General features: G+C 39.4%; 1 protein-coding gene across 1 annotated transcript; it reads left to right on the top strand.

The window, feature by feature from the left end:
- The first annotated feature begins 4,893 nt into the window (after positions 1–4,893).
- Positions 4,894–48,775, top strand: LOC136305778 (adhesion G-protein coupled receptor V1-like). Its single transcript, XM_066209093.1, has 5 exons — positions 4,894–4,933; positions 5,035–5,156; positions 35,653–35,844; positions 38,616–38,793; positions 47,423–48,775. Exons 1-5 carry the CDS (start codon positions 4,894–4,896, stop codon positions 47,539–47,541), a joined length of 651 nt encoding a protein of 216 aa, XP_066065190.1. The 3' UTR covers positions 47,542–48,775.
- Positions 48,776–58,755: the final 9,980 nt, after the last annotated feature.

The raw sequence follows: 58,755 nt of genomic DNA, 5'->3' as shown, positions 1-58,755 counted from the left end.
TCCCTGACTGGTAAAATAGGTTGTAGTAGGCAGCATCAAACCATTCATAGTCAATAGGCACTACACAGAGATAAGAGGTTAATCGTGGGAATTGTCACTTCATTAGGGAAGTTACAGTGCCATATTTGAATCTGCCTCAATCTTCAACTTGCTGTTCCATGAGCTATGTCACAGTGTGACAGTGCGTTGTGGTGCACTTGTTCATCTTCACAGTTGCTTCCACTTCTTTCTTCAGTGCTTCTCATGCTCCCAGTCTTGGGCTAGCAAGAGCCCTTAGTGCTAACTAAGGCTAACATGGCTCTTGGTGCTCTCAGATGCAGAGGCTGTCACACATCTGCTTCCCATGATTTCCAAAAAACGTGTATCATGCATATGAAGGGAGTTGATGGACAGGATGCACTTGGTACTGAAAAATATTTTTTCTTTTTCTAAATTTTTTTAGGCAGTTTCTTCCTGTGTTCTAAAGTTTAGTATCTATCAGCACTTTTTCAATCCTTTCAGGCACATAAATGTGACAAGTGTTTGCAGTTCTCATTTCTGAAGAAGCATGCACAGGCTGACTGGAACCGCAGTCCTGTGGGGTTGAAATTCTTTGTGGATGTCAGTATGCAGACTGCTTAGGTTGCGGTAGGTGTAGGCATAGGAGTGTAGACATAGGAGATAATGAGATTATTTTTCTCAGTAGGTCGTTACAAACCATGGAATCATAGAACGGCTTGGGCTGGAAGGGTCTTTTAAAGGTCATCTAGTCCAACCTCCCTGCAATGCGATGCATCTTCAGATGTCTTATAATGCAACAGAGAATGAAACTTTAAGCTGTCACCAGTCTTTATTTTCTTTGTGAGGTTTATTTCAGAAATATAGAATTGTGAGGGTTTCGTTGTGAACTTCAAAACACTGTAGGTGAAATCATAACTGTTTGGAAATGTTCCATTTTTTTTTTTCCTGCTGTTTCTTGTTCTTGCTTCTACTATAAGGAAACCAAACAGCAACCACAAGGGTGATGACTTTTTCAACTGGGCAATCTGGCATTTTATTACCTGAATCTGATGATGGTTCCTTGCACTGATAATTCTTCTGAACTATGAAAGTTCAGTATGATTTTGTAGAAGAAAAGTCCCCTGAAGATTTCTAAATAGGAAAAAAAGCCTGAATGTCTGGCTAGAGAATCCCCTGAGTTGTAAATGGGGGACTTTCTGGGAGATGTATCATATCTGGCCAACTTTTTTGGCCCTTCTTGAGGGCAAGGCCAGACAAACTTTTTATGTACGCAGTACAGTTCCTTTTAGGTTCTTGATGAGGTGATTAAATTTTTTCGATCATCCTCATATTTTTCCTGGCTCGCAAATTTTGTAATCTTATCCAAACCCATAATGAAAGTATTGCAGCCTATCTTTCAAATTCTCACCAACATTGTTTTTGTGTGAATCACTTACAAAATCTTGTGTTCGCTCTAAGGACTCCCCTACTGTAGTAAACTAAGTTTTACTACCCTTGATAACTTATTACAATGTACTGCAGCCCTCAGAGCAGAAAATTAATTTTATAGATTAACAAGGAAATTATCTTTTCTCAACAATGAGGAAAGAGTGACAAATGGGACACTTTCAGTAAGTTGAGTGTATGCAATGTGCAAAAAAAATTAACCTAGTTAAATATCAAGCTGGACTCTAGTAAGTTTTCAAACTCTAAAAAACTGGAACTAGAGCTGCATAAGTTGCATTTATCTGTATTGAATTTGTCAACTCTGTCAGTGTTTCTTAATCTTATTGTAAAGGAAAAGGGGAGATATTCCCTGGAAAGACATGAACAGTCAGGACAATGATATATGCATGCATATACACATTTATATGTATTTAAGGAGGGTGTGGACTACCTCTTGCTTAAATAAAATCTTCCATCACCCCTAGTATTAAAAAACTCTGTGATAAATGTACAAAAAATGTGAATCAGCATGGTTGGATTATATAATACCCAGCAGAACTGCTTGTCAGTGTCTCAGTTACATCACAGTAATGTTGAGCTGATTTCACATCAGTCTTATCTACTAAGGTTTATCCAAGTACTCTAGAGGCAACTGTTTATACTTGAACTTGAAGTAAAAGTCATGTCAGTGAAGGTTCCACTGCTCAGAATAACCCTTTGGGGTTTCTTTGAGAGGGGATTGTTTGTTTTATTTTCATATGAGGAAAACTACAAATAATTAGACTATTTTGGTCCATGTCAAGCCTATTTATTAACACTTTGTGCAATTCTGATTTTACAAACTTAAATGAATTTGTTGCTTATTTTCTGATATGTTTGCTTTAATTTTTGAGCTTTTGTTGGATCAAAATTCAACAAATGGGTCTACAGAACTCGAACATCCAAGTCTTTAAATGCTGCCAAAGTTTCAATTCTGTATTAGCTCTTTGTAATACTGAGAATGAGGCAGGCAATTGTTACCAATGAAGAATAAAACTGAACCATAAACTGTACCAATACACAGTATGTGGCAAAAAGCAGCTTTTTCTTGTTAAAATGTTATGTCTCTATGACTTGGGGTACTGCCTACACTCAGAAGGCCCTTGCTATTTGTACAGTATTAAACAAAATGGCTAAAGGGCTCCCAAACTGCTGTTTCTGGAACAAAGCTTGTCAAAAACACATCCCCACTCTTTGCTGATGCTGCATAACTGATGTGGAGAGGGTCAATGCCTGGCCAAGCACCTCTGCCCCTGAGGTGTGCTCACCTGGCAAACATGGACTTTGAATTCTGTTGCAAACATGGTAACACAGGGGCTGGAACTTGTCAGGAGGAGAAACTGTGTGGGTGGAAACTAACTTTTGTTTTCCTAATTGCAAAGTTTGTCCAGGCAGACATCTTCCTGCCAGCATTCCCTAAATCTTTTATGCTGTAAATTCAGTCAGGAATATAAAATGGAGATTTATGTGTGCATCCTTAAAGACAGATGCTGCACATATTTTTGAAGGTGAATGAAATTAACTGGTTCAAAGTCTATCTTTGGGGTCTCCTGGGCTGAGAGAAGGTTGTCTCTCCAAGTTTTATGGGGTGAGATGCCTTACGTTTTACTTGAAGGGAAAAATAACAACAAATCAAAGAATAAGCTGTTCTTATAATTTCCTACAACCCTATAAGTGACCAGAGTTGGGATCGTTTATGTATCCATATGTCATCATTTGACACTGAGTAGAAGCCAGGCACTCATGAAAAACCATTCAGTCATTCTTCTCTGCTATAGTTGAGCAGAGGAGGGAAAAAGAAAAAAATCTAAAAAGCTCATGAGGTGAGATAAGGATTAGGAGAAAACATTCTAAGGGCAAAACAGGCTCAAAACTTAAAAGACATAAAGAAAAAAAAAAACATAGTTAAAAGAGGATAATGAGAACTAAAATAAACATTTAGAACGCCTTCTCTTCCTCGCCCCAAGCCCTTCCTTCCCTCCCACCGACAGTGCAGGGAAACAAAACAAGGTGGTTATAGCCAGTTTGTTACTTCTAAAAATCCTGCTTCAGTTTGCTTAGGGAGAGGAATCTCTTCTGTTATATTGTGGTGTCTTTCTCACAGGGAACAGTTCTCTGTAACTTCTCTAAAATGGTTCTAATTTTCATGAGTAGCAGTCCCACCTACCTTTCTCCCACAGACAAAGCAGTCTTCCCACAACTCTTTGCATGGGTCATAGTTCATGGGGTGTAGTCTTTTAAGGATGAGCTGTTCTAGTTTGGAAGCAAAGATCCTCTATCTCTGGAAGCAAGGGTCTTCTCTCTCTTTTTGAGTTTCCCTCTAGAGTACAGCTTTTCAGCATCCAGGTGCTCCAACGTGAACACCTTTTCTCATGGGCTGTGAGTGGACCTCTGCATCCCCCCATGCACTTCATGAATTACAGGGCAACAGTTTGTTGGATTACAGTCCTCATCCTGGCTTGTAGAAAAACCTCAGCTCCAACGCCTGGAGCACCTCCTGCCCCTTCCTCCTTCCACCAACCTTGGTGCCGCCACGTTGTTCTCCTCACATGTCTTCACCTTTTCCTTTTCTCTGATTCAGGAGAGAATTGGAGCCTGTAGGTTTGTTTATTCTCACGTTCCATCAATTGAGAAGTTCTTAGCAGTGCTGAAAGGTTGGTCCTGATCCTGTTTGCACCGGGAAATGGTTCACCATGCCCCTCACTGTTGGCCACGTGGTCCCTGCCGGCTGCCGCAGTGCCGGCTCTATTCAGGGCCTCTCTTCACGTGGGGCACTGAAAAGAAGAAGCTGCTGCTGCTGCCCCTGCCCTTCTGCCCTCAGCACAGTGAATTAAAAGAGGCCAAGCAAGCACAGTTCTCTGTGTATCGTGCTGAGATAGCCCTGGCCCCATGGTCCAGCGGCTGCCCTGAAAGAAAGAAGAATTGCATGCATTTTTTCCCTCCTTAAATATGTTATCACAGAGGCATTACCAACTACTTTAATTGGCTTGGCCGCAGGTTTACTTTCAGAGCCAGGCTGCGATTGGCTTTGCCAGGCATGGACAAAGCTTCTAGCACCTTCCACAGGAAAAATCACTCTGTGGCTGGCTGGCTTCTTCCCTCCTCACCAAAAAATGCAAAAAAGCCTCAGCAAAAAAGCCATGCAAAACCAACACACCATAATACTTTCCTTCTTTTCCCTTTCCTCTAAATTCTTAGAAATCCATTTTCTCTCACAGTTTCTAGAGCTTGCCATGAGTTCTTCCGTTCTTCTCCAAATTTCAGCATATTTTTTTACTTAGTCTGTGCTCTTCCCACCACTTGGTTTGCTGAGCTTGTCTGTGCTTCTTCTGCCCCTCATACCTCCCAGATCCCTGACAGTGTCCTTCTGCTAGTCTTCTGATCCCAGGGCAGGGTCATAAAAGCCCTGGGATCTCCATCCAACTGGAGATGGAGAAGGGCTGCCCACCACTGGAGAACAAGCTCCAAGGTTAGCCACAGACAGCAAAACCAGGTCCTGTGTCAGTAATGCTTTAAAAAGTGTTTTTTCTGAGGGTGCAAGAGCTGAAATGCTGTGTTTGTGGTTTGCAGAGATCCCCTTGGTCTTGTATCTCTTTGCCCTGATTTCCATCACCTGGCTGTGGGGAGGACTGCACATGGCTTACCGACACCTCTGGATGTTAGTCTTCTTCATCATCTTTAACAGCCTGCAGGTAAGAGCCAGCATCTGGTATTTTGGTCTTCTCACTGACCTGGGGGTGTCTTTTCCACTTATGTTTGTCGTTTTGGCTTCACCAGCTGAACAACATTCGGTAACTCACGGTCACAGTGTGGAAGTGTGTTTTCTGTTGATTTCTCAAACTGATATATGGAATGCATAATAAAGCAAGGGATGCATTGTTTTTAAACAATAACACTCTAACTGTAGAGATTTCATTTCATGGCTAATACACTCAGAAAGAAAACTGCTTGCTTCTGTATGTAAAGTGTTACTAAGATAATTATACCAGTAAAACTGAAATATCTGCAGCCTTTGCAAAATCACTGAGTATTTAAATTTTCTGTGTATGTTGTTAATAATAATAATAATAGCAATAATAGCAGCAACAGCAACAGCAACAATAACAATAACAATAATAGTAAGAAGAACCACCACACAAATATTTTAAATTCTATAGCCCTAAGACTGATATTTTTTCCATTGTAAGTAGTGAGCCTTGAGGCTTAGCTTTTTTCATGTGGCATGTATATTGGTAAAGCAAATAACTTTTATTTAAAAAGGAAACAATTAAAGATTAATTCATCATTAATAATAAAAAGTAATAGCTCTTTCCAAACTTTTACCCATATAAGTGTTTCCACTGGGTTTCTCTAGTGCATTGCATTGCATTTGACACACTATTGCATATTCCAGAATTATTTATAGAATAAAGGTTATTATATCACAGATGGGAAGATACCTCTGATCTCTCAAAACAGTGAAATTAGCAGAAGATTTAAAATTATATATCAGAATCTTTGGAGGACAAGTTCTTCTGGACTCCAGTAAGCCTTTCTTATATTTCTAGAACAGAAATCTATGTGACACCTTTTGTTTCCCAGTATTAAATATCGTTGTACCCCATCAAATAAAAATTGATTAATTAAAAAGGCATATTTTCACAAAATGGATTTATTTTATATTCAAAATTTGGGCATTTCCTTTGACAGTAATAAAGTACTTTCAAAGTTACATCTCTGAAATGTTTTTTAATTGAGGGAAAAAATATACTTTTTTTCTCCCTGTAATATACTTGATTTTTCTGTATAGATTGTCATTTAATTATTTTATATATATATTGGCATGTATTGGCTCTGCTTCACCAACAGACATGGTCTTTTTTGGCTTCTTGCCTTAATGGTAATTGCTAATATCTGGGGAATAACTGTAAATGTCAACGGGCCTGCAGAAGTTAATGCAGCATCTCTGTTCACATTACATTAGTATTGATCTTCCACATCAGGAAGAGAAACCTGTTACTTTTGTTATTTCTAGCCCTAGAGAATCAGTAAAAACTGAAATATAAACTATTTTTTTTTTTTTATTCAAAGGAGACGAAAACATTTCAAATGCACTGTCTCTTCCTGCTTATTATCCTAAATTAAGACATGCATGTCTGGAGCTCCAACTCAAACAGTAGTAAATAAAAACTTTTTTTCAGCTATGAAGAGCTTTAAAACTTATACTCCATGCTTAAAAGTGGATTTTTATCCTTTGCTGGATTTTTGTCATGTAAAATATTACAGTATTCACTACATTTTATAACTATTAACTAACTGCTTTTTAAAGTATAAAACTACTGTATACTTAAAAGGCAAAGAGCTTTTTGATGTTGCATACCCTGGGAGAAAGTAAAAAAATAGAGTAGCTCTTTCACAGTACTACAGTTTTTAAATTCATTTGGTTTTGTAGATGATTGTTTTCAGTGCTTTGTAAATCTCCATGATAAAGCAAGTTTTAAAAATATTTCCTGGAATGTCCCCACAGTTTAAATAACCATCCCATACAGACTATTCTCCTCTTTTAAAGTTAGGGTTTATCTAGTCTAGGAATGGTAAAACTAACGTGTAGTTTAGGTGACCAGACACGTAGCATGAAATGAAAAACAGGGAAGGAACAAAGTGAAAAGTCTGTAAATTTCTTTAATCTATGATTTTCATCAAATAATCAGATTAACTAACTTCGAAAAAAAAAAAACAATATGCAAAACCTTTCTGTAGAACAAAATTATGTATTACAAATTCTGAAGAAAAATGATGGTTTTGCTGTAGGCAGGTGTAACTTCAGACAGGATTTTTAGACCGTGTTCCCACAGATAAGGGGCTGGTCTTTGGGAGTACACGCTTCCTGCTGAGAGTCATTCTGACCCACAGGCAATGCAGAGTCACATTTATCCAGCTTGTGGACAGTCATGTCCAGTGTCCTTTGAAGATTTTATCTCAGCCCATCTCTTTGTGATTGGGAAAGGAAATGGGACTTGATAGTGGCTAACACATTTTCATAATGATAACAGTAGAAACTAGCTGTCTTTGTCATGCATTCTGTTGGCATCTTATTCTCATGTCTTTGTCAGCTCTCAGAATTGATGCTTGTTAAAACAAAGCTGTTTTTCTGCAATAAAAAGGTGGGTTTACCATTTATTGCTGAGCATTTCTGTCATACAACAAGCCCTGTTTCAGCCAGAAAGCAATTCATTTTTCATTAAGAGATTTTTTCACAACAGAAAAGAGGAGATGAAATAGTTTGCAAGAAGCAGAGGCCTGGTTCCCTGCTGCTCCGGAGCTATGGACTGTGTAAAGAAACAAAACGTGATCCATTAAAATGTGTTGGATATCCAAATGGATTCAACGCATGAGATTGAAAGAATACTGAATATTATCCATTGTGTTTGTTTAGCCTTATGACATGCATTTCCCAGGAAATGCACTTGCTTGAAAAGTCATCCACTCAGCACAAATTGTTTCCAAGCACTTCCTGCAGGAAACAGTTCCCATCAGAGGCAAGGCAGCCCTTTCTCTGTAACTTCAGGAGTAAACATGCAAATGGGAGGGCTTTTTTATTTACAAAATAAAAAGTACATTTAGAAAACCATAGAAGAGAAAGAAGTGTGTTTAGGATATCTGGTATTTTGAACTGCTTAGCAGTATGCAACTTAGTGTCCTACCCAGACAGCATCTGTGATGCAGAAATGTACTCTATTGCTCTTGCGGAATAAGCCTTGGATCTTCATCTTTTCCCTTGTGAAACAGAAAAAACATTTACTTCTTTTCTTAACTGATGATTGTCATTGTGGATTAATTCACAAGATACGCATTTTTCTGGGGTCAGGAATGATAGAACAAGCTGCTATTTTGAGTACTTCTCTCAAATATTTGGAATTTCACAAGCTCTTTTGCATGCACTATACCCATCTAAATGATCACCGTGTTTTTCATGCAGTTAGGGCAGTGTTTCTGTTTTGCGTAGCTGATGTCAACAAAGGCATATTTGCATTCAGTGGATCCAAAGTTAAGGTCAGTGGGTAGATCTCTTCCCATTGTTTGCTAAGGGGTCAAAATGAGGCTTCAGGCCTCTTCCTAGGCTGTTCTCTGCAGCTGACTTTCTTAGTATAATTTAGATATTTCTTTGGCTATATTTCCACTGCACTATTGCACCTCCATCCTCTACAACATAAGTTGTATCTGCACTGTAAACTGCAAGGTATTAGGTATGCCACAGCTACCCAGTCAGTTTCCTTGCAATAAGCCCCACCACTCTCCTCTCTCAGCAATAATTAAATTCAAATTTTCAATAAGTAATTTTGAACCTAAATGTTACTCTTGTGAAATACTGTGATACTACCCATCAACAATTTAAAACATCTATTTTTCAGGAATATCAGGATAAAAAATAAATGGCACTGGTAGGTAACCCATTATTAATGACAGCATTCAAAAAATCCTCATGTTTGTTTTGGATGATGCAGATAAGGGTTAAATGTCTGCCTGTTCTGTGTTTGATCATGCTGGAAAACTCATGCCCATGCAATAAGCATCAGTGTTAAATGCAAAATACTTCTTCCCAAGAAACCCAGGAAAAATCTGGAAGAGTTGACTGGTGGTTTTCCAAACTCAGCAAATGGGCTGACTTGCCTAACACAATGTCTCAGTTTAGAGACAAATTTCACAAAAAGTTCTAAAAGTCAATTTATTTTAGTAGATTGCAATAAAAGACGATTCAGATGTTCAGGCACAAATATCTGAAAAGCCTTTCACAAGATATTTGGCCATACAGAAAACATGTGAACAGGTGCACATCCAAATCTGACAATGACTGGAGAAGATGAGATTAACCAAACTTCATTGATTAAACAAATTAATTAAAATAATTAAAATTGCTGTGACAAGCCAGAATGGGAGGAAAGGTTATCTTGAGGAGGAAAGGCTAGCTTGAGTAGAAAAGGAGATAAGATATCAAAGAAAACTAGCAGGTATGTTGGCAAAAAAAACCCCAAGTATTATAATGAAACAATAGAAAAAATATTAAGAGAAATCAGAATTACACTGTTTTGGAAGGAAAAATAAGGTTTAAAAAATGCTACATATTGTGACAGTGAAAAAGCAGTAAAGATACACTGTTCTGTAAATTCTGCATTAAATTATGCAGGAAAGAATATAAACAAAAATACAGAGTTTATAAAGCTCATGCCAGTATCAGTCTCAAATGAAATATGTATTTTTTCGTAGAACATACTATTCAACTCTGGGATGTGGCATGGGGACACAGAGAGGTCCACCGCTATAACTAGGCTCACTTCCTGTGTCTTATGTCATCTTCTGAAAGCTTCTACTCTCATAAATCAGAGGTAGGCTAGAAGATTCCATGCAGTGTTTCAGACTCTCACAGCCACACAAAACCAAACAAAACCCAGTACTAGATAGACATGAGATGCAAGTAAATGTGGCAGGCTGTAAAAGTCTCCCTACAGATTTTGCAAAAGGTGATTCTAGACTGCAAATAAGCCCAACAAAAGGCAATGAAGGCCTCATAGTAGTGCCAAGATAAGATGAACTACAATTTATGTCAGGGATATCTAGAAAAAAACATATGCTTGTTCAAGTAGATACAGTCCAACCAAATCTGTCAGCTGAGTGCACAAACCTAACAAAGTTAAACATAGGCCAAAGAATTCAAATGCTACCCCAGACACAAAATAAAATACACATTCAAAGCAATTCACATCTGCACTTTGACATCTATTCTATAAAGCTGTTTCTGGTAGCTTGGATTCTTACCTGAAAGGAAAAGCAATAGTATACTTAAAGCTATTCACTTAACCTTGGAAGTTGTTCACTATGTGCATTTTTAAAAGTAAAAATAAAGCAAATAAAGAAAGCATATCACTTCTGAGACTTCACACTTTTTGACATCAGCGGAACTTCTGGGTTGTAATCTTGAATGGACAGTACCATTGCTATGCATTATAAGAGCTGTGCAAACATACAAAGCTGTCCATGAGACTTGATTACACCATTAATTAACAACAATTTTATATCCCTTTTTCTCTTCACAACTTCTTTTTTAAAGAAGCGTCCTCTCTGTTTCTAGTTATCACCTGAAACATACTTTAACAGCACACTTTTCTGTAATTACATATGGAATGATGGTAAAAGATTCCATTTAGCTGTTCAAGTCCATACATAGTGAACCCGAAATCGGGCTATAGCTGTGTAGCTGAAGACAAAACAAAGAAAAAAAAGTGTGTTGTGTCAAGTAAACATAGGAAGCATTGTTAGGATAGAACTGAATATCTTTTAAATATACATGAGAAATTGATGTTAGAAGAGTAGTTTGTTTTTAGAGCTGTGTTCATAATGTGTTTAAATAATACTCTCTTGGTTTTGGGAAGACAGGTATCTGCCAGGTAAAAGCACGAGTTTCCTTTGGAATGGAGAGTGTAAAACTACCCCCCCCCCCCCCCCGCCTTCTTTCCCAGTTATAAATTTACAATCAAGGCTCTTAGGCAAAGATTTGGGAAATAAGAATAGCAGTTCTTTACTAGTATGTATTACAAAGCAAACAAACAAACAAACTAAAAATGAACAACTACAGCATTAATAACAAAAGAAAACAGTACCAAGAACCTTGAGGGCTTTGTTTCACAAAACCCAGGGCAGTTTGGTCTCGGTGTCCCTGCAGGATCCTCAGAGCACCAAGCTGAAACAGTGGGAAGTCGCGGGCTGGTAGCTGGGATGGCAGAGTGTCTTGGCAGGCAGGGGCAGGATGTCCCGGCAGCACGGGGGGTGCAGGGTCACACTGTAGCAAGAGGAGCAGCGCCGAAGAAGCCGAAGGCGAGGCAGGGCCTGGACCAGCTCCCGCGGATGGCAGAGAAAACTCAGGATTCAGGCCGAACCGGTGATAGTAGATTTCCCAGGACTGGATCCCTTTGGCCACAGTGAAACTCTTCTAGCCAGCAACCGCCCAGCCGTTCTCTCTCCCCGAATGCCGAAAAAAAGAACCGCCCGCAGCTGCCTCAAGCTCTGTCTTTTACCTGCATTATCTCCCCCTTCCAACTTTGTCCACCTCTTTGTTTCGGTTAAGTACTCTCAAGTATCCAACACTTGGTCTCCTTGGTAACTTATGGGGAAAAAATTCTTTACAGAAAGAAGGAACAAACCTAATCCCCAACATAATCCACCCCGAATTTTTTTCCCATACCAGCATATTACATTGAGTTTAAACCATTTATATATATATATATATATATATATATATACACATACATATATTTACATGCAAATATGGATGCAGCCACATTGTCATGGGTAGTTCACCCCAAAACAAGGTCTCCTTGAGGTATGCATCGGGTCTCTCCATCCTTTTGCATCACCCACCAGGTGCAACCTGGTCCCTGAGCGAAGACAACCCCACGGATGGGATTGTCTTTGCTGGAGGCAGGATTAATCCAAACAGTTTTTCCCAGCATACCTCTCATGTGTACCTCTGGAACTTTATCTCCCTCTGTCGTTTGCAAGGGCTCAGATTGGGCAGGACCTGCTCAGTTGGTGGAACCTCGAGTGTTCACCAACCAGGTGGCCTTTGCTAAATTAATATCCCACTTCTTGAAGGTTCCCCCACCCAGTGCCTTCAAGGTAGTTTTAAGCAGGCCATTGCACTGTTCAACTTTCCCGGCCACTGGTGCATGATAAGGAATATGCTACAACATATGGTACTATGCCATGTTCTCTAGCCCAGGTGCTTATAAGACTATTCTTGAAATGGGTCACATTGTCTGACTCGATTGTCTCAGGGGTGCCATGTCTCCACAGGACTTGTTTTTCCAGGCCTAGGATGGTGTTCCGGGCAGTAGCATGAGGCACAGGGTAGGTCTCTAACTATTTAGTGGTGGCTTCCACTATGGTTAGCACATAGCGCTTGCCCTGGCGGGTTTGGGGAAGGGTGATGTAGTCAATCTGCCAGGCTTCCCCATATTTATATTTGGACCACCGCCCACCATACCATAAGGGCTTCACCCGCTTGGCTTGCTTGTTTGCAGCACATGTCTCACAGTCATAGATAACCTGAGAAATACTGTCCATGGTTAAATCCACTCCTCGGTCTCGGGCCCACTTATAGGTGGCATCTCTGCCCTGATGACCCGAGGCATCACGGGCCCATCGAGTTAGGAACAACTCTCCCTTGTGTTGCCAATTTAAATCTATCTTTGACACTTCTATCTTGGCAGCCTGATCTACCTGCTTGTTGTTTCGGTGTTCCTCATTAGCCCGACTCTTGAGGACATGGGCATCTACATGGCGGACTTTCACAGGCAGCTTCTCTACGCAAGTGGCAATATCTTTCCATTCATCAGCAGCCCAGATTGGTTGTCCCCTACGCTGCCAGTTGGCTTTTTTCCACCTTTCCAGCCAACCCCACAGAGCATTGGCTACCGTCCACGAATCAGTGTAGAGGTAGAGCTTTGGCCACGTCTCTCTTTCAGCAATGTCAAGGGCTAATTGAACAGCTTTGAGGAGCTTGATCCCCCTTCTCCTTCAGTGGCTTGTGCGACCTGTTGTGTGGGGCTCCAGACGGCTGCTTTCCACTTATGGTTCATTCCCACGATGCGACAGGAACCGTCAGTGAAAAAAGCGTAGTGTGTTTCTTCTGCTGTCAGTTGGTTGTACGGAGGAGCTTTTTCGGCCCGTGTCACTTGTTCCTGCTCCTCTTCGTCCGTGAGACCAAAGTTTTCTCCTTCTGGCCAGTTTGTAATTATCTCCAAAATCCCAGGGTGATTTGGATTTCTAATACAGGCGTGCTGTGTGATGAGGGCAGTCCATTTGCTCCATGTGGCGTCGGTGGCATGGTGGGTGGAGGGAGCCTTTCCTTTAAACATCCACCCCAGCACTGGTAGTCAGGGTGCCAAGAGGAGTTGTGCTTCTGTGCCAGTCACTTCTGAGGTGACTTGAACTCCTTCATAGGCAGCCAAGATCTCCTTCTCTGTGGGAGTGTAGTTGGCTTCAGATCCTCTGTAACTTCAACTCCAGAATTCCAGTGGTTGGCCTCGGGTCTCCCCAGGCACTTTCTGCCAAAGGCTCCAGGAAAAACCATTGTTTCCAGCTGCGGAGTAAAGCACATTCTTCACATCTGGTCCCGTCCTGACTGGGCCAAGGGCTACTGCATGAGCAATCTCCTGCTTGATCTGGGCAAAGGCTTGTTGCCCCTGAACACAGGGCCCCAGTGTTCTTCTTGCGGGTAACCAGGTAGAGAGGGCTCACAATCTGGCTGTATTCCGGAATGTGCATTCTCCAAAGACCTATGGCACCTAGAAAAGCTTGTGTTTCTTTTTCGCTGGTCAGTGGAGACACTGCTGTGATCTTAACAATGACCTCAGTGGGGATCTGCCGCTGTCCATCCTGCCACTTTACTCCCAGGAACTGGATCTCTCTGGCAGGTCCCTTGACTTTGCTCTTCTTGATGGCAAAGCCGACTTTCAGCAGAATCTGGATGATCTTCTCTCCTTTCTTGAACACTTCAGCTGCAGTCTTCCCCCACACAATGATGTCATCAATGTACTGTTGATGTTCTGGACCCTCACCCTTCTCCAGTGCAGCCTGGATCAGCCCATGGCAGATGGTGGGGCTGTGTTTTCACCTCTGGGGCAGCCGGTTCCAGGTGTACTGCACTCCCCTCCAGGTGAAAGCAAATTGAGGCCTGAATTCTGCAGGCAGAGGAATGGAGTAAAATGCATTAACAATGTCCGTAGTGGTGTACCACCTCGCTTCTTTGGACTCCAGCTCGTACTGGAGTTCCAGCATGTCCGGCACAGCAGCGCTCAGTGGTAGAGTCACTTCATTCAATGCACGATAGTTCACAGTCAGTCTCCATTCTGTTTCAGACTTGTGCACAGGCCAGATGGGGCTGTTGAAGGGTGAGTGGGTTTTGCTGACCACCCCTTGGCTCTCCAGCTCACGGATCATCTTGTGGATGGGGATCACGGCGTCCCGATTTTTCCGATACTGCCGGCGGTGCACTGTCGAAGTGGCAACAGGTCCTCGTTGTTTTTCTACCTTCAGGAGTCTCACTGCAGATGGGTTCTCTGATAGTCCTGGCAAGGTGTTCAACTGCTTAATGCCCTCTGCCTCCACAGCAGCTAAGCCAAATGCCCATCTGAGTCCCTTCGGGTCTTTGTAATAGCCATTCCTGAGGAAGTCTATGCCCAGAATACAGGGGGCCTCAGGGCCAGTCGCAATCAGATGTTTCTGCCACTCCTTCCCAGTCAGGCTCACCTCAGCTTCCAACAAAGTCAATTCCTGTGATCCCCCCGTCACCCTGGCAATGGAAATCGGTTCTGCCCCCACATGGCCCGATGGCAGTAGAGTACACTGTGACCCAGTATCTACCAAAGCTTCATATTTCTGTGGCTCTGATGTGCCAGGCCATCGAAGCCACACAGTCCAAAAGACCCGGTTTTCCCGTGCCTCTTCCTGGCTAGAGGCAGGGCCCCTCTAGCACTGGTTATTATTCCCTTCTTCGACATACATATTAGAGGTTCCTTCAAGGGGATCCAACATTTCGTCCTCACTTCTATAATACCTGGTGGCTCGGTCATGGGAGGCTGAGGCTACTTTCATTTTAGTGGAAACCCCTCGGTGAGTGTTTCTCTCCTTGAGCTCACACACCCTTGCTGCCAGGACCGAAGTGGGCTTCCCATCCCACCTTCCCATGTCTTCCCCATGGTTGCATGGGAAGGACCACAGTTCAGCTCGTGGGGGGTACTCTCTCTCTCTAGCTGGGGGACGTTGGGCTCTAGGGCCTGTGTCTCGCACCAGTGCCACATGGGAATGGTTCCTCCTCATCTCCTCTCTCACCTCCTTTATTTCCTTTTTGAGTTCCTTCACCACGGCAGAGACATGAGCCTGCATTGGGCCACTGATCATACTTTCATAACTCCTGAGCTTGTTGGCTACAGAACCCACTGTCTCTCGGTTGGCATCATGTTTGATTGTGGCAATGAATACGGCATAGTCACACGGTCCGTGAGTTGCTAGCATCCACAACATGTGCCCTGTGCATCTAACCTTGTCAGGGTCATTATCGTGCTGTCCGCTCCTCCCAAGGAGTACCTCTAATACTGCCACTTCTCTCAGCATTTGGATCCCCTCTTCAAGGGTCTTCCAGACTGTGTTACGACAGTGCTGTGGGTGTTTGTCTCTGTGGACAAACCTCTCCCTTATACTCATTAAAAGCCACCCCCAGATGTAAAGGGGGCCTGGCTCTCTTACAAATACCTGATTTATGCCTGAGTCCTGGGTCAAGGGTCCCAAATTCCTTGCCTCACTACCATCCAGTCGTACACCTGTACCCATAAGGTCCCAGACCTGAAGCAGCCAGGCTGTATAAGCCTCACGTCCCCGTCGTACAATATCTTTGTGTAGGTTACGGAGACTTTCATACGACAGGGACTCAGTGATGATCTCAACCTCTGTTTCCCCTGTGGGTTGTGAGGGCCCTCCTTTCTTATCCTTATTACCTGGGGGCTCTGATTTCATCTTAGACTTCCTTGTTTCCACTGGGGCGACTGCTGCTGGCTGTGGCTGCCCCTGTGGTTCAGCTGGAATCTGGACGGTTGTAACGTCTGTGGGTTCTATTGCTGCACCATCAGACTCTCCCTTTACAGGGTGGGGGGAGGGTTTTCTACCAGCTGGGGAAGTGTATTCCTTCAGCACCCAGTCCATCTCACGTATCTCCTTCACCAGAATCCCCACCCAATCCGGGTGGTTCATTTCTGAGGTGGGCTGTGGGGCAGTGTCAGATGCCATGACAGTATTTCCAGTCTGTGGGACAGGGTCAGACTGCATGGCAGTATCCCTAGTCTCTGGAGTAGGTGTCTGTGCAGTGATCCAAGTCCGCCTCACCTTATCTCTGAAAACTATTGAATAGGCTATGACTATTAGCAACACTTGTATTAGCAACACTTGGGTAGTATCTAGAGAGAACTTAAACCCTTCAAAAGCTGGTGGGGTAGGCACAAAGAACTGGTTGAAGGGCTGGGAGAAAACTTCCCCTGCTGTCATTTCCTCACAGAAAGTACCATTCTGAAAGTAACCCCAAAAACATACACTTAATGTGTGATAGCCATGTATCCATGTGCCTGCCTTCCAGAGGGAGTTAAAAATCCATGGATGACTCACCTTATCTACCCATAAAACAAACTGGATCACAGCCACCATAGCCTTAGGTATAGGGCCCATGTTTAGATAAGGGCCTGCAAATGGAAGGAGTGCAGCCACAACCACATGCCATCTAACAGGGTAAGTTAGACCACATGATGCAGCCTAATGAGGTTTTTATATCCAACACACACAAAAGAAAGTACTAGGTTAGTTCAGAACCGCGATTTCTCTTCCCCTTTCTTTTCTCAGTGCCCTCAAGCCCCACACTGGGCGCCAAAATCTGTCTTGGTTTGGGAAGACAGGTATCTGCCAGGTAAAAGCTGGAGTTTCCTTTGGAATGGAAAGTGTAAAACACGCCCCCCTCCCCTTTTTTTTTTTCCCAGTTATAAATTTGCAATCAGAGGCTCTTAGGCAAAGATTTGGGAAATAAGAATAGCAGTTCTTTACTAGTACATATTACAAAGCAAACAAAAAAAGAAACCCAAAAAACCGAACAACTACAGCATTAATAACAAAAGAAAACAGTACCAAGAACCTTGAGGGCTTTGTTTCACAAAACCCAGGGCAGTTCGGGTTTGGTGCCCCTGCAGGATCCTCAGAGCACCAAGCTGAAACAGTGGAAAGCCCTGGGCTGGTAGCTGGGATGGCAGGGTGTCCCGGCAGGCAGGGGCAGGATGTCCCGGCAGTGCAGGGGGTGCAGGGTCACACTGTAGCAAGAGGAGCATGCCAAAGAAGCTGAAGGTGAGGCTGGGCTGGCCCAGCTCCTGCGGTTGGCAGAGAAAACTCAGGATTCAGGCCAAACCGGTGATAGTAGATTTCCCAGGACTGGATCCCTTTGGCCACAGTGAAACTCTTCTAGCCAGCAACCGCCCAGCCGTCCTCTCTCCCCGAATGCCGAAAAAAAGAACCACCCGCAGCTGCCTCAAGCTCTGTCTTTTACCTGCGTTATCTCCCCCTTCCAACTTTGTCCACCTCTTTGTTTTGGTTAAGTACTCTCAAGTATCCAACACTTGGTCTCCTTGGTAACTTATGGGGAAAAAATTCTTTAGAGAAAGAAGGAACAAACCTAACCTCCAACAAATACACAGTGAAAGAGGGTACTGAAGTAGGCTTTGATATACTGGATTTTCAACTTATCACTGAAAAAACATTTGGACTTTTCAGTGACACACTTAAAATAGAAAAATGTGACTAGAATACATTTTTAAAAAAACAAATACAGTAATTAAATGACATTTTAGGTCTTCTGGCATCTCTGAAGTTCATTCATTCATGAAGAATTTTACATTAATAATATATTTCTGGAAAAATCTCCTAACACCATTTTTTTACAATAGAAGGTGAAAAACAGTTTTAGCTGTTCTCCTCAGGAAGTGTTCGTAATGGCCAGAATTATGTATCACATAACAAGCAAGAAATGCAACTATAACTGCTGCAATCGGTTCAAATATATCCACTGAAAAGGACTTGGGATCAAGGTGTGTCCTTTTCATTTTCCACCTCTCTTAATATGAGTTGACTTTTCTTACTGTGAAGAATATAATAACAACCAAGTTAGTTTGGTGTTTGTAAGAAATCACTCTTTCTTTTTTTTTTTTTTTCATTGCTGCTAGCCTCTTTATTTTACCATAAAAAACTTTCTTCCTCCTTTTTTTTTTCCAATAACGCTCATAGAAGAAGAATCTTGGTATAATCATAATGTAGAATCAATTTCTTTTTTTGCCTTTAAATTTAAGCTAATAAATTCTTTATTGTTATGTTGAGACCATTAATTGATGGGGTTGAAAGGGCTTGATCCAAAAATGCTGAGGTGACTGAGGATAAGCACGATGGCAAGGAAAAGATATTATTGCTCTCAAATTTTGGAAGGCAAAGCATAACTTCAGGAAACTGGGGACTGACAGTACTAGAGAAAATAGAATTCCTCTAGGAAATCCGGTAAAGCACATACCAGGCTTCACTAGAAGGAATTTATCCAGCAGATTGAGTTATCTTGCCTGTCCACTCAAAGTGAAGCCACACATTGAAAACTCCATGCAGTTTTGGAGTCTCCGTTTCACAAGGCGTGGAGATACTGTAGGTGTCCAAGGGAAGGCTACCACAGTGGTGAGAGGCCTGGATGGAGCACATATCCTTTGAACAGTGCCTGAAGAAACCAGGTTTATTTAGTCTGGTGAGGAAGAAACCAATTGAAAATAAAATATGAACATGCAAATATTTAGAAGGTGGTTGAAAAATTACATTTTCATACTCTTCCACTCTACTCTCTTCATAGCCCCAGGTAAAAGCAGCAAGGGCACATGGCCACAAAACTTTTGGTGTGGGAGATTCAGACTGGATATCAGGAAAAATAATTCATGAGAAGGAAGTAGGGAATTGGAACTGTTTCCTGAAGAAGTTTGGAATCTGTACTGTTATAGGATTTTAAAATTCATCGAGACAAGGTTATACTGACCCGACTAGTGGACTCTGAGTCTACTAAATGACCTTCAGACATCCCATCCAGCCAGTTTTTCTTTATTCACAACTGATTCACTGTGATAGGCAAACACCAGTTACATGGACTGAGCGCATTTTTCAGAAAATATTTCAGAACTAATGATAAGCCCCAAACATCTGGAAATTATATAGGCAGGAAAGTTTAAATAAGACTTCATCTATCTTTAGGGATGAATTGAGAACAGTGGATTCAGTTTCTTAAGTTTCAGCACTGCAGAGTGGTCCCTGTGCATACGTATCTTCCGACTGAACATTGTTGCCTTATGGAGCCTGATCTGAATTTTTCTATTAAATAAATGCATGCAAAGTTTTAATACTCTCTAGGAAAATAACCATTCCTTTTTCTTCCACCCACACATTTTCTGCACAAGCATGATGTTTCACCTGTATGAGAAGGATATTTTCTCCTTTTCTTTATAATAAATACAGATGAGGCCCTGTTTGGGAGTTTGCAAAATTAATGTAAAAAAAAAAATATTTTTCTTATCTTATGTACAGCTTCAGTGGCCTTCAAGCAACTACTGCAGAAACAGTGAATGCTCTACTGATTTTATCTCTCATAATTTCATTATTACTTAACATATTCATGACATGCAATTTTAGCAGCAACCATGATAAACTAAGATTTCTTTGTGTTTCATGAAGTAACACTGAAGTAACTGGAATTCAGTAAAGATTGCCTTAATAAACTTTTTTTTTCTCTGAAGTGAATGCCACATAAAGACCTCTTTGTATTGCATTGTATCCTTGACTTAGAATACATTTTAAACAGGTGTCACTTCTGGAAATGGTTTCATTTTTTGTAATGTCATCTGTCTGATGAGTGTGGAATAATTATAACTTAAAGGACACCACACGGCCATGACTTGTAGATTACTTTTGAATTGGTAAGAGAAGAGCACAGGAAGGGGTAGGAAAAATGTGTAAATATTGGGAAAAATAAAATCCAATCAGGTTGGTCCTTATAGAATCAGATCATGTGGTCCTTATAGGATAATGCATGAAGGAACCCTAGAGAGTATTAAAACTTTGCATATTGGTTCTGTTCAGAAAGCAGTGTGATGTGAGGGCACAGACAAAGCATTGAACATCTTTCATAGCTACGTTCACTTTGCCTGCATCTAATAGCATCGACAGCTGTGGGAGAAACTCTTAAAAATCTAGTCTGCTCAGAAACACTGGGTGCGGTGTGACCTCATACCACTAAGTTCTTCAAGATTTTCAGTGTTTCCATCTTTTAACAAAATGTCCATGAATTTAAGGAATGTGTTAACTGCACTGTTAACTGTTGTAAATCATTTGTATGTAAATTTGTTTGAAAGTATGTGAATGTAATACTTCCAGTGTTTCCTTTTTGTATCCAATTTTGGTGATAGATTTTATTCTCCAAAAGGGAACATGTCAACAGTTAGATGTAATATCTGAATACAGCTTCTTAGAAGCAGCTCTCACAGGAATTTTTCTGATGCAAATGAGGACTGCAAATCTTTTGGGCCTGGAAGGAGTTGAGCAACTGTGAAGCTAGAGCTAACCACAGTTGGATGAAAATTGCTAAATTATATTTTCATGATTTTCATCAAAATGTCAAGTGTTGCTCTTTTGTCTTTATAAAGGTCAACTAGATTTTAAAAAGCATCAAATCAACTTGTACTGACAGCTGATAGTTTGTTTAAATCTTCAGACATGTTGTTTTGCTGTTACTACAGAGACATGAAAAGTTTTAGTGACAAAGATCCTCAATTACAAAACTAGAAATGCTGTTTTTTTTTTATTTCTATATCTTCTTAAAGAAGAGTGATCATATTTAGTTTGAAAGGACTGCCATTTTGTTTTCTGTGTGTAAGTGCCTATGACTGTGTGTAAAGAAAGCACATAATCTACTGGAGGCTTGCTAATGTTTTGATTGTGCTTCAAAAAATATGAAAGAAAGGTGAAAGTGAAAGGTGAAAATTGTGACTTATGTAGGTTCAAATACTCTGCGTAACTGGTGGTAGATTTTGAAATTTTGGTGTTTCTTATGCCCCAGAACCCTCTGGGATTAAACTTTTGAGTTCCAGAAAAGATAAAATTGGCATTTTAATATACAGAGTGATTCCATTCTGAGTAAAGCAGAGCCAACAGCTCTTGCAGAACTTTTTTCTCATTCCTGACTTCTGAAAGGTAACTGGAAGGTGATTCTCACCATGAAGACTTCTGTTTTCCTTTAAAGCTTTGTTATTTTCATACTAGCTTGCCTGGCACCCCCATTATTAGCCAAGTAGCCCAATGTATATGACAGAAATTTTTAATTCATAAACGAAATACATATATACAGATCTGTTTTATGAACAGAAAAGGTTTAGTCACACTCCACCACTGGGTACCTAATTTATCACACTGACTTCCAAATGTTTTTTATGTGGTTGGTAAGGAGGGAAATGTGATTCCAGAGGATGCTTCACCAGAAACATGTGAGGTTCCTGCTTTCATTTACTATAGCATTTCTGTATTTAGGTTCTGTGGTTTCATCCCAAAGACAGCACTGTTGTTAAGCATCTTTTCCCCCTTCTCCCTGGATTTTAAAAAAAATATAATCAAGACATTGTATACACTGAGAACAGAAAGTGTGAAATCACCCATCCCAATATTTTTTGGGTTTTATCAGAATAATTTTTCATTTTTCCCTAAGAAAGAGATAATCTCAAAAGGAGAAACAAAATATTTCTATCCACATTTCCACCAGGTCTTTGCTTTGCAGATAATTACAGTGCAGAAGTCCTTTACAAAGCTCCAAGTGAGGCCGTGGAGTCATGATGAAATTTTTGGACCACTTGAAGGTTTTTTTAAGAATCACTGTCTAAAGACATACTCTAAACTCTAAGAAATAATCTAAAAAGTATTTTAACCAAGATCTAGTTGTGTGTGCTATTTTTTCTTGAAGTTATTATACCAAACTGTTGAAAAATAGGTTAACTGTCATGCTTTCCTCGAGGATGCATGAAAACCAACTGAGAAGGTTTCTTTAGAGTAGGTTACAAAACTTCAAAAATATTTATATTAATGAAAATTCTGATGGTTTTGCCTGTCAGCAAATATGTTTGCTGAACATATTTCTATGTTTGTAGAAAACCACGTGACTACTTGGTGTAGAAAACCACATAACTGGTGTATTTAGACAAGTTTACAGAAATTTGAAAATATGGAAAATAGAAACTTGGAAATGTAGTATTTTCACCAATGTAATACAAATTTTAAGTTCATATGTTGTAAAGAGATTTCAAAGAACATGCAAATAATCATATTCTGTAACCTATCACAATAGGTTACAATGATACATGAAAAACAGAGAATAATTTTTTTTAATTTACTTTTTTGTTTTGTAGTTCACCTGTAGGTAGCCATGTCTGTCTGACCAGCCTGTCAATCTTCCGAGATGTGTATTATCTCATTGTAGATGACTGGAATAAAAACCACACAAAGACAAGTGACTTTTCTGGCACCAATACACTTGCAATATGAAGCAAACTCAATGGCTTCTACATTTCCAGTTTGTTCTTAATTTATTAGGCCACATTACCACCAATCTCTCAGTCTGTGTTGCCTCAAGTACTTTATTTTTGGAATGGATTGTATTTCCTAATTGGAAACCAAATTTAGTTCTAATAGAGAATTAAATTCCTGTAACAATAAAAAGTAGAAGGAGCTGTGGGGTGAGAGTTTTCAGGACAATCTAAATAAAGACCCTCTTTCTGGAAATATGCCTTTTTAGATTGCCACCTTCATTTTCATTGACAAAGAGCATTAGCACAGACTGTTTAGCCACTTTGCTGACATGATTTGTCTTATTTTGTAAAAATTATTTGTAATAGATAAATCGGAGGAAAAAATGGTGTTATCATCCACAGATTTTACTTTTGGTAATGTAATTTTGTGTCTTATTTTACCTGTAGTTTTACATGTAGTAATTCACTGTGAATGAGCCTTAATCTAATGCAGTGAGTGCAGTTGCAAGTTACTGAATGCATATACTTTGAGGAGCTCTGAATTCAGAGGAAGGTTCTGTGTGGAGCAGTTACCTAACATGTGGGGTGGAAGTTCATCTGAATATTATAACTTGCATTTTTGCTGAGTGTTCAGAGAACAATTGTGCCTTGTGCCTAGTTTATCAATATTAAATTACCTTTACAGAAACATAGTTATGCAGTTTTGTATATATAGTCATAGATAATTACAGGTAAATGCAATTAATATATAAATATCTGAAAATATTTTCTATGTTTTAGTCACACAGACACCACTGTAAAAAACCCTCACAAGCTGTTGTAACTTTGAAAGACTCCAAAGGAGAAACATGGACTGACTGCAACGTGTATGTTGAGAGAGATGCTATGGTTTTACACAGAGAGGCCAACTGTCTTGGCTGAGTTATTTATGTTACGTTACACTGAAGTCTTCTGAGGGACCCTGCATCAAGGACCACCATCCCAGTGTTGGTGGTGGAGACATTGTGCCCAATATAAGAGCAGAAAAAGCAGAAGCATGCTCAGGTTCTTTCCATGCCCAGTGTCCTCACTGGAATGGGATTTTGAACATCACCCTAAAAATTTCTGCATTCAATAAATTATATAGATTATTGTAATTATTGAATACATTAAATGACACTGCCACACCAGACTATGAGAATTCCAGTACTTCCCTATGTCACTGAGTTTTATATAGATTTATGTTTAATCTGCTTAACATAAAATTGCTTCAAAATCCACCCATCTGGCAAAATTTCCCTGTCTCACTTCAGAATTTCTTAAGAATTCCCTCAGGAGACTGCTTTTACCTCTCACCGGGCTTTTAATTACTTACTTATCAGCCCATTTCTTCTCTTAACTTCAGTGAAGAGTCAAAAAGCTTCTGCAAACATCTGAACATGCACATTTTGGAGGTGGAAGTCTAATTAGGTCAGTGTTCCCCGTCAGGTCTGACCTGTAAGTTCCTCCAGGCTTGTGGAGCTCACCTCTCGGTGTTGGTCTGGCTCAGCAGGCAGAGCCAGTGCTGCCTGGCGTCATATGTGCAGGGAGGAAAAAAGCTGGAGTTTTCTCCCAGCTCTGAGTGGTGGAGGGATAATTGCAGAACTGGTAGCTGCCTTGCTGCCACAGGGAAGAAAAAAACTGCAAAGGAAGACAAAGTCAAAAAGTACTAAAGTAAAAAAAAAAAAAAAAAAAAAAAAAAAAAAAAAAAAAAAAAAAAAAAAAACAAACCCCAAAAAACCTAAAGAAGCACTTGTCAGAGCTATGCACTCTTCTGTTGACCCACACTGCAGCTGCAGCTGGTGGCTGTCTGTGTTTGTTCTGCACTGGTCTTTCCATGCAGCCCAGACAGCTCTGTCAAACACTTTGGATGTTTTTGCAATGAGAAAACACGATCCTGCAGGGCCAGGAGTTATTGCCATAGTAAGGTGCTGGAAAAGAACAGGTGGTAATCTTCAGCCCTCACACAAAGTGGAAGACTTCAGACATATATTCTATGCTAAGCAAAAGGAAAATAAAAGCTTAAATAAAAACAAAACAAACAAAAAAAATCAGAAACTAAACAAAAACCAAGAGAAACAGCTGAGAAATGTTCTGATTTTAAAAATGTGAAAGTCATTTTCACATGTTTCAACAGTTCCTGTAATTTTTTTTCCTCTGAAGAAATGCTTCACAGGTAGCAGGAATAGGTCACAGACCAGGTCATATCAAAATCCTTTTGTTAAGCTTTGCAAACATGTCTTAGGTCATTTCTGGCAATAGTCCATTGCAGAAAATTTCCAAGAAGGAGAAGGGAGCTTCTCATTTTTGAAGTGCAGGGAGAACCAACAGTTCTGATACATATTTCATGATTTACACTATCTTTTGCGTAGAGGTAAAGATACTTTATGGCAAAGTTCAATGAATATACCAACACATGGAAACCAAATGTTCCAATTCCTTAGTTTTGAAATACATATATATGTGTGTGTGTATATATATGTATCTCCTTTGTCAATATATTGGTATGTATTGATGTGCAATTTATGGATTTATTAGTAGAATAAATAACTAAATACTAATAAATAAATACTATATAAAATATAAAATAATATTTGATTATACTGTATATATATAGTTATGATACATAGGCCATTACTCTCCCAAGTATTGTTCTTGTCTCAGAAATGCAGAAGGATCCCTGTTTAGAGCCATTGGAATTGCCTTAGTATTAATTTAATTTGCTTTCTATTTTCTTTAAATTTTCCTTCTTTCATATATATATTTTTACACTTAGTTGGTGTTTCTGTCTAAACAGTTTAAACTGTTCTGTTTAAACAGTCCTGATGGAAATTTTTGTGGCAATGAACTTTTCTGTTGAAAAAAACAGTTGTAACACACAAATGCAAATTCTAGAAAGCTTTCTAAAAAAAGCCTCAAGACAAGCGTTTCTAGTAGAAGAGTGGCAATGGTGGGATTGAGTGCATCTCCAGCAAGTTTGCTGGTGACACCAAGCTGTGTGTTGCAGTTGACACGCTGGAGGGAAGTGACACCATCCAGAGGCGCTTTGACAAGCTTGAGACGAGGGTGCACACAAATCTCATGGAGTTCAACAAAGCAGAATGCAAGGTCCTGCACTTAGGTCGTGGCAATCCCCAACTACAGCTACAGGCTGGGCAGAGAAGTGACTGAGAGCAGCCCTGAGGAGAAAGACTTGGTGGTGTTGGCTGATGAAAACTCAACATGAGCCAGCGGCGTGCGCACGCAGCCCAGTGAGCCAAACGCGTTCTGGGCTGCATCCAAAGGAGCACGGCCAGCAGGGCAAGGAGGGGATTCTGTCTCTGCTCTGCTCGTGTGGGACCCCACCTGGAGTGCTGTGTACAGTTCTGGTGTCCCAATAGAAGCAGGACATGGAACTGTTGGAACAAGCCCAGAAGAGGGCCAAGAAATTGATAAGAGGACTGGAGCACCTCCCCTAAGAAGACAGGGTGAGAAAGTTGTGGCTGGAAAAGAGAAAGTTGTATAGAGACATCCTTGCAAAATCAAGGCAGGGTGCTCACTGGAAAGCTGGAGAGGGACTCTTTTTCAGGAACTGTGGTGATAGGACAAGGAATAATGGGTAGAAACTGACAGAGGGGAAATTTAGGTTACATGTTAAGAACAAAATATTCACTGTGAGGATGGTAAGGTACTGGAACAGGTTGCCCAGGGAGATCGTGGATGCCCAATCCTGCTGCTGTTCAGGATCAGTTTGGATAAATCTTTGAGAAATCTGGTGTAATTAGAGGTGTCCCTGTTCACAGCAGCTGGGGTCGGGACTAGATGATCTTTGAAATGTATTCCAAACCCTTAGCCTTGTATGAGTCTGTGATCAAATCCATATTTAGTATGAGTCTGTTTTTTATTTTACTCTGAACAGCACTCCCTGGGAAAAGAGATCTCAAGTACTCTCTTTAGGTACATTTTATTCTCTCCTTGCACAAGCTGGGGGCATATTATCTCAAGCCAGGAAGTAAGTGATTTCAATGATAGAGCCAAATTATACCTTCACCTACTCTTGTTCACCTACTTGTCAGGTATGGAAGGACATCTAGTCTTTGTCCTCATTTTTGCCCATATTTACCTTTTCTTGAGGAGCATACCTAACCAAAACAGTTCTATTTTCCTGCTTTATAAGACTTGTCTTCTGCTATCCCTAAATCTTTGGAAAGGCAGTAAGTATCTATAGGATTTTTTCACTGAAATCAAGGGAAGTAGGGAGTGTAAATTGCTGACAGTTGCCATGAGTATCACTTAACAGCAAAGCCTGCTATACAAGAACTCTAGTTCTGAGACAGTTGTCTGGCAAAATTCCTTCTTGTAATAACTTACACACCTGTTATTCTGGATGTAAAAAGCATAAAAAAGTCATCATAAGATGTTTACAGGGGTCGGTTTTAACTAAGGGATGGTTCAATGTGGTGAGACCTTGTTTGGTTCCTTATGGCCTTGCATGTCTGTAGGTCTGTAGCTGTCTGCAATGTCACCAAAGGGTTTTCCAAATAGTCAGAGAATGCAGGAGTACACAAACACTCTATTCCCATCAGTCTTGCCCTGAAACACTCAAGCAGAAGATATGACAAATAATGACACCACTTATTTTCAACACTTTAGTTCTGCCCAAGACAGAACTTTTTTAAGGTTTCTTGCATTTATGGCTTCTGAAGTTGCAGAGTTCTTGTTGCAACTTTTTATGGCACTGCACTGAAATGCTTCTAAATAGATAACTTATCCAATTTGTCAGAGTAACAAGAATCAAAGAGACAACTGTAGGCATAAGAGAGATTATGACACTGAAAGAATTCCTTAAAGGGGAAAAATGTTGTTATCAAAATAACTTCTAGCTTAACTCTGATATTCTCTGTAATGCCATGAAACAGATCAGCAAAAAGTTAACTTCTGTCTTTTTGACTCTTCTGGTCACTAAAAGCCCATTTTTCTACTCCCTGTTTCTTTTGTCTTTGTCATTAATATGCATAATTAGAAATTACTGCTTTAACAAAAAATAACAATAAAAATAATAATGTGCTGCAGGAGTGGCTCTTATTTTGTCTGTGCACTGTGATGCTAGCTTGTTTGTTCTTTGAATGTAGTTTTTTCAATTGCTAACTTCTTGTTTGAATTTTCAGATATACTTGCTTTCTGATATAACTAGAATTAACAGTTATAAGAGAATTAACAGTTTTGAGTCTGTTATGGAATCTCTTGAACTAGGAGCAGAGGTTGCAAAAGCTTTTTCATCAACCTTTTCTTCTCTGGGAAAGAAATAAAAGCAGTAGTAGGCTTAGATTCTAAGGTGAGATGTAAAAGATGGGTTTGGTTATAAATGTTTACCATGGAAAGCAAGCATGAGAGTAAGTGTTCCTAGAATTTTACTAAGCATATGTGAAAACTCATGACCTCTGATATTTCTAGGAGTTGAAAAATGTATGAGCATAACCTTACTGGGTTTGGTCTTCCTGCTTGTTCTTTTTTAGTGTAAGATTAATCAGTGGACAAATAATCTGGTTTCACTGGTGTGTGATCTGGCTACTTTTTGCTACCAGAGGGGTCCTCCTCGTAGGAAAAAGCACAAGAAGGACCTAATGCAAAGAGGACCTCAAAGGATGGTGTCCCCAGTTTCTGTTGCCTGTGCAGGAAAGAAAAATGAGAAAAAAAAGCAGAGAGGAAAAAATTTGCAGGCTAAGAATTGGGACAGAGATGGGGAGCAGTGGGATGCCAGTCTGCTTTGTCTGCTCTTGTTTGTTCTTAACCTCCTGCCACCATTTGTGGTTGCTGAAATTTGCTGAGTCTCACAGAGCTCTGTAAGGAGTGGCTGCAGCCAGAACTGTGGGGGAATTGCAAGGTGCTCTGAGTGCTGCCCTAGTTATGTTTGCCCTCCACCTCTGCCAGGTTCCTGCCTTTGGTGTTCAACTCAGTATTTCTTTCTTTCCCAGCTAACCTTGAAATACAAAAATAGGGCTTTCTTCATGTTTCCAGGATGACTGCATTGGAAGGAAGTGACAGAATCTTATTCTAGCCTAATCTACATGCTTGGCAAGTTTGGCTAACCATCTATATTTTCAGTGCATTTTCAAGCTTAACACCTCTCTTTTAATGCTGAATCTGTGCCCTTGAAACAAACTACAACAACTGACCAAAAAAAAGCTCCCCAAATCCTACAAATAAACAAATAAATAAATAACAAAAAACAAACAAACAAACAAAACCCCTAAGATCTTTTCCACCACTTACACTGCTGAAATGAGAGGTAAAAATGTCACTTGTGTGGGAGTAATTACAAGTGTGCTGAGACCTATGCAAAATATTTATGGTGAATCCTGAGTATCCAAGCAAGTCTGCCAGTGTCAAAGTGTGTGAGCCTGTCAGGTAAGACTTAACCCAGTTTAGACTAAATCAGAGTGGGGTGTGGTTTGCCAGAAAGAAATTTATGGCTTTGGCTTTGAGTTGAAGTTGCAAGATTCAGCATGGTGTTGGCATAACTGGCTCTGCATAAAGAGAAACTTGGCAGTGTATACTAAATTTTCAGATGAAACATTAGTATTAGGAAAACTTGTTCAAAATGCTGAAAGCACGATATTTTTTTCCATTATTACAGAATATACCTCTAACCTGTTTACCTGCGCAATTAAAACTTTACCAAAAAAATGAAAGCACTCAAAATAAGTGTATCTCAGGGCTGACCTGTAAATGCATTTTCAATTTAATGATAGATACGTGAATTATTACTTTTCTTAATTCCGTTTTTAAGGTGGCTTCTGTTATTGTGTGTACGTGTGTGTGTATGTGTGATGGCAGTTGGTTGGTTCAACAGGTGATGCCTGCCAACGTGGTATGGGTTTTGCAGTCCTGAATTACATTTATTTATCCTTGATTACTTTTTTTTATATATGTTAGTTTTTAGGTCTTCAGCTGTAACTGGCACAAATCTTGTCCTACAGAGCAAAATGGGGTATAAATGCCTAAGGGAGCAATGTGCTGATAAGCCGTAAACGTTCACAGTTGGAACAGAGATAAGATAAATTGCACGATTGATAAGAATTACAATGGTTTCATCAAAACTGACTCCTGATGGCAAATAAACATTCTAACACTTGATACACAGCAGGTCCAAAGTCTACTTGCTAACTGCAATCATCAGCTGATGGAGTTGCCCTGCTACAGTTTTACAACAACCACTTTGAATTCTAATAAAAAGAATCACATTTAAACAAAGGGTCTTTGATATATATTTCAAAGGTTATTATTTCTAAAGAGCCGTGAGTGGGAGAGGTTAAGTGATGACTTAAAATGTATCATATGACTAAGATGATACTTCTGTCGTAATAGCAGCAATAAAACATCTTCAATCTGGTCTCAAATTAAAATATGATTGAAGAAAATAATGCCAAAATAAAATGTACATTAAAGACTGCATAGAAAAATGCCATGCCTGCAATTTATCATAATTATCTCTAAAAACAAGGAAGGGAAGCAGCAAAGGAAGGAAAGCTTTCCTTGCAGAAAGAAATAGAGAATTATATGTTTTGTGTTTCTCACTTGGCTCACATTATTAATACTACTGCATGTATGAATATTCAGTTCCATAACTTATCAAAACATTCTTAGGAAAGATGATGTTCAGTATTATCAAATTTATATCGTGCATTATACAATGGCACTGATTATGATTTCTTGAATATAATTCCTTTGATTTCGTGAGTAATTTTTTGCTTTGCAGAGACTAGCTTTTGAACTTAGTGAAACATACAATTTAGTTATATTAATCAGACTGGTAATTTTCCCAAAAGAAGTAGGCACTTGTTAGGTAAATCAGGGTTAATCCACAGCAGTCCTTGACCATCCAGTGATGAAAAACAATATAAGAACTTCCCATAAATTAATGAAAACCCTAGGGAACTTCACAAGAGACTAGCCAAGGCATTGAATAGCACACCACCAGAAGTGGCAGCAGCACCCCTGACCATTGACAGCTATCCAAGAACAGTTTGACCACTAAATTGACAATGAAAAGACATCCTAGGACTGGTTGACTAGAGTAAATTAGCACAGTCCAGAGAGAGAATGAAATTAAATCTCACCCTGATAAAATTAAAAATCTGAAGTAAGACTAACCAAAGCATAAACCACCATACAGAAATTACAGTAATGACGAAAAGAGTGTCAAAAGCCAATCCAAGTATGGACAACTCTTCTGTTGTCAAAGTTATGTTTGTGTGCTTTATTGGGGTGTTTTTACCGCTTCGTATGAATAAGGGTGGAACTGTAAAAATAGAAGTGGATTTTTTTTAGCCACCCTGTTCTAAGCATCAGAATGAACCATTTCTGGCACTGAAATCTGTGGTCTGACCAAGAGGTCAGCTTTCTTCAGAAGTCTTGCTTTAAGTATTCTCCTTTAGAAAAGCGACTTTTAGTGATATAGTCATGTGATGATAGTTAACAAACAAAATTTCCCAGATTAAATTAGGAACTCGAAGAGTGTCTCTGTGGAGTGCCAGCAGTTTTTGTTAGTGCTGTAACATACCCAGAAGCAGGTTCAGAAACTGCTAAAATGGAGTGATGAAGCTACTTTTCATTCACAGAAGTCCTCTTAAGATACTTTAGTTTTATATATAGAAATACCATGCATCTAAAACAGATGATAGTGTCTGATTGCATTTCTCCTTTAAAATGAGGTTCTAAAATTTCAGGATAGGGTATCTCAGACATGTTTAAAATACTTGCGGGAGAAGTATGATGTATATTAGCTTAAAAAATAAGTCTAAACCCTTGCTGTGTTTGTGTTTATCAGATAAATAAAATAATAATAAAATCATGTGACAGTAAGCACCTTGGTTTTCTCTCTGAACATATAAAGGACATGATGAAAAGATTTGTTGATTGCCTACAGTCTATTTTATCTTTACTCATTACTAGTAACAGAGGTAGCTCAGTTTTCAAGTTTAGACATACTGTAGTGTCATCACAGTAAGTTGGAGCTCACAGAGTTAGAGGACAGAGGCAGAGAGACTGAGTGTTCAGTATACAGTGAAGGTTTTCTATGGATCAGTCCTCCAGTTCTGCATGAGATCTCATGAGGTGTAAAATGTATTAATGTATTCTGTCCTTAATTTACTGGCTTCCTGCAGCTGTTCCTTCAGAATAAATCAATCAATCTGTTGCATAGGGGAACCCCCCTCGCACACATGCATGAACAAAACCCCCTCACCAATTATATTTTGTGCATATATAACAGAAAAAACCTCCCTTCTTCTTCTATGGAGAAATTTCCACAGTCTCTTTGGGTAGGTTGTTCCAGTGCTTAGTTACCCTCACATTAAATATATTTTCCTCATATCCAGTTGGAACCTTCCCCGTTTCAACTTAGGACCACTCTCTCTCCTTCTGTTATGTCCCACTGCCTTTTCCATGACTCTCTCTTGTAAGGTGAACTACCTGGCATAACTTAGAGCAGCACTGAGGCTGCTCCCATCTCATTGAAAAAAAATATCCCATCAAACTTCTTAATATGAGCTTTCTTTCAGACAGCTGTACCTGTATTTATATGGATTTTTTTTTCCCTGACATAACAGTACAAAAGAGATGATGAGCCAGACCAGCTTGCTGAGATGAAATAATAAGATCTTAATTATCTTCCATCAGCAAATATCAGTAAAATAATCAGCAGCCTTTTGCAGACAGTGTCTTGCAAGCCTTTTTCAAATAGGCACCATGTTTTGAGAACCGTAAGTTGCCTATTTGTGCTCTCTCCTTTGAAACAACCTAATTGCCTTCTTGAAGTAGTTCCCACCTTCCTTGATTGGAAATATATTACTGCCACCTTTTTCTTTTATCTTTTACTGTGCCATTGTACTAACACTACTATCATAATGTAACCATAAATGAAATGGGGTTAAATGTTTTGTAAGTAGTCCTGCGGGCCCAATGCACAGAATTTATGTAGAATTATTATTAAATCCTCCAGAGTCCTAGTTCTTCAGCTTAGTTGCTCAGTCTGCTTCCATGGAGCTCAGGTCAAGCTCTTGGATTACCAGTCAGTCATTGCAGTCTGGGACCCCAGAGATTCTCATGGCCCCCCCCACATTCTTGTGAGTTGAGGAACATGACTCCCAATTTATATGCAACAACAAAGGTTACTGGCACTAGGCTGAGATTTTGGGTTTTGAGTTTTTGGCTTTAGGTTAGGGTTTTTTGATGAAAACTTCTAAGAATAAAAAAAAAAAAAATTCCCACAAATTTAACAGAGATGTCATTGACTGTTAACTAATATCCGCACCATGACCAACATGCTTTTGGAGGGTGTAGGTTCCCAGCAGATCTGTCAGCAGAAATTGACTATTCTCTTCATTTCATTCTCAGTTCAACCAGCAAGGACAAGGGAGCCTCTGAAAAAGTACAGTAGTTCCATCTTGGCTAGAGTTGTTTCTATGATAAACACAGAAAAAACATATATTACAATGCCAACAACCCTATTTTCACAGCAATTTATGACAGTTTTTACAGTGTTAATTGTTGAAGTAGATAGGAACATCAGTAGAGTCAAAAGCATGATGAACGATAGTTGAATTCTCAGACTGTTGCTTTTGAAAAAACCCACAGAAACAGTGAAAGCTGTGGATGCACTGACACAACCTAAGCATGATGCCCATACTCTTTCAGAGTAAATATCCTGGCTTGAAAAGAAACAGAAATCCATATCATTTACTGCATGACATCTTCATGTGTATGGTCTTTGGAACTCAATGCTATTTGGGCAGGACCGTTTTACTTGTTTTGGCTTCCTGACCACCTTCCTTGGGTTTTTAATAGGAATGAAGGATTGTCAGAATATGACCCCAAAAACCTTTTGATGCTTCAAACAAAACCATAGTGATGCCACGAAGAAACTCATATCTACAGAGCATTATCTTCTTGAGATTCTAGATTTGGAGAGGAATATAGGTGAAAGAAAGTTCCATCCTTTGTCCAGCCAAGCAAAGAATTCTCTGCCCAGCAAGAATTCCTGTGTGCATGTATTGCCAGCTTAGGAGTGTTGGGTATAAGCTTCTGTTTGTAAGACATTGCTGTAACAATTTACAAGATGACAGAAGTGCAATGCAATTTATGGTTCTGCTATCTGTCTCAGCCTTTGACTTCTCCTGTCCTTAGGTATTAAAATAACCTCCCTGTGCCCATGTGATTATTTTAGAAGGACCCAGAGGAGTTGTCTCATCATCCATCTGCAGAGAGTTACATTAGGACACAGACTACGTTAAGGAGATAATTGTGACACTTTATTCCATGTGTATTTGTTTTAGAAAAGTGAGTGTCCACACTTGAGGCTATCAGAAGAGTGACTTCTCATGGACCCTGTATACCAATGCCTTGTGTCCCTGCAATTTCAAAAGACAGGGCTGTGCAGCATCTTCACCTAATGGGTTTTCTTGAAAAGTACAAAACCACTTGAAATGTCTGTGCAACGTTTGTGGCTAGGCCCTCAGAGGCTGAACTGGTAAAGGCTATTTTGAATTTTGTATTGTCACTATAATCTGTTCTTCTTGGGGTTTTTATCCTTTTCATATCCATTACAACTTAAATTAAAATAAATCCATTTGCTGACCCCATTATGTTTTACCTGTACCAGAATCCTTGAACTTGTTTATAAAATGAAAAGATATTTTAGTTCCTTTTTAGTGTCTCAAACATATGTTTACATCTATTTTATGGAATGTGTTTACTTATATATATCACAAAGAAATTTCCTCTCAGTCAACTGCTCTGAGTTGTCATGACAAATAAACAATAATCTGGAAGAGTGGGAAGATATTTTCTCAAAATAGTTTTTCAGTGTTTTTTTCTGTTTAAAAAACTCACATGCTGTATGGTTTTATAGTACCTGTGTGAGAGTATTTCCAGTGTTTAACCAGCTGAGATTGAAATCCAGTTGAATCCCATTAGCTTCTCTTACATGTCACTTGAGACCAGACAATTTTGTCATATCATTTTGGCAATAGATATTATCAGTCTGTGTATCATGATGTGCTGTTGAGTATTTTCAGTCTCTTCTTTTTTCAAGTATTTTCAAAATTCCTTTTGCTATCAATTCATGAATATAATTAGATTAAACTCCTTACTATTTGTAATCCCAGTTAGTACTTCCATGCCAGTGGATATCTTTAAAATGAATTGTTCTGTTTAGTACAAGTGACTTCGGGATTCAGAGAACAATGTCAGTAAAAAATCCCATTGCAAATGTAATTATATTGCAGCAATTGGCAATAATGCAGAAGATTTCTTTCTGTACTATTTTGATAACCTCTTCTTCAGTAATTGTTGAACAGGTTGGTTTATCAGTTGGAGTGCATTATTTTCCCTCAGTATTAGTGCAGCTTAAAAATTAAAGTAAGTCAGATTTCATATGGAGAAGTTAAATTACTGGATTTCTCTACAAACACAAGACATGGTTATAATACTTTTGTTGGCTCATTGTAAAGGTCAAAATTAGCAAGATTTTAAGAATTGCAGAAGCATACAGCAGAGCCTTTGTTGTAATCAGAAATGAAAACCAGGGCTGATTTAGTGCCTATCACAGAAAATCCAGTTTATAGTTATGGTATCTGTGACAGCAGCAGTGCAGTTTGTATGAGGTGATGATTTAAAAAAGCCTGCAGGTCAGTCAGAAAATGAAGAACTGTGACTAAGGAACAGAGCCAAGTACTATTACAAGGGAGGCCTTTAACCTCATTTTCTCTGTTACGACAACTGTGAAACTCAAGTCGATTTTGTTGGTTTTGGGGTCATGGCTTTCCTTTGCATCTCTATAGGTTCAACCAAATAATAATTTTCGAATACTTGTGTCCATGTGTGCTTGTATGGTTTTTAGCTGAAGAACCCAGGATACGAACTTGTAACGTTTAGATCTCTTATGGACATAGATGTCATCCATTATGTTGCATAGAAAACGCTGAACCAAACTCCCTGCATTTCACAGGCTGATATTCTCTTTCAATCTCTGTTTAAGGGTCTTTATGTCTTTGTGGTGTATTTTATCCTGCACAATCAACTTTGCTGTCCTGTGAAAGCAAGCTACACTGTAGACATGAATGGGCATACAGGTCCAGGATCAGCGTTTTTCACACATGGCAGTGGTCTGCCAGCTGCAAGAGGAGAAATCAGCAAGTCCATGCAGAACCTCATCAGTGCTGTGGAAGAGGTAAGAGCTCTATAGTGCTCTATAGTCATTAACTTGTTGATTGAAATGTTCCTGGGGATTTTGGTGTTAGTTCTTAAGTGTAATACGTGGGAATGAGATGCTAAATATTATAGGTTGTCTTGAGGCGGGGCGGGGTAGGAGATTTTTTAAATAATTTATTTTAATAACAAAAATTGTTCTTTATCCCTATTATTCTTGTAACTTACTGTGCCCTGATAACATCCCAGCTAGACAATCCCCCGTTTCACACTTGAGTCTTCAGTGTATTATGGAGGTAGGTTAAAGTGTCAAAAGTAGGTAATGAGAAATCAAAATATCAGGTTAATTCTTTCAGCTTACTGTAGGTTTTAGTTTTAAGTACTTAATTTCTCAGAGTTATGATGTGCAAGACTTCTGGAAATTGCACTAAAGTTAGAGAAAAATTGGACTGGAATGTATTGGAAAAGGGAAAGGAAGGGAAAAGGGAAAGGAAAGGAGTGGAAATAGGGAAAAGGGAAAAGAGAAAAAAGAAAAGAGAAAAGGGAAGGAAAGTTGTAGTGGGTTTGCCCTGTCTGGATGCCAGGCACTAAAGTGTCTCTCTCACTCCCCTCTGCAACTGGACAGGGGAGAGAAAATGTAACCAAGGATTCATGAGTTAAGGTTCAGCGGAGATCGTTCACCAAACACCACCAAAAACAAAACAAGCTCAAATTAGAGATATTAACTTAATGTATTGCTAACAAAATCAGAGCAGCATAATGGAAAAAAAAGAAGACCTTAAAAACACCTTCACGCCTCACTAACCCTCCCTCTTTCCCAGGTCTAATTCCTCCCACAGCAGCACAGGGAGACAAGGAATGGGGGTTATGGTCAGTTCATCACCCATAGCTTCTTCAGCTCCTAAGGGAGAGGAGTTCTTCCTCTACTTGAGCATAGGGTCCCTCGCACAGAAGAGAGTTCTCCATGAACTTCCCCAGTGAGAGTCAATCCCACCAGGAAGAGTCCTCCCCAGACTGCTGCAGCGTGGGGTCTCTCTTCCCAGAGGTGTAGTCCTTCATGGACAGGCCCTAGCATGGTCTCTTCTCTCTAAACACCTCCCATAGGGTCACAGCCTCCTCTCAGGCATCCCCTGCTCTGGTGTGGTACTCCTCCACGGGCTGCAGGTGGATCTCTGCATCCCCATGAACCTCCATGCACAGGGCACAGCTGCTTCCCCATGGACTGCACCACAGCCTGCAGGAGAATACCAGCTCTGGCAGCTGGAGCACCTTCTCCCCTTCCTTCTCCACTGACTCTGACAAATTCTCATCCTGTTCTTCCCTGGCCACAGTTACATCACCAAAATTTCTTTCTTTCTTCTTTCTTTCTTTCTTTCTTTCTTTCTTTCTTTCTTTCTTTCTTTCTTTCTTTCTTTCTTTCTTTCTTTCTTTCTTTCTTTCTTTCTTTCTTTCTTTCTTTCTTTCTTTCTTTCTTTCTTTCTTTCTTTCTTTCTTTCTTTCTTTCTTTCTTTCTTTCTTTCTTTCTTCCTTTCTTTCTTTCTTTCTTTCTTTCTTTCTTTCTTTCTTTCTTTCTTTCTTTCTTTCTTTCTTTCTTTCTTTCTTTCTTTCTCTTCTTTCTCTCTTTCTCTCTTTCTTTCTCTCTTTCTTTCTCTCTTTCTTTCTTTCTTCTCTCTCTCTCTTTCTTTCTTTCTTTCTTTCTTTCTTTCTTTCTTTCTTTCTTTCTTTCCTTCCTTCCTTCCTTCCTTCCTTCCTTCCTTCCTTCCTTCCTTCCTTCCTTCCTTCCTTCCTTTCTTTCTTTCTTTCTTTCTTTCTTTCTTTCTTTCTTTCTTTCTTTCTTTCTTTCTTTCTTTCTTTCTTTCTTTCTTTCTTTCTTTCTTTCTTTCTTTCTTTCTTTCTTTCTTTCTTTCTTTCTTTCTTTCTTTCTTTCTTTCTTTCTTTCTTTTTCCCTCCTTCCCTCCTTCCCTCCTTCCTTCCCTCCTTCCTTCTTTTCTTTTCTTTTCTTTTCTTTTCTTTTCTTTTCTTTTCTTTTCTTTTCTTTTCTTTTCTTTTCTTTTCTTTTCTTTTCTTTTCTTTTCTTTTCTTTTCTTTTCTTTTCTTTTTCTTTTTCTTTTTCTTTTTCTTTTTCTTTTCTTTTCCTTCTTCTTTTTCTTCTTTCTTCCTCTTCTTCCTCTTCTTCCTCTTCTTCCTCTTCTTCCTCTTCTTCCTTTTTCTTTTTCCTTTTCTTTTTCTCCTCCTCCTCCTCCTCCTTCTCCTCCTTCTCCTCTTCCTCTTCCTCCTCCTTCTCCTCCTCCTCCTCCTCCTCCTCCTCCTCCTCCTCCTCCTCCTCCTCCTCCTCCTCCTCCTCCTCCTCCTCCTCCTCCTCCTCTTCCAGGCCAGGTTTGGCAGTGGAAACATCATTGCAGCTGCCAGGGATTACTACTGGAGAGGGGTGCCCTGGAGGCATGAAGGAAACTTTCAGTAGCTTCTCACAGAAGCCACCCCGGTAGGCCCCCCTGTAATCCCTCCTACTAACAAAACTTGGCCATGAAAACCCAATACAGAAGGGAAGAAAAGGCAAGGAAAATGGAGGTATAGACAGATAGATATAGATAGATATAGATACAGATATAGATATAGATAGATAGATACAATTTATTAAAAAGTTTAAAAAGGTTTCCTGGTCACTTCCTATAGACGTGACAGAATAGCTGGTTCCAAAATCTCTTGATTTTCAGTTCAGATCTGGTCATCATTTCCGGTTCTCTGCAATATTTTTGATGATTATTGCATTTTGTTTCTTTTTAAACTCTACAGGTGCCTTCAGAGTGGGAGAGAGCATCCTTGCAGCCTGCTAGTCAAGTTACTGCTGCCTTTAAGCAGAGTCCACAAAATGGTAATGTTTTCCACCCTTCTGGAGGATTCAGTACCAGCTCATTAGTTACTGATGAGGAATCACAAGAGTTTGATGACCTAATATTTGCTTTAAAGACTGGTGAGTGACTCTTGCCCTCGTCCCTCAAAGTTTTCTGTATTGCTAAGTGTTAGTCATCCTAATGGTGCCACCATTCAATGAGATACAGGTAATGAGGTCTCTTAACATAATCTGATTTCCAATGAAAATTGGAATTTTCCAATGAAAATTTTAAAGATCAGTCAATATGGGTATGTCTGCTAGGACATACCCATGAGGCAAAAGAATCCTACTTAATAAGATGCAGCAGACACTAACCAAAGCCCACCCAGGTAAAGAACAAATGGACTTGCTTGGTAGCAGGAGGTCACCTAAATGATCTTTAGGGATTAATGATTTCAGTCCACTGAACCTTGCAAGAGACAACAGCAAGGCTTTCATGAGAGTAGCAGATTAAGTGACCTGGTATACATAATTTCAGAAGCTTGTTCCCTTCAGTGATATCAAGAAAAGTCAAAATGGATGGAAGACTGGGAATAATAAAAAAGTATTTTTATTCAGTAACTTCATATATAACGCTGTATATCCTAGGCCAGTTTACATTTCAGGATATACCTCTAATAATGGGGCCCTCAACAGGGGAAGTCACGAAGGTGCTCAAAGGGCCGGAGTGCCTCTGCCATGAGGAAAGGCTGAGAGAGTTGGGGATGTCAGCCTGAAGAAGGGAAGACACTGAGGAGAGCTTTGAGTCCTTTCCAATACCTAAAGGGGCTACAGGAGAGTGGGAGATGGACTTTTGACAAGGGCATAGTGTGACAGGACAAGGGGGAATGGCTTTGAACTGAAAGACAGCATGTTTAGATTAGGTATTTGGAAGAAATTTTTCCCTGTGAGGATGAGGAGGCCCTGGAACAGATTACCCAGAGAAGCTGTGGCTGCTCAATCCTTGGAAGTGTTCAAGGCCAGGTTTAATGAGACTCTGAGCCACCTGATCTAGTGGAAGGTGTTCCTGCCCATGGCAAGGGGCTGGAAATAGATGGCCTTTAAGGTCTCTTTCAACCCAAACCATCCTATGTTCTATGAAAATCTGTTTTATACTTATTAATTTTTCTAGACATTTTGCAGACTAGTTCTACTTTGCTAGCAGTCAAATTTTTTCCGAGACTTTCAAAGCAAGGTGCAGAAGTTATAGTTGCAAACTTTTTTTTTAGGTATGTAAGAAGGTAACTTTTACTTTTTTAACTTCTTGAACACTATGAAGGGAATCAGATAATTCATAGATAGTTAATAAGACATGAAACGATCTACATCTAACACCCCTACTATTACGCAATGTTTACTGCTTAGGTAAATCAGTTGGTGTCCATAAACTATAGAAGACAAGAGTCTTAAGTCATGAAGAATAATCTAGGCAACAGCCGTTGCTGAAATATAATACAATTCAACACATATTCAGCACTTAGTTACTTTTTCCTAAGTCTTCAAGCTCCATCCCTAGTTAACTCATTTTAAGTTCTTTGAGAAAATAGGTCTAAAACCAACTTTTGATTTTCTTGCCTAAATTCTATTACTGTCTTCTATATTAATATTTTATTATAATTTGTTTTTAATGAGCATTTCATATTAATGTGATTTGAAGCAGTGACCTCAGGCCATTGTTGAAGAAAAATATTTTATTTACATTACTGATTCAAGTAATGCCTAACAATTTTACACCAATGCTTATTCTTTTGCCCACACAGTGTCACCAGCTGTGTTACAAGAGTAAAAAACCCTGTGATTTCTAAACCAAACCAGTTGTCCCATTTGGTTTCAGCTTCACATTTGAATAAGATGAACTGAAGAGGTGGTGTGGAAGGTTAGAGCATATTTGACCAGTAAAGTAAATGTTTATCAGCTATTGTCTCAGACACAACCTCTAGCTCAACACATATTTTATCCTTGAAACACACCTCCTGCCTCCCAAAAAAAAAGAACAAAACAAAAAAAACCCAAAAAAACCAAAAACAAACAAACAAATGCCAACCAAAACCCGAAACAAATCAAAAAACCCAAAACAAACAACCCAAGCTTTTCTGTAACGAAAAATCTATTTTATTATTTTCATCCTGACATGTTCTCCAGTTCAGTTCAGTGCATGGCCAAGGAAAGGGAGGCAAGGAATCACACAGAAGTAATAAAAAGAGAGATGAGATGGTGGAAAGCTGGATTTTTTTTCTCTGTTTGGCATTATGGACCTATTCTGCTAAAGTATTCACTGTGCTGTGATCTAACAGGAGTTTTATGATAACGGTTAAGCTAGCAGGCACTGAAATGAGCTCATCTCCTAGTCTCTCAGCACCACATTTCTTCCTCTCTTGCATCATGGCTTATGCTCACATGAAACCACGAGAAGTCAGGTTAGATTTCTCCTTTTCATCTTCTTCTTCCTCTCCCTTATTTCTCCCACTCTGCATCAGTTAGTCTGATGTCCTTTGAGCACTAGTCCTGACTCCAAGGAAGAAGTGGTCATTGGCAATGGAAAGACAAGGACCTCTTCTTTAAACAGGCTAACATGTATAGGCAGCTAAGATGCCTGTTTTGCTGAACTGCTCTTGTCTGTAATTTGCTGTGTGAGGTGCTTCTCAAACCCTTTTAGAAGAGGTTTTATTTCTGAAGGCTGAGAATTCCTCATTCTGGAAGAGCAGGGAGAGGGTGCTTTCCCCCCCAGATTAGCTAGTTTTATCACTGCGAAACTGGGGAGTGTTGCTTTTGGAGGAAGATTAAAAATATTATTTATGAACTTTACCTGTGAAAAACTGAAACAGAATCTTCCTTTATCTGTGATCCCTAAAACTGTCAATCTATACTAAAACTTATCTATAGCAGTGCTCCCACTCTGAGGGCTGACTGAGGATCAGCACTGATTAGCAGAGGAATATGAAAAAATGTTTTTATGCCCCTTTGTGCTTCATTTGATCTTTCTGCTCATGTAGTTCTGAACTTTCTGAAGGTGACTTTAACTTATGCTCACAGGGCATAATTTTGTAGCCAAAGTTTAAACCTGGCAGCCAAGATCAATGATCAATAATCATGGCAAAGCTAAAAAATTTAATTCCCACCCTCCTGCCACTCTCTGCTGTAGAAATGAAGACAGTTTAAAAAAAAAAAAAATTAGCCAGTCCTCCACAAAAGAACTTTGTTTTTAACTTGTCAGTGTTTAGTAATTTGCAGTGTGCAGTACAGCCCCATAAATAGTTGTGCTGGCACACTCAGCCTTGTTGCTAGAGGAATGTGTCATAGAACTGTGCACTTAACCCTTGGTTCCACAGTCATTAATGCTGGGCCTAATTACAGATTAACCTGAAATACAGGCTGGGTCAGATGAAAGCATACAACTGCAGTTCTGGCAAATCAAGTATCCACCTAATTGAGCTTTTTCTTAGTCACGTGTTCTGCTAGCTTTTTAGAAGCATCACATGGTGATAGGATTTTTTGTTTCATGAGAGAAATCCAGTGGGCTTCTTATATCATATAGCTATTGTATTTGAATGCCTTACCAAGTAATTCCTTCTTTCCATCAAATATGCTCATGTGCATACAGAAATACACAGTTAAGGATTCACTCTGCTCAATACTTCATATAATTTCTTTTATTTTGGAGATCTTTTGGAAAACAATCCAGCTCCAAAGTGGCTTATGGAAGGAAGTAATAAAACACATATGGTAGGATGTAGTGGTTTGAAAGCAAAACAAATTAGAGGCTCCAAGTCAGAGATACAATTTAATAGGAAGAAAGAAAAAAAAAAAAGTAAAATAAAATAGATGCAATAATACAAAAGACCACTGACAGAGTCAGAATACAGCCTGAGCAGAGTGATGGAAGCAGTCCAGATGAGGTGGTCTTCTTGAAGCAGTCATCCTGTAGAAAGGTCTGGTAGGTCTGTTCCTCTGGGAATCCAGTGGGTAAGGACCCCCTGTACTGTCCCAAACCCCAGATTATATCCAGGTGAGAATGCTTGGTTCCTCCCCCTGGGCGGAGCATCTCACAATGGCATGATGGGTCATGCAGGGGGTCCTTGATGGCCCATTAAACAGAGATAACTGCCGGAGGGAGTTATTTATGAGTCATGGGCAAGGCATTTGATGGGCCATTAACAGAATATAATGGCCCAGAGGGAGGGGGTCTGGGAAAACGCTGCCCCACCTGGATTCAACAGTTCATGAATATGGTGATAGAATACTTTGTGCACATCCTATACTACAACCCAGGACATAGGAGAAATAATTTAGGGACATGTCCTGCTCATTGATGTGTGCTAAAACCTTTTTTTTAAAATGTTTATGAATTTGTGTTTATTTTATTTTATTTTATTTTATTTTATTTTATTTTATTTTATTTTATTTTATTTTATTTTATTTTATTTTATGACTCTTCTAATGATTCAGACAGCTTCTGTTGAGAAAGTTAGTTATTTATGAATTTGTTTTTGTTGATTTCATTGATTAACTTTAAAAGTCTGCAATTTTGGACTAGATCTCATTTTTCCTCTGATTTCTTGTGCAAGGTTTATATTGATAGGCAATTCAGTAAGAACTTTGCCTTCCTGAATATGACAGTCATACGTTATTGTCATTGACGATAAAGCCAATATACCAGAATTCCCTGAGGACTTCTACTCTGGTTAAGGCTGGGCAGTTAGAAAAGGAGCCAACAAGAATAAAAGTAGATGCAATCTGTCCCAAAGCTGCCCATCAGCATTTCTTTAAAGCATGAATACTATAAATGTACGATAGCTTTACTGTTTTCTGAGCTTCCATCTATTTATTACAAATACTCTTATCTTCTCCCTTTCTGTGATGCACAAAACCAATTTATTCTGTTGGATGAGCTGTGAAACCAAAATACAGCAAAGTCTTTGAGGGAGGCCCAAACTCTTCCTGGGATGACGGGTGACCCACCAGGGTAGTATCCAAATACATACTAAGCAGAATACTGCTACATTCATACCTTAGTGTATTTTTACTCTTAAGAGAGGCAATTATGATAAATATTATATAAATATTCCAGTATTTCTTTAATATGATGCACATATTCTAATGATTCTCTGATATGGAAAATACCTTGAAAAATCTATAAGTTAAAACCCCACACAAATACAGCTGTGTGCAATAACAATGTTATATAAAAAGATTCATGATTTTCAATCTACTGCAGCTAGGGTTCCAAAGTCAGCATTTTATAAACCTTGGTGACACCAAGGTGTCTGAAGGAGCCTGATTTAAGAATAAAGCATCTCATGTGGCCATCCTGAACCAGAGGAAACTTTTGAAATTTCAGTTCTGAAAGGTCTTTAGTGCAGCATCCTGGAGACTCTCTATAATAAAGCATATAGACTGTAGGTGGCAAAGTCCCTGCCTTATCATCTTACATGATTTCTGTTTCGAAGGGCTCACTTCAAATTAAAAAAAAAAAAAAAAAAAAAAAAAAAAAAAAAAAAAAAAAAAAAAGGAAGCAAAGACAGCTAATTTGTCTGTGGTTGTCACAGGTATGTTACCTGACAGCCGTTGAATGTGACTGTGCAATATCCACTAAGCATTTTTAGTTCAATCTGAACTTTATTTATTGAAGTCTGGATATCTGTCTGTGTCATTTCTGTGAAGCTAGAACCCTGAAAAAAGAATTAAATTTGGTTTGTGTAGCTTATTCATGTACATTCCACACATACAATAAAATCATGACTGATTAAGCAAGATATAAGTGTTCGAAAAACTGTTTTCCCAACGATATGAGTACAGTACTTACAAAACAAACGCAGTCTCCCTTAAAATGTTTTAGTGAAAGTCTGACCTATCTCTGAGTGAGCTGATAATAACAGCTGGTGTTCCAGGGCACATAGGGATGCAAAGGTGTAGCCCTTCACCAGCAGATGTCAGTGGAGGAACCTCTCTGGGTTTGAAGCCTGAGCTGAGACTTTTCAGTTTACATCTAGTCCTGGCATACAAAAAGAAAAGAAAGAAAGGCTTCATTTTTCTGCGTATTTTTCTTCAAATAGTTCCTTCACAAACTGGGGAAAAGTAATACTCCCTGCTACGTATCTACCATCCTACCACTCAGATCTAGATGAGTGCATGCTCTTTTGGATCTGATTGAGTTTAAATTCCACTCTGATCTGAGAACCCAATGGACCAGTGAACTCTGTGAAACTCCATTGTGTAAACAGTCCTACTCTTTCCAGCCTGCTGACTGTTTGGTAAACTCGTATCCTGGTTACATTTCAGTTCTTATTCCTAAAAAGGATCAGCTCTAACATAGTTTGTCTTTGAGGCTTCAGCAGAACAAGGCCCTTGTAAACCTAAAGTACCCTGTTTCAGTCTCCGAACCACAAGTTCCTGATAAGAACCTCTGTAAGAAAAAAGATCTTCTCTGACTTTGCACAGAGCATGGGCAAAACTTGCACGTATATTTAAGAATACACATAATGTAATATCATTATACCAATACTTGATCTTTTTGTAGTGCCCAGCAAAAGATTCTTAAAGAAACCCCATGCTAGATAGTTTCCACTTTACCTGTACAGCCACTGGTAAGACAAATATCTTTCTAACACAAATGTTCACCTTGAAATCTGAGCCTAGGGTGATCATATTTATGATATGAAATGGTTTTAAATAATGGAGTGTTTCAGTTTTTGGAATTTGTACCCTTTTCAGGTTGACACAAAGAAGTATTGTGTTCTCCATTCAAAGTGTTTTGTTTACTTCATGGTTTTTACTCGATTTTCCATCCCCATGTGGTAAATACAGCAGTCTGATTCATCTTCTCTATTACAGTCAGGTTTCCTTTCTGAAACAATTAAATATCAAAAAAAACCCCCAAACTTGTTTAAACAATTTCTGTTTTTCCCAGGACATTCAAACAGGTGCCTTTTGGATATTAGGATTCAGCTCAATGAAAATGTTAAATGTGCATACAAATTTAAATCAACTTCAATACATTTATAAACAACTATTTTAATAATTCAGATCCTAATCTTGACTTTGTTATTGTATGTTGATGGATTTTTAGTCCTGTCATACTTTGCCAGTAGTTGTTGGTTTCTCAAGAGCTTGGATCATGTAGGTCTAAGGACTTATCAGTGTCAGTGAATGCATGTTCCCTGCATGACCCAAACACCAAAACCAGGTGTAAAAAGGATCTTGTTGCAGCTCACCCACTTTTCCCCTGGACCATCAGGCATGTATCCTAGTTTGGCCCCTACCAGGACTTCATCCAGACCTCTGCAGGAAAACTTGACTATTCATACCTTCTGCACAGGTTCTCTGGACCAAACTCCATATTCAAGATTCCAGTCTGACTTCCCACAGCAAAGCAGCATCTCACTACTGCCCACTTTACAGTACTTCTTTTCTTCTTGAGGGGTGGTAGATGGAAGTGTGCTAAGAGAAAACTTTGTAAAAGTGGAACAACAGAGAACATAGAAAAAGATGAAGAAACTCAAAAAAATACACTACTCTTTTCTTTTGTCAAGCAAACCAAAAACTGGAATGTCAGCTGAGGGAGAAATAAGAGATGCACTGCACACCTGATAAAAACTCTAGAAAATATTTTTCAGTATGAAATGCAAATCACTGCCTCTCCCAGCATTACCCTGTTCAGGGCTGTTTTGAGCCAGATGTCATTCCTTTGTAACTGCCTTGAACTGCATGTAGTTGCAGATCTGCTTCTGCCCAAAACAAATTACTTCCCTCATCATTTGTTAAATGACATCGCTGCAGGATCATGCATGAAAGTAATTTGTATTGAAATCCTCATGCCTCATTATACTGATACGCAGTTCTCAACAGAATTAAAGCCTAGACACCCTAAGCCCTCAAAACTCATGTATTGAGTAGAATTTGTTCTACAGCTCAAGGAGAGGAGCTGAAAAAACACTGAAGTTTATAGTTCCAACAGATCTTTTGTGACAAAAGGGTCTGAAAAAAATTTGCATTGCATAAAAATTAGTGGAGTATTATGCATCTTCATACTAACCAACTGAAACCTCCCCCACAAAAAAGTCCAAATTAAATCTCTATCAAACAAATAGGAAGCAGGAAGCTAGCAGAAATCCTATGACAAAAGGATGGAGAAGGTAACCTCCCGAGGTCTCTTCTAGACGTGTTTTAGAAGTTCCCTTGGGCCAAACTCTAGTATTGTCTTCCAGCAGAAGTAAAACTTAATGCACCAGTTTATGCCAAATGGGGTTTTAAAGAATATTTGGTCAGCATCTTTTCTCATGTTGAAATTACTGTCCTATTCAGACAGCTGGAATCATGGTTTAACTTGGAAGTTGTATCATTAAAAATCAATTCTTTATGATGAAGTCCTTGGAAACACCAGACTCTTACAGACAGACCATGAACCCAGTCTTCGCCAGGCCTTGATTTATGCTTTTCTGATTTCAAGGCAACCTCTAAGTAACTATTATATCACTTACTGGGCTAAAAAAAGTGAATGACAGTGGAATTATGAAAAAGCATATCTGGATGGTACAAAGGTATGTCAGCAAGTGTTATAATCCATGGATTCAGAATGGTAGACTAGTAAGAGGAAACCTGCCATGTGGTTGCGGGGTTGGGAAACAATTCAATAATCAGAATAAGACAGAGTGGGACAGGGTACCCCCATTTCTGTGTCAAAATTTTATTCTCACTGATTCTTGTTTTTGTTGTTTTTTCTCTATTTCAGGTGCAGGTCTCAGTGTCAGTGATAACGAGTCGTGCCATGGCAGCCAGGACGGTGGCAGCATGGCTAACTCCCAGATTGTAGAGCTTAGAAGAATACCCATAGCTGACACTCACCTCTAACTCCACAGTTTGCTTGGGTGTTTTTTGTTGTGGTGTTTTTTTATCCAGCCTCAGTATTTTTATATTTGTACTTCCTTTTGCACTAAAACACTATATAAAACTAGTAGAATGCTGTTATCTTTACTGAATGTTTAACAAGGAATGTTTGCTTGAGGTTTTGTATATCAGAAAAAAAAAACTGTAAATTTTTTACAGTGAGTGAGCATCAATAGATACCGTGGCAATTGGCCTAGATTTTAATCTTGTAAGTAGATGATACATTGCATAAACTGTATCTTTTTAAAATTAACCTGTACATTAATGCTGATTAATAAAGCAGTAGAGTCTGTTTGATACAGACCAGTCTGTTATTTCTCCTTACTGTTTATGAAGACAAAAGGTGATACAGACGCCCTGTTGGATAGGGAAGTATTCTAGTGGCACAGTTTTTCTAAGTTTCCTAAGCTGCACTCTTCTCACTGTCTTTTGAGTTCCCAAATCTGTGAAGAAATTCAAATAAAGACAAAAGCCTTGAGCCAAAGGGCTTGTAATTTAAATTGTGACATGACAAATATTGATGATCTGAAATACACAAAGGGGAGATGAAGAATAAGAGTGAAACCACTAGCAGCTGTGTGCTTTTAATTTCTTTACCTCGCTGATTTCATATATTAAGCTCTCTCACTCTTCAAAGTCAAAAATAAAGGGAATTCCAAAGAGTGGCATTTTCTGTTGATCTTCATGTAGATATTCTTGTTCCAATTGAAGGGTTCAAGTATTGCATTACAGAGTTAGATCAGTAATCTGGGGCCATAAATGAGCAAGAAAAGTTCCTCCCTTGGAAACAGAGGAAGTATTTCAGAACTAGGGGGTGAGGCAAGCTGATCTTGTAGGAATTATTAACTCTGCTTGTGCACAGATAGTCTGTAAGAAAAACACATTAAATCAGGAGACCAAGGGATTTTTTCCTCTGAACATTTCTCAGTGTAGTATAGATGTACAGTAAATGAGAAAGCAAGTCTTGTATACCTTCTTCAGGAACTTGCCTAAAGGCTTTACACTGGGTAAGGTCTAAGCAACAACCTCTCCCTTTAAAAGAAAACTTTTCTTGTAAAAATCTTTACATTAATTTTTCTAGAATGATATGCAAATTTTTCTGTATGTAAATAACTGTTGAGCTTAATAAAAGCCAAAACCAACAAAATAAACAAATCTCACCTCTGCATCACCGTTCTTTAAAAGCTAATAGGATTGCACAGCTTATAGTTATCCCTTGTATCCAAGAGAGACAACTACTTTAGGGTCTAATGCTGCAAAAGCCTTGACAAACACAGGAAACTATTTCTAGTCAGGAAAGCCCTTAAACAAGTGCTTTTTAAGTATATATTTGAATTGGGAAGTAAGAATATGTCTCTATAAAACTACCATATGAACTGTTGTATTAAGACTAAAATTTCTGACTCACGGGAATTTTGTTGCCTCTTTATACTGGTCATGGTATAGAGGGAACAAAGCCAAATCTTTTTGGTAAATGTCAAAAGTTAATGTGAGGTTGAAGGTGGGATTGGGTGACAGTACATGAGCCTTTCCCCATCGTGGGCAATGCACAGGGCAGTCAGGAAGATGCTGAGCAGAAGGGGCAGCTGTTAAAACTGAGTACGGTGCATCACAACACATGTATAGATACATACAGATCTATACAGATCTTTGCACAAAGTGAGCAGCTTTATGCAAAAATGAGCCACCAAAGCAAATGTTAAAATTCTTTTTTTTTTCCCCAAAATACACCTGATGAAAGGGGACTTTCTGAGCACTTGAGTGAACTGCAAGTTTTGAAATACATCAGTCTGGAGTTGAAATGGGGTTTGGATATTTTGCAATATGTCACTTTTTTGTTTTCCTCACAGGAAACTTGGCTCATTCTTCCTGGATAAACTGAGATGAAGTAAACCTTGTTAGTCCTGATCCTTCTCATCTACCCACTAAAGGCTTAATGTGAAGCCTGGCCCTACAGAACTATTGCAACACTTTCTCAGTTGTGAGCAAGTCGGGGCTGTAATAGATGTTTCATTACTCACAGTATATGCTACTACATGCTATGAGAAAGCTTATAAAAGAGGATGTTTGTTTGATTTGAGTCATCACTATAAATGTTAATACTTTATGTCACTTCAACTTGTTGCACAACTGGCCTGGTTAGATTTACTACAAATGCATCAGCATTTTCAGAACAGATCAGTAGGATGGCATCTGATGCCAGCATTTTCTGAATTTTAAATCTCTATAAGGTACTCACATTGTTTAAGGTCATGAGACGAATTTTGTTATTGTTCTAAAACCAATCCTTTTTTAGCAGAAAATGTTCTGCCTGTAGGAGATTCAGTGGTTTGAAAAAACAAATCTCTGTCAGCCCCTTTTTATTGTTCCTTGGACAGGAGGACGGCAGCTGTGTGCTTGAGTCAGGTGTGCCCAGCAGCCACACCTGGGCAGGACCAGTGCCTTTACACTTGGCGTAACTTAACCCAATCAGACCCAATACCTCCTGTGGCCCCTTGATCTCAGGAATTATTTAAAAAGTGATTGAGAGTGTAAACTTTTCTTTGTTTCTATGAGGAGAAATAATCTGCAGCTAGGTGTCTTTCAAACCAGGCATTACCACACAGCCTGCCATGCTGAGTGACTCATACCAGCCTTTGCTTTGTCCCTCTGCAGGGAAAAACACTTGCTGCCTTTTATGTTTGCTTCTAGAAGAAGGTAGTTTCTCCCCAAGAAGCCATTTTAGGTGTTTTGAAGAGTAGGTTTTTGAAGAGTAGTTAATATTTACTATATTTAATATTAATGCTTAATACAATATTAAATAACAGTATTTACGGCTACATTTAATTGAATGTATCTATAATATATTTCAATTATTATTTAATACAATGATAAGATACTGTGCTCTATGCAATACTGTAATACATAATTGTTTATAATTTATTGTATTTCTTATGTATTATAGTGTTATAATTTAATATTATGTAATAATACTTAATAGATAACATTTTACAGTTCACTGTGTGAAGGAGGTCCCTTTTCCAAACAAATTTCACTTTAAACTACTTAGATATATATGTAGATCAGATTGATGAGACGATATGTTTCAGGAGTTTGTTACTGCTCAAATGCCAATATAATTCACCTCTTTTAAAAGATGTCAACGTATTTCACAATCAAATGCATAACTGGTGAAAAATGCTAGGTTCAACAGATATCTTTTAGGTGATGTTGTAGAGAAAGCCTTTTCTGGTTTTGCCTTTCTTGCTGTATAGCAAAAGTAAAGCTCCATGTCAGTGACTTGAACAGAACTATTCAGATTACTAATATTTTTAGAACCCAGCTGAGGGGCCCAATATATTCATGTTTTGTCTCTACCATGCAGTGCTTAACTCTCCAGTATTCTACACCTAAAGTCATCCTGCTGAGGACTCTACAGTGAAAGCTTTGATCTGCAAAGGATTAGATTATATTGGGAGCTTTACAGCAATATAGTCCTTATGTGCTCAACATAAAATTATGTTAAATTGACTGATCATGTCAGGATCACAGTTAGACTAGAAAATTGCTTAAATTCAGGCATACCCTGCCATGAGATGCTTTTCACTATAGCTTGGTTAATGCTCTGACCCTTGTGCTACTATTGTAGATTCTGTTTCACCAGCACTAGTGTAAACCACTAAGAAATCAGAATGTATTTCAGATTTGCTGGCAGCAGAATTTGCTCCTGTGTTACTTTTACTGACAGTAACGTGTGACAGTAGCATATGCAAGTTTGGGCTTGTCTGTTCAATATGTTATTCTGTTAATTTTCACAGAAAAACATGCAAGAAAAATTTCCACTTCTAATTTCATGATTCAAAATTACCTTCTCTACAATAAATACATTGTAATAATTACAGTGTAACACTCCGGTACACAATAAATAAATGGAAATAATTGCAATGTAATACTCAAGCATTATTGAACTAAATACCTGGAACTAATAACATGCTGAAACTGAGAAGACAGTTTACATAAACCAGCCTGAAAGTTAGGCCAAAGAATAGTTAACCCTAAGAATGTTTTGCTTACTTGGTTTTAATCAATCAAAAAGTTGTGTTCATAATACTTACAGCATTTTTACTCAGCGACAAGATTTGGAGGAAAACATATGTTCCTATGTCTCAAATCGATGTCTGATGTAAAAACAGAAAGATTTTGACTGGAGCTGTTTTTCACCAACTCAGCAGGTAGGCTTTGAGGACAGTGTGTTTAATGCCTGTGCTATGGCACCACTGATCTGAGCATACAGTGACTTTATTCAGTCTCAAAAAGCTGTCTTCTTTAGTGTGCCTTTACTCTTCATGAAGAAGTATATGTCACCATGTGCAGATGGACAAAAAATAATTACAGGATACAATAATATAGATATATAGATATGGATGTCATTACAGGTATTGATATAGGTAGATATAGCTAGATGTAGATGTAGATATAGATACAGATATATAGACATAGATATAGATGGATAGATGTGTAATAGGAATAAATTCTGTCTCAGTCTGGGAGCTAAAACATTATGGTTATGAAATGGGTTTCTCTGGAAACTTCTTGGCTCCTGCTTTGCAACTCCTGGAGCAAAGTTAAGCTTGTGATTTCCTAGACACCTAACTTGAAAGAGTCAGGCATGGTATATAGAGTTGTTAAAAGGGGAGCAAGGTAAAGGGATGCCCAAAATGTCCCTTTGCACTTAGCCTCACACAGCCCACAGAGTATGTGATGGATGTGCTGCACAACCTACAGCCTGACTGTGCCTTGGGTCTGTCCCCCATGGCAGGGAAGCAGAGGGACAAAGATTTACCATCTGGCAAGGACCAGGTGGATGAATGAATTTCTGCTTGATGTGTGCACAGGACTATAATTCTTTTTGGCTTGAAAGAACAGCATGTCCTGGAGATTGGGACAGGGAAAGAGGAAAAGAATGGCCTAACCCTGACCTCACTTCCAATCCTTGATGAATCCTGACAAAGGGAGGTAGTGAGAGTTTTTTCTCCTTGCGTGTGTGCAGGAGGATGACACTATTAGCTCCCCTCCAACGCTGTAGTACCCAGGAAGCATCTGCACTAGCTACTGAAACAGGACTTTGTCTCTACTGTTTCAGAGCCTAAATGACAGCTCTTTGAGCTGTTCTCTCTGTTCTCCATGTCACAGATGCTGTTTACTCCTTTCAGCAGAAATCTAAAAATATCCCATCAACTAACTTTCTTCTGCTGAAGAAATTATTTTCCTCCCTGAGGTCCTGCATGCCCAGCACCTCAGTTACCCACATTACTTCCCAAAGAGACTTGTTATTCACTTGTTCCTTCCAGACCATTTTAATGACATAAACCCAAATAAGACTCTTCTGGTTTTCTATCTTGTAAGAAGTACAAGAGGTTGAAGAAGTTTCATTCTAATTTTTTATTGTTCTGCAATTCCCATGTTTTGTACCTTCTGTTGGTTAAGGTCTAAGGATTCATGTGTTACTCTAGCAAAATACACTTGAGAGCATCCTCATGGTTGAATATGGGCCTATTTTGGCTATTCAGGTAGCACAGTTCCCTGGTTGATGTGGCTCCACCCACGTGGATCCTGTGCCCAGCTACTGTCTGTTGTACATTTAATAAATCCCATTTTAACTGGGACTTCCTGCAAGTATTGGAACATGCATGGTCAGTTGTGGAGTGATAATGATTGCAGCTGAGGAACCTAAGTGAAGAGGATAAACTTCTGATGCTTCGTCTTCCTTTTCTTTTGTTTTTAATCACAAATCACTTCCTATTGTTCCCACAACCTGATGCTCTGCCTTCTGATGCAGCAGTGTGTAACAACCCAGAGTACCCAAGGCAAGGGCTGTGATCCCTCTCTGAGGATCATTCTTGCATCTTGAGAGCCAGACTTAATAAGAATGATTTTACATTGTAGGGCTAAGGGGCATTTCAGAGTTAAGAGTGTATTACTCATTAAATTCATTGCTGGCAGAAGACCACTGTTGCACATTGGAAGACCTCTAATCCTGATCCTTAAAGGACTAAGGATTAGGATTAGAATATCTCACATCCTGGTTTTTAGTGTACTAAGGATTAGGATAAGGTCTGACCTATAGCAGTTGTGTGGACCACTACTGTGTCAACAGCCAGGAAACAGCCTACCTACCTTAAAAATCATGCTCGGCTGCAGAGTGCAGGGCAAGAATGAGCCAGGCAAATGCCAGGCAGTTACTAACAAGTCTTTTGGCTTGTAATGGAATGGCCCATTACAAACACTGGGTGATTGATATTAAAGATAATCCTTGGAGCATGTAAAAGAATCCTACGTAGCCTCAGGAGATGGACAGCTAAATCCTTGGAGCCAGTATACACAGTTATGCCATCTGACCCTGGGGATACAGACCTTGGTTTTGAAAGCAGCATGCTTTAGAGAGGAAAGTGAATGGAGAAACTTGCTCTTCTAACCCAGAAAATGAGCCTTGAATATTCATGGAAACAATAGTTTATTCAAAGGAAACAGAAGTTTCCTTTGAATAAAATTGAGCCTAGCATGATTTTAAAATGTCATAGCTTTCTGAAACTGTGTAAATTAGAAAAGAAAGAAAATGTGCATTTATATATATATATATATATATATATATATATATATATATATGTATATGTACACTCTCAGAATTACTTTTAGAATTTTTCTTTTTTTTTGCAGGAGTACTAGCTGACCAACAGTAGTGTTTTACATATCATATGAAGTAAGTTAACACCTAGATCATAAGACTCATAGTGCCCAAATACCACAAGTGGTCAGAATTCATTAGCTCTAATGTTACTGCTTTTTATTTTTATCTGATCTCTACTCTAAAAGGAAAGTTGTTGAAACTAATTAAAGCCCCTTTTTTTTCCCTTTTTGTCTTATACAAGTATTATATTTGTCTTACAACTTTTATATTAGTGGTGGCAATACATGTTTTGCTCAAAATTAAGTTCATAATTTCTAGTTTTCCTGGGGGAGATGGAAATAAAAGCATAAATACTTCCTTGTACTTGACAGAGACAGCTTCTCTATTGTGAGAAGCTCAGTATTTTATGAATTAAGTAAACAAATAAGCCTCTAAAAAATAATGCTTCTTGGATTTGGGAGGGGATATTTGAAATTGGCACATTTGTTTGTCTACTTTTCTATGAAAGAATATAGAAAGTAGGAAAGGATGAGGGATATTTAGCCCCAGTAAGTGTGAAAAAGACAAAGAAGCGTGCCTTCCTATTGAGTTCCATTCTAGGCCAAAACTATCCAGTTTCCCACATGGAAAAAAAATTCATGACAGTGGGAGTCATTGTCTTAACTTGACTGTTAACAGCTGTAAGATTACGCCTGCAGTGACTGTTTTCATTTGTTCTGGCAGGGTACAGTCAGCAGTGACTGCTCTACTGCTTCTTAAGGTCAGATCCTGATCTAGCAGCTTCTCAGACAATAATTCTAAACATCAGATTTCACTGATGTTATATTTGTATTTTCAGGCATGAAACTCTGGTCTTAAGTGAGTTAGATTGTGAATATAAGTGTTATTTTTTGGCTTGCAGGTGGAAAAACTTTCTCCAGGTTTGCCTTAGTGACCTAGAATACAGTGTTCCTCGATTCAGAGTGAAAGCAGGGTCTGTAGAAATCCCAGAAAATGTGACAGGATATGATTGTCAGTATTAGAAAAACTGAACTCCGTTGTGACTGTCTGTTTAGATTGCTATGACAGCATGCTCATCCTTCTGCCCACCATTCTGTGCATTGGCCTACACCTGCTTCCAAACACAAAAACCCAGAACAGCAGAATGGTTTGGATTAGAAGGGACCCTAAAATCATCTCATTTCAATGTCCCTGTCATGGACAGGGACACCTCCCACTAGACCAGTTTTCTCAAAGTCCCATCCAACCTGGCCTTGGACACTTCCAGGGATGGAGCAGCCACAGGCTCTCTAAACAATCTCTGCCAATGACTCACTACCCCCACAGGGAAGAATTTCTTCCTAGTATGTAATCTCAATCTACACTTTGTCTTAAAAGACTTTCCCCCCTTTTCTTGTTACTATCTGCTCTTGTAAAAAGTGCCCCTCATGGGATATGACACCTGGCAGCTGTCCCTCCCACACAGGAGAGTGGAAGATGCCCCAGCTCAGAAGGAGATGATGAGCAGAGGTGTCCCCTGCACTGATAACCCAGATATGGATAGCAGATCTGGCTCACTTGCAGCCCTTGAGTTGTACCTCAAGAGTTCCAGGCTCTCATTTGCCCACTTGCCATGCTGTGCAGTGTTCCAGCATCAGTGCACATAGTGCTTGCCTGCTCTTGGCTTTTCACTACAGAAAGTGGAGGGTATCTGAAAACATTCCTCTTGTTTCTGACTAGGTCTTCATCATCATGAGGTTCACCATCCACACCCCACGCACACTAGATATGCACACAGCACTGGACCCCCCAGGAGGTATCGATGTACAGCAGAGACAAAACAAGGTTTTTTCTGCAGCTTCCTTTACTGAGATTCTTGCTTTCCCCTTCCCATGTGGCGACAGTGACAGCTTTGGGCAATGCTCAGGTGACAACTTGGAACTTCTCTCTCTGACAGCCCTCATGGATGTTTGTCTTAGCTCTAGGGTCATGCTCTTCCTGTTGGAATAGGACCATTGGACTATTACTCCCATACAATTTGCAGGACAGGGTGCCACAGAGTTAAAACACTGAACTTGCCCCACAGTTCATGTGTCTTGAGGCTGGAGAGCTTGAAGAACTAGTTACATCTGATCAAATCCTTCTTCATAGCTTCAGTGTGTCCAGTCTTATGGATCATGCAAGCTCCAGCTATGATCTGTAAGAAAATCTGCTGATTGTCTGGACCCCCAGGACCTGCATATGAGCAGCATATTGGGAGCTTTGGAATCTGGTTTGGCATAAGTTGAGAGAGAGGACATGGGAAGCTCCTGGTCGGGGTTCTTGTGGCCAGCAGACATAAAGGGAAAGCAAACTACCTTGCTGTTGTCTGAGGATCTTTTCAGGTCTCAGCTTTAGCCCATGACAAGGATGCCTGGGGCTCTCAGTGCATTGTAGAACACAGAACATCTGTGTCCATAGCAGCACAGGCCACAGCTCAAGACCAACAAAACCTGTCTTGTCTTCCTTGTAAGCACGACCTGAAGGGTTTGTGGGTGTGAAGCCACCTTCACAATCTTTGATTATGGTGGTTTACACCATACCTGCTTAGTAAATTTGTTTCTGGGGCTGTAAAAATAGCTCTGTTGGACTCTGAGGTTGTTTCAGGTTTGTTGTTTTGTTTTGTTTTGTTTTTCTGAATTGATCTTTAACTGATTTCCAGGAACATATGAGGGCTGGAGAAAGGCTTGCTGCTAGTTGTGTTTCAGATCTTCCAGTCTGAAACAGATAGTCTGTGACCATGTGGTTCCCTGCTTCATTTTGGTTTTCTTTCTTTGGTTTTCCAAAGGACATGCAATTTTAGTGTTCACCTTCTTTCCATTGAGCTAATGGGAGCTTTGGCGGTGAAGAAGATATGTGGGCTCTATGGTACATGCTGGGCAATCAGTGTGTGGACAATTGCCCAAAGACATTATTTTTCTTAAGCTTTTGCCTTATTCAGAAAAGATTTCCAGAGTATCGGTGTTGCCAATAAAAACTGAAATGAAAATTATCAATAATACAAAGACAAGGGTTTATATTATAAGATGTAATTAAAATACTGTCCTGGGTTGAAGTATATTCTATCACCATCTTCATGAACTGTTGAAACTAGGTGAGGCAGTGCTCCCTGCCTCCCCCACTCTGGCTTATCTTCTGTTAATGGGCCCATCAGCACCTTTGGCACACGACTCACAGATAACCCCCTCCTGGACTATCTCCTGTTAATGGGCCCATCAGGCCTTATCACATGACTCACAATCCCACTGTGAGATGCTCCACCCAGAGGGAGGAATCAAGCATTTGAACCTGGATATAAGGTGAGACTCTGAACACCAGGGGGGCACTTATCCACTGGATTCCCAGAGGACCCGAGCTACCAGACCTTTCTACAGGATCACTGCTTCAGGAAGACCACCTCATCTGGACTGCTTCCATCACTCTGCTCAGGTTGTATTCTGACTCTGTCAGTGGTCTTTTGTATTATTGCATCTATTTTATTTTACTTTCTTTCCTTTTTTTTTCCTGTTAAATTGTATCTCTGACTTGGAGCCTCTCATTTGTTTTGCTTTCAAACCACTACAAATACATAATGCAAATTGCAATTTTAATACTGATAATACCAAGTAAATTGTGCCTGTTATTTAAAAAGCAATAAATATGTAAGGGGTTTTTGTGCGTCAGTTAGATGGAAAGATACCCCACTGTTACTGTCTGCTTAATTGTCTCTTGCTCTAGTGATCTGTGATCAGTATATTCTGTAGTGCCTGACTTTGATTAAAAGCAAACATGCTTCTTACTGATAAAGGAAAATGAAATGTCATAGCTAATTTTGAGGGAGTTTTGTTTAGTTGTACCTTATTTTGATTCTTTCAAGTCTAGGTTATTGCTGAAGTAAGCACTGGATGCTGCTGAGCGCAATCCTACATGAACAGCATGAACATGGTGTCTTTAACATAATCTAAAGATCAAGGTTAAATTTATGCTTGGAGGTCATATAGTAATATTTGTTTAGACTTTGTGATTGAGTGAGAGGGAAGACATTACCTATGCACACACATTTGACTAAGGGAAACAATTTTTCTCATCGGAAGGAAACTGAATATTCAGTCACTAATTTGAAAAGCAAACAACTCAAAAGATCTTGGTCTCTGCCTCCCATATACCTCTAATGCAATCTAGCCAGAATTAACTGTATATAAAGGCACTCCATATGACACATGGATGCATTTCCTTTTGTCTGCAGATTTTTAACTTTGAACTAGAGCAACTGGGCTGGAAAAGTTCACAGTGTTGCAGGGGTGTGATGGTGAGAGTGGGGAGCAAGATGCAGTGGCAGTCCCTCATGTTATCCTGTTGCAGAGCAGCATGACTCCTCCAGGATTTCAGCAGGGTGCTGCTCTCCTCTCCTACTCTTCTCTGCTCCAATGCTCATCCTTAAGGATTTCAGTGAGAGCATATGCTTGCTGGATATGAAGATGACCAACTTATTTTGATTGAGGAACGCCAATAAA

Source organism: Chamaea fasciata, unplaced genomic scaffold (genome assembly GCF_029207755.1).
Source record: "Chamaea fasciata isolate MVZ Bird 193981 ecotype frontalis unplaced genomic scaffold, bChaFas1.0.hap1 SCAF_659, whole genome shotgun sequence".
Taxonomy (NCBI): domain Eukaryota; kingdom Metazoa; phylum Chordata; class Aves; order Passeriformes; family Sylviidae; genus Chamaea; species Chamaea fasciata.
This window is presented reverse-complemented; position numbering and strand designations above follow the sequence as displayed.

Excerpts from the sequence above, each read along its gene's own strand:
- LOC136305778 (XM_066209093.1), top strand. The coding sequence starts at position 4,894 with ATGGAGAAGGGCTGCCCACCACTGGAGAACAAGCTCCAAG. Across the intron at positions 4,934-5,034 it reads ACTGGAGAACAAGCTCCAAG|AGATCCCCTTGGTCTTGTAT; the intron begins GTTAGCCACAGA and ends TGTGGTTTGCAG. Across the intron at positions 35,845-38,615 it reads TCATCAGTGCTGTGGAAGAG|GTGCCTTCAGAGTGGGAGAG; the intron begins GTAAGAGCTCTA and ends TAAACTCTACAG.